General features: G+C 44.5%; 1 protein-coding gene across 4 annotated transcripts; it reads right to left on the bottom strand.

Moving 5' to 3' along the window:
- Positions 1-10,143: 10,143 nt before the first annotated feature.
- CDC42EP3 (CDC42 effector protein 3) lies at positions 10,144-34,595 on the bottom strand. 4 transcript variants are annotated; one of them, XM_078056197.1, is made up of 2 exons: positions 34,311-34,595; positions 10,144-12,137 (listed from the first exon to the last, which is right to left on the bottom strand). In XM_078056197.1, exon 2 carries the CDS (start codon positions 11,897-11,899, stop codon positions 11,150-11,152), a length of 750 nt encoding a protein of 249 aa, XP_077912323.1. In that variant the 5' UTR covers positions 11,900-12,137; positions 34,311-34,595; the 3' UTR covers positions 10,144-11,149. The 4 variants fall into 4 exon arrangements, with proteins under 4 accessions (XP_077912323.1, XP_035926286.1, XP_035926285.1 ...); XM_036070393.2 differs by lacking the exon at positions 34,311-34,595 and adding an exon at positions 33,802-33,929; XM_036070392.2 differs by lacking the exon at positions 34,311-34,595 and adding an exon at positions 33,137-33,416.
- Between the last annotated feature and the right edge of the window lie 37,494 nt (positions 34,596-72,089).

The raw sequence follows: 72,089 nt of genomic DNA on the forward strand, positions 1-72,089 counted from the left end.
ACTTTATGGGTTTAGATATTCATTTGGACAAGTCTAGAAGATTTTTTTTAATATTAAAAAGTATCTTGAAAACTCACCACCAGCAAAATAACAAAAAAACATTGGCATGGGTCAATATGAAGACAGGGAAATAGTCCGGAGATGTTGCTATAACATAAGCAAGGGATGATGAGGAACTGAACAAAGTTAGTGGCCATAGTAATGGAGAAAAGAGGTTGGATGTGAGGAATATTAAGGGGGTGGAAGGAGAGGGTTGTAGGAAGGAGTCAGTTCCCATGTTTTTGTCTTGAGCAGCTGGATGGCTTGTGGTGTCATTCACTAGGATGGGAGAAGGGGAGGGAAGCATGTTGTTGGTGATGGTGAGCTCGGTTTGGAATACAGTAAATTCAGGGTTCTTGCAGGACAAACAAGTGGAGGTGTGCAGTGCTCCATTGGGTATATAGGTATGAAGCTCAAGAGTTGAGTCTGGGCAGGAGATACAGATCTGGGAGTCATCAGTAAGTAGCTGGGAGTTGAGGCTATGCCACAAACAGAGGGACAAAGAGAAGGACAAGGATGACCCTGGGGGCAAGAGTAGTGACAGTGTTACTGATCAATCTATCACAGCCACTAACTTAGGAAAGGAACGGTGAGCCCTGGCCCTGCTGGGGCCACCCACTCCTCCTGGGGAATCCCAAAGGGGCTGGACAAATCGGAAGCATAGCTCCTGGCTGGATTCGCCAATGCCATTGCCAAACAAACTCAGATAAACTCGTTGCAAGAGAAGCCATAACTCAAGGGATGAGGGTTTGGAAAAGAGAAAGGGAGAAATTTCTTTCAGGTGCCAGCAGCCCTGGGAGATGGTAGGCGCAAGGTTTAACCACTAACCTCTCCACCCACAAGATGGACACTAGAGTTTTATAGAAGAGGTTCAGGGGGGTAATGGTAATAGAGGCTGAGGGTGCTCTGGGGGGCAGTAGGTGTTCAACTCATGATCTTGAGCAGACAAAGGGACGTGTGGCGTGTGGGCTTCTAGGTATTCTGTTGCTATCAGGGCTTTTCTGGTCCGGCAGTTGGAAAGTTCTGGTCATTGCAAAATGTCAATGTCTCAAGAAAGTGCAATAAGAAATAAGCACACTGAGTTTTAGAGCACAGTTAAGCAGTCTTCTCTATTTCCGATTTCGACTGTTGAGATCTATAGTGGAGTGAGAGGGCTTGCTGACAATGGGGCAGGTTGATGAAGAGGGACAAGAAAGGATCTAGAGTGGAGTGGAGGGAGAAGGGGAGAGAACAAGAAGGGGATCAGTTGAGTCAAATGCTGCAGAGAAGGAAGGAAGGTGGGATAGGAAATGGCCGTGACTTTAGGAACAGAATTCATTGGTGACGGGGTTGAGGCAGCTTAGGTGGAGTGTAGTGTAGAAAGCCAGAGGAGAGTGGCTTCGTGAACATGAGGTGAGGAATGGGGTCAAGGGTGCAAACTACCCTCTCGAGGCTCTGTAAGAGCCTGTGAGGGGTTTGGTTTTCAGAGTGGGAACTGAGCATGTTCTCCATCTCACATTCTCCAGTGGTCGATGACATGGATGAGCTATTTCAGCCCTGGGTGGTCCCCGGCAGACTCAGTGCTGCTTCTCCCATCATCAGATGGAAGGATTTTTGCTCTTTAGCTCTTCTCTTCAACTCCCTGGGCTCAACTCCTGGGCCCCCTGTCCTGGCTTGGTTCCCCGTCCCCTGTTAGAGGTGAAGGGTTTGAAGGGTTTGTCACCACGTGGCAGTCAGGCACCATGTTCGGTATCCCCCTAGGGTCACTTTACTCTTTCATCTGCTTGGGCCACACATGGGTCCCAGGTCTTGGAGTCCAATGAAGAGCTCAGGGTGGTCCCATAGTCAGAGGGGCCAGTGGGATGACAAGTTCTCTGGGGTGGGACTTCTCACAGTGCCGCTGTTGAGTGTCCAGGCGTTACCAAGGTGCTGAGTCATTAAACCCACAGCACCTGTGGTGATAGGTAGGGCCTGCCTCAGCTGTAACAGTCCTTTCATTCCCCAGGGTGTCCTTCAAATGCCTCCTTTTCCTTTGTGCGCCATGTTGTGGGAAGCACTGCCCAAGGAGCTCCACCTCCAGCACTCTGGCTGGCTCTTTGCCAGTCAGCTTCCCAGAGGATATTTACAATCCCCTCATAGCACCCCTGGGTTTCCGTGAGCTCTCTGGCCTCTTCCTAGATTTGCTCTCTGTAGACTGGGAAGGCCAATTTACACTTGCCTGCATTTGTGTGGGAAGGAACACGTCTTAGGCAAAGAGCTACTGAAGGATATGTCCCTATCAACAACCGAGCGCCCCTCTGAGGTCTTCTCTGCTTCCCTTTTGTTGTTATCTGGATGACAGGGATAATCTGGCCCACATCAAATACTGTCTGGCGCTGGAAACAAGCCTCAAAACATGTTTTAAATCCTTTATTTCTCTCCATCTCCCCCAAATCTGCCCACCGAGCACACACTTGACTAACCTCACACAGCAACAATCAATTGGGAGTGACAGTGACCCTCCTGAAGGTAGCCGCCATGGCCCCCATAGGCTAAGGCATCATATCTGGGTCTGATTAGACACTTTGTTACCCATCTACATAGTGTGGCACATGAAAGCAGCTTTCTCTCGTGCACTTGTAGGGGAATGCTTTCTGGAAATGGTAACGCAGGACTAGACTTTGCTCCTGCTGATCTCCTGCCTGGAATGTTCTCCCCCTGCTCACCACCAGCCAGAGCACCACGGAATCAGTGTAAAATCCTCATCTTATGGTGGAGACTGAGGTCCAGGGAGGTGGGGTCATGCTTGGCCTTATCCTTAAAGAAGCACTCTTAAAGGGAGTCTTCTTTGTTAACTCTCTATTGGTCTGCTTGGGCCACCGTAACAAATGCCACATATGGGCAGCTTACACAATAGGAATTAATTTTCTCACTTTTCTGGAGACTCTAAGATCAGGGTGCCTGAGGGGCTCTTTTCTCCAGAGGTCTCTCTCCTTGCCTTGCAGATGGCACCTTCTTGTTGGGTCTTCACATGGCCTTTGCCCTGTGTATGTGGGTGGAGAGACGTGGGGAGATTGGGGGTGGAGATCTTTTTCTCATCCCCTTCTTGTAAATCCACCAATCCTAGCAGGCTGGTCCACCCTTATGGCCTCATTTAACCTTAAGTATCTCTTAAAGGCTCTATTTTCCAAAAACAGTCACATGGGGATTAAAGCTTCAGCATATGAATTTAAGGGGAAACACAATTCAGTCCATAGTATGCTCTAACATGCTCCATTGTTCTGCCTTCTGTCCAGTGCTGGTGGATTTCCTATGCTGCTTTAACAAATTACTTCATATTCATTTGTTATATGAATTATATATTCATTTCCTATGCTGCTTTAACAAATTACTACCAACTTGGTGACTTAAACAACGGAAAGTTATTCTCTCACAGCTCTAGAAGCCGGAAGGCTGAAACCAGTATCCCTGGGCTGAAATCAAGCTGCCGACAGGCTCCCACCCCCTCTGGAAGCTCGAAGCTCTAAGGGAGAATCTAATCTGCTCCTTGCCTCTCCCAGCGCTCACTGCCTACCAGCCTTCCTTGACTTGTAGCCACATCACCCCAATCTCTGCCTCTGTCGTCACATTGTTTCCTCCTCTTGTGTGTGTCACATTTTCATCTCTTTCTTGTAAGGACAATTGTGAGTGCATTTAGGGCCCACCTGGATAATCCAGGGTAACTCCCCATCTCAAGATCCTTAACCATATGGGTAAAGATCCCTTCTCCAAATAAGGTAACATTTTCAGGTTCTAGGGATTAGGACCTGATATCTTCGCGGGCCATTATTCAGCCTACCCCAGGTATACTGTTCATATACTATCATTTGGTGTTTTCAGAGGGGAGTCGGTCTGTGAGAGGAGCCCTCATTGGAAGGGTAAGAGACCCACACATGTCTTTCTTGGGCATGTCTAGGCAAGATCACATCCTGCAAAGCATCCTCCAGACAGCTTGGCTCTGTCCTCTCCCATGGCCTTCTCAGAGGATCTGAAGGGAGGGCTGGGGACTGGGGGCTGGGGAGGGGGTCTCCCTGGAGAGGAAACGCTCAGATGATCAGGGGTAGGAAGGAAGGAGAGTGTCTTCTTTGCAACCCCATTTCACGGTTGCTAAGAAGGATGGGCTGTTTCACTTGTAGTACTTTGTTTACTTCTGATTCAAGCCATCTCTGAGAGTGGGGTCTCCACTAGGAAGACCCCGATTCCCCTCCTCTCTGTTCTCCTATCAGGACACAATTTCCCCTTTCAATTACCTAAAATGCCTGATCAATTTTCAATGTGCTTATGAAGTCTGGAGAGCCAACTGTGTTGAAAATTGGCGATTTTAATAACAGTGAAGCTACCACTTTTTTTTTTTTTTTGGTAAAGAAGGGGGGTTACTGTGTAGTGAATCTTCACAAACAGTGCTTTATTTGGTCACAGGACCCATGGTCTGCTATGAGGGTGGGAGAACTTTATTGGATGCTAATCTAATATCTAGGCTTGCGTTTGTCTGGTCTTCCTTCTGGCCATTTATGGTAAAAAAATCCGAGGCCAGAACACTGTAAATGTTTTTCTTCTTGTATCTAGTCCCATCCCAATTTCATTTTCATGCCATCAGAGTAGGGATGAGAAGATAATGAGCAATTTTCTTTTTTTTTTTTTTTTTAAAGATTTTATTTATTTATTTGAGAGAGAGAAAGCATGAGAGGGGGGAGGGTCAGAGGGAGAAGCAGACTCCCTGCCGAGCAGGGAACCCGCTGCGGGACTCGATCCTGGGACTCCAGGATCATGACCTGAGCCGAAGGCAGTCGCTTAACCAACTGAGCCACCCAGGCGCCCCTGAGCAATTTTCTTACCCCGCCTCTGACAACGCCTCTGCTTACTTTACAAAGAGACGTTTGAACGTTCCTGCTTACTCTGAAAAATTCCACATGTAATTTTAACGTTGTTTCGGGCTTTGCAAAGTTTCATGTGCTTCTGGAGCATTGCTAATGGTTTACCTCAGAATGCAGAAAAATTATTGTAAAGAAGACTGTAGGAGAAAATCATAATCTCCTTAAAGAAGCCGCATCACTAAGATGGCATTGTGTAGGGGCAGGAGGGGAAAGGCAGAGGGAAGATGAGTGATTCAGAAAGATCAACACTTGGCATCAAGACATTCATGCCTGTAGCCTGTAGGGTGAGTGGAACCATGTCAATCACTGAGAGCTTTACTTTAATCTCTTCCTGTACTATCTAATTTGTGTCAATTCAGAATTAGATTTAATTGCAGCGGTATAATTTACTCCTCTGGCACCAGGGAGACTGGCCAACTCTAACTTTTATTATCTCTTCTGGTGAAGGCCACATTTGGTGATAGGTAAATATCTTGGAAAAGCCTGTCTCCCCACCTCCTCTTTTATTGGGTTCCAGGCAAAACTCTGCATTAAGTGAACTCACTCTTTATGCTTTTCCCGGTGTCTCTTAACTCTGTGTGTCCCTTGCCCCAGGCCATTTGCTAGAAGCTTGTGTACCTAGAGTGGATGTCTGATAAACAAGTTCATATCCCATTGTTAAAGGCTTTAAAATGCTGATACTCCAGGGAGTATGCTAAGGGGACTCCTTTCCTAGCATAATGCCTCATCCAAAAGAACCCATCTCCAATGATGGATTTTCTGGCCCTGGGGTAGCTACATAAAGGAGAAGTTGTTTTGAGCGGGATTGTCTTTCTGGGGTCACTCAAGTTCTGCCTATTTCACTTACAAACAACTCTGGTCATGGGTATGGGGACAACACATCCTTTGGGGGTTTGAATCCGCATTTCTTGTGACTCAAATTAAAGACGGAATTTTCCATGGAAACATTACCTCAAGGGCGTCTTTGTTCAAGACCCAAATGTAATGGAAAGATCTTCCCCCTTCTCACTGGTGGTTATTTGTGGTGTAAATGTTGGGGACTTCGTGCTATGCCGAGATGACCATTTCCCTGCTGTACCTTGTAGGGTAAGGGCTGATCCCATGGTGAATGTGGTCTTCCCTGAGGGGCGGGCAGACCAGAAGTCACCGCTGGGAAGAGGCAGGGACTGACAGGAATCCTGAGTCCTGAGTCTGGATGTCCAGGGCTTCTGCCTCTTTCTTGGCCTCAGTTCTGTGAGTGTGGACTTCAAGGAATTTGCGAGAATGTCAGGGGCGGTTTGCTTCTACTCCGTTGAGCTGGTTTTCCTCTCAGCTGAGACTCTTCAATGACATTTAAACTTTTCTATTTCCTGAGAAGCTTTATCCTTTGATCTTGGGGATGTTCAACCAGAAATTGCAACCCAGCTGGGAAAAGATGGTTGAGAAGGGGGCTGGGAGAAGCATTGAGAGGGGGCTGGGAGAAGCAACCTGGAGGTTCTGTTGGTGGGGCAGCTGCCCAAGTCAGTTCAGTCCAGGTACTGTAATAAGAACTTGTTTCATCTGGTGCTGCTTCAGGAGATACTTTGCTCCTCTTGCTTCTTCCATCATCATGAATGAATTTCCCTGAACACTCATTGGCCTCACAGTCAAAGTGTCCCCAGGCTGGCCTTTGGGTCATAGTGTAGGCACCGTTCGCTGGACATGAGCTTTCACAAGATGGTGGCTTACTGTATATCAGTTTCTAAACTTGGAAGCCACCTGTTCAGCAATCTCTGATTCCAGAGTCGTCTTATTCCACTGGGAGACCCTCCTCAGGCACGGGCCCAATTCTTTCATTTTCTACTTCGATCCCTGTTCCTGGACTGTTTTTAGTAAAAAGCCTTCCAGGATGCAGTGTATTCTTTTGTTTGCCCAGAATCTTCTTCCTCCTGAGTATTTTCCCTCTCCTGAAAAACAAATCTCACTATTTGGGCCCTCCTCTTCCATGAAGCCACCCAGGTCTTTCCCTCCCCAGAACTCAAAGGTCTTTTTTCCCGATGATCTTTTGGCAATGAATCACACACGTCTCATGACTTATTCCAGTAATTGTTTTACGGCAAGCATAATATCCACTTTACCTATTCAGCCTCCCTAATTTTGATGTATGGCAGGCATCTCGGCTGCACAAGGAGACTCTGGAATGTGAACTGTATTCGGCGAAGTGGCTTTGATTTGGGCAGATGTTTTTATGTATCTATCACCAGTGCTGATCTGCTTTCCATGAAGGAAATTTGGCTGACCTTCAAAGTATAAAGATTATTGACCTCCCTTGGAAGCCAGTGGAAGTGAATTCACTATAGAATTTTTTTTAAAGTACAAATGGAGGACAATTAAATGCAGTATATTACGGTTTCCCCCCTTATCCACAGGGGATATGTTTCAAGACACCCAGAGGATGCCTAAAACCACAGATAGTACCAAACCCTAGGTATACTATGTCTTCCTATACATCCATAAAGTTTAGTTGCTAAATTAAGCACAGTAAGATTAACAATAATAATAAAACAGAACAATTATAACAATATACTGTAATAAATTTATGTGAATGTGGTCTCTCTCAAAATATCTTATTGTACTGTAGTCACCCTTTTTGTGATGTTTGATGATAAAATGCCTACCGAATGAGATGCCATCAGGTGAGCAGGCATCGTGACAGAGTGTTAGGCTACTGTCGGCCTTCTGGCGATTGGTCAGGAGGATCATCTGCTTCCAGGCCGGACGGCACGGGTAATTGAAACCGCAGATATCGGGTACTGTAGTGACCCAGCCTTCCCTGTGTTACACATCCCTTCGCAGAATAAGCGTGGTTCCCTTTCTTCCACATGACTTCCTCTGCAGCATTTTACTACAGAATGACGACTCCCTTACAACTCAAGAAATGTTTAGGCCTACTTCTGAATAATCACTTGCTCTAAGAATAAGGAGAATTCAACATTCTCAGATGGAAGACCGGCTGGATGAAATCATGTGCCATCTATCCCAACCAAGCATGCAACTCTCCAGGTATCATCAGATGAAACAAACATGTCAATCAAGCAACCAACCAGGGAGATCATCTTCTTTGGAAAATAATTGTATTGCTTAGCAACACGTTAAGTTAATGCGTGAGTATCGTTTTGGGTATTGTGACATTCTCAAGTCCCATACAGCCAAATAAACCAGAAGGTGACCCATCTGAATCAATGCTAGCTTATCATTTAACATCTGGAAACTTCTCTTATATTGCTGGATCTGGCCGGAAAGTATGGGTGGAGACACAGGGAGGCAGCCAATAACCTAATTATGTATGTGGCTTATTGACTTGTCAAAAGAAAAAAAGTCAGTCATTCATATTAGTTTGGTAGACTAACTCTAAAGTCTGAGGACTTCTATTAGAACTGCTAAATTAGGGACTAGGTTGGCAACGGTTTCCAAAGGAGAAACTCTTATTGGAGAGAAACCATCGTGCCAACTTGTTTTATCGTTTGTATGTTTCACTGTAAAATGATTCATATTAGGAGGCGCAAAGCCATCATGGAATGTATGCTTTTGTCTGTGTAAAAACATTTATCAAGTTAATGGATTCATGACTTCCTCCATTCCACGACTTCAAGTGTTTTGTGTGGGGACTTGAAAAACTGTAACTGAATAATAGAAGATCGTGATTCTGGAGACCTGGGTTTCTGTTTGACCGATTTAGTCGCCCGTATTTGTTGACAGTGATCTGAATCACTGAAATGTGCTAAGTAATGACTTTGTATTTGTGAAGAGCTAAATACCCTGATGTTCTGATTTTTTTAAGCCAATAAGCTGAGGCAGAAATAATATATGGTGTCCTCTGTTAGGTCTCATCGCCCAGGGAAAAGATCACCTCCAAGAACCTTGCCTACAACACAAAAGAGTCTCTGCTTACACAAACTGCTTGGTCTTCTTTTCTGGTTGTTGGGTCACAGGTGGCTCAGCATTCTGAGTTTGCAAATAAGTGCATCTTGATAAATTAGGTTAAAAGTGGGAGAATGTTCACAGACTGGGAACGTCAATTCAGCTCTCAGCAGGTGCAAGTTGAAAGTGCCTTTTTGCAGAAAGCCACCACAGCTCTGCACCTTGCTCCTTGGAGAAGGAACCAGGTATTAGAAGGGCTGCCACGGGAGAAATGACTTCACAAAATCATAAGCAGGATGTGGCTCTGTTTCCCCCCTAAGAGGGGCATGTTTGTGCCCTCTCAATTATACCTACCTAACCTAATGGGAGGCTCTATGTGAGAGTGGCCAAAGTGTGATTGTTAAATACCTGTGAGGATGCATTATTACTCAGATTCTATCAAATAAACCCAAGCAGAGGAAATGTGCAAACATTACTGTTTCAGCTAATAGTTTAATCTTTTCCTTGAGGCCATGCTGAAGATGAAGAGTAAAATGAGAATAAACGTGACTGCTAATGAAGATGGGGAAAGTGTTGAAAGGGTCTGGTTGACAGAAAAAGAACACTAGAAAATCATGGGCTAGAAATGCAGCTGGGAAGTTAAGGCCAGTACTCGGTGCTCTAGGGAAACTGGTTTCCTCTTCTACTTGGTGAGTTGTCTTGTGTCCCCCCCACACACACAGCCCCCACCAACCAGGTGGGACAATCATTGACGTATTTGGGAAGAGGAAGTCATTTCAGGGATATAGTTCTAGGAGAAATGAAAGTTATTATGTGCAAGTGTTTGACTTTGAAGGGGGGAAGGGTGGTTGACAGGACAGGAACTGCTGTGTACATTTCCTCTTCCTGTTTCCTTAACTGATGTCCTCAGGCATCTCTCCGTGGCAGCGGCGGGCGGCGCGGGGGGTGGGGGGGGGTATTTTCTACTGCCTTCTTTTTAGCCTCCTTCATCTTGTTTATATGGCACCTGTAGCCAGGAAACATCTGTCTAACAGGGACGGGATTGGGGTTACAAGAGTTTGCTACAGAGTGTGTTAGAGTGAGGTTAGGAGAGTCACAGAAATGAGTTTTGAGAGGCTGGCATCGGTGTTGACTTAAAAATTCTGATCTCACATGTTCATTTTTCCTAAAACTGAAGGGTCCTGTTTCTGGAATCTCAAACCTTTGGGCAAAAATCAAAATTGCAGAGTGGATGGAAATCACCTCTTATTTTAAAGGCTCACATACACTTTAGAGAAGCAATTTTTCTAGCCCTGGACTTAAGGAAAATATTATTATTCTCTTACGCTTCTGTTTATTACTATAAACAAGCAACTTCATTTTAACATTTACTCTTTATTGTGTCGCATGAAGTACCTATGTAATGCAAGTATGTACTGTACTAAAATACCTATATTTCCAAATAACATTATATGGTGTAGCCCACAGTCTCTGCAGAAGCATCATGAGTAACCTGTGCCTTTATATTTAACAATCCATTGTTGGGTGCTGTGAAAAGTATGCTAACAGATGAAGAAAAAGAAATAAAGCTAAGTATGAATACACTTTTCCAAACATATACATACACAGCTTACAATGGAACTCCAATGGAAACAAGTCAAATGACAACATTTGATGTAGTATCTATAAAATGTAGACTCTGCAATAAAAAGCCAAAGGCACATAAAAATATATTTTAACTTTAAAAATAACTTAGTTACAGTAATACTTTGCTTGTGTCTTACCAACATGTAGCTGACGGTCAAAATTGCGCGATATAGATATAATGTATAGGGATATATAAGAGCTACAAGAAAATCCCCCGAACCCATAGAGTTGTTTGAATGTGAAAACAGAGAACAGTTTTAACACTGAAGAATTTGCTATGGTGAGCCCAAATAATGTAATATAGAAAAGAGTCTAGAAAAAAAGGCTTAGGTGTTAAATAAATTTTGACTTCTTGCTCAGAAAATGCTGGAGTATCGTCAAGTTCTTTAATGTGACTTGAGCAGCCCTTCGTAGCTAGTGCCAATCCTGGCCAAGCCAAAGTTCTTACGTTTCTGGAAACAAAAAAATGTGAGCTGAACATCAGCAATACCCGCCGAAAATGGGTTCTGAATGACTCACTTCCTTTCTGCCAGGACGTTTTTTGTGTTTTTTTTTTTTTGCCTTTCTGTTTTTGCAAACAGGGCATAACAGGTACAAAAAATATTTCGTAGGAACATTATCTTAGAAAACACACAACTGCACACATAGCCAGTGAAGCTCTTCTCTTTGACTGTGGTTTAGTTTTTATTTTTTGATACCTTTTCCCCCCAAAGGCCGAGAGTCGGCGGTGTCCGTTACTTATTTTTATCCATGACATTCAGCACCTCATCCAAAAAGGAGGGCCCCAGATCAAGCTGCAGGGAGAGGAGGGAACCCGTGAGGTCGGAGAGGGACTCCTCCGACTTCGTCTTCTCCTTGACGAGCTGGTCAAACATGTCCTCGGCCGGCCAGTCGGGGTACTGTTCGGAGAGGCTGGAGGAGTGGCTGTCCCTGCCCTGGCTGGACTGCGATGCCGAGCCGCTGGAGCCCCATGAGACGTCTCCCTGGTGGCCCGTCCCGTTCCCCAGCAGACTGCTCTTCTCCGGGGCCTTTTCCTCCACGACCGGCTCACAGCTAAGCCGGGGCAGCTTGGCCGGCCCAAAGGACTCCTGTTTGGAATGAAACGTCACCGGCGACAGCAAGGGCAACATGAGCGCCTGGGACCCTCCGATGGTCGGGAGGGAGATGGCGTTTTTGAGCACCGGGGAGGGCGTGTCCGTGAACATGGAGTCGGAGGTGCTGTTGGCCCGCAGGAACTCGCTGTGCCCCGGGAACGGGCCCAAGCGCGCTCTCTCCTGGTTTCCCGGGAGCAGTTCATAGTTCCCTTGCAGGAACGAGATGTCACCGAAGACGTCGTGCTGGCCTTCTTTGCCGATGTGAATGGTGTGGCGGAAGTCTCCGAGGGGAGGGCTGATCATATCAGGGGACAAAATGTCCCTCAGTTTAAATTTCTTGCCTTTCTTGTTATTGGCAGCTTTTAGGTAAATCGGGGTCTTGGCTGGCATTTTGGAATTGGAGAATGTCTACTTTGAGAAAGGGAAAAGGGCCACTTTCTTCGAAGGTGTTAGGTTTCCAAAAATCCTTTCTGGTAGGATCTGTCACATCATCTTTTTTCTCAAGTAGCTTCCAGAAGTGGCTGGGAGAAGAGCCGGGGTTTAAGAGGCCTTCCTGCAGTTACAGCCAAGGAGGGGCGTCCTGGAGAGCCAGGGACATCATCCAACCCCTTCCAGGATGAGGAGAAACCTGGAAAGGAAACCAGAGCAGGTTATAGTTAGCTGGTCCTTCGGGGTTCACTGGGGCCTGCCTTTTTCACAAGAGCCTGTGAATAATGGCAGGCCCGGTTCCATCTAGAGCCAAGCTTGATTTTGTCTTCTCCCTCTATCAAGGAGGATAAAAACTTTAATCTTCGGATAAAAACTTTAATCTTTGGGTCTTTTACTAAGGGTCCACTCATCTTAGTCTTATTTCAGGGGGAGAAAAGAAAAAAAAAAAAAAAAGGAAACAGATTGAAAAACCTCATACCTATGACATCAGCACTTTTTAAACATGGCCATGGATACAATTTTCTGCACATGTCTAAGATTTTAGATTTTTCCTCTATCATAAGAATGGCTGTCAGCATATGACCAGAGTGATTTCAGCTCCTTAGATACAAGTGGATTTGCTTTACAATGTGTTTTCTCCTTTGTCTGGTGTTCACACTAGCAAGACTGACAGTATTTTGTTGTTGAGTCCCGTGTCTAAATAAAATTAATGCAATACAGTGATTAGTCTTGTAAGCAAAGGGACTGGAAATATTTACTAAGTGACAGTGGCTATTTATGCAGCAAACTGCATTCTTACACATGAGAAAACAGGGATTTGGGGGTCAAAAAATAAATCACCCTTTCTCAATCACCTACAGCCAGGAAATAGAAGAGCTGCAGCTGGAATCAGGTTGTGGCACGAAGAACTGGGCTGTCAAGGGTTTCAGGACTTGAGTCCTTCTGAGATGGAAGCAAAAAAACAAAACTGCTTCTTTTCACAGAAAAAAACCAGCGTGATCATCTATAACAGGCTGGGTCTTCACTTGGGAATACTTTTGGAACATTTACTGGTAAAGCACATATCCTCTCCCTGGGGTGGGCGGAACCCCAAGGAAACCTCCGTGATACGGCTCCTGGTGTGAATGCCTTTGTGGGCACAACCTGGGACTTGCTTCTAACCTACAGAATATGGCAAAGGGGATGGGATGTCCCCCTTGGTAGGTTATGTTATGAAACAGTCCATCTTACCAGACTGAGAAAGACTGCTTTCACTGGCCTTGGGAAGGTAAGCTGCCGTGCTGAGGGAGGACCGACGGAGATAAATTCTGCCAACGACCTGTGGGAACTGGAAGTGGATTTTTCCCCCCAGTTGAGCCTCTGATGAGACCGCAGCCCTGACAGCTGGCTCACCGCCTGATGAGACCCTGGAGCGAAGCCCTGCCTGGACTCCCAACCCACAGAAACTGTGGGGCAATCTCTAAGGGGTGGTTGTAAGCCACCGAGCTTGCGGTCATGTGTTATCAGCATGGAAAACTCACACACCCTCCTCACACATGCTACTTAACACAATCAGAAGTGCTAAGCTAGGAGGTGTGGGGCTCCAGGTTCTCATCCTACAGAGGAGAAACTCTTCGTCTCTTAAAAATAATCCTCTAGGGGTGCCTGGGTGACTCAGTTGGTTAAGCGACTGCCTTCGGCTCAGGTCATGATCCTGGGGTCCTTCCTTTGCTCTGCAGGGAGCCTGCTTCTCTCTCTGCCTCTGCCTGCCACTCCCCCTGCTTGTGCTTTCTCTCTCTGTCAAATAAAGAAATAAAATCTTAAAAAAAAAAAAAATCCTCTAACTCTTCAGTCACACCGGCTGACATGGGGAAGTTAAAACCTTTCCCACAGTGGGAATTCCTGAAATGGCTCGGCTAAGACCTCTCTCATCGGGCTCTTCTCCCATCGGCAGCAGAGCAAGTAGATAAATGTATCAATCAATACTCAAAGGGCTGAGTCGGGTGGTGGCTTGAAGGGAGAGCCAGCCACATTCGCTTTGTAGCAGTCGGAGGCCATCCGTGTCTGCTGCGTACTTCTTTCCTTTCGGCGAGAATTTTAAATCCATTTCCCCGTGGCAGGTGGAAAGAACGGTGCCCTGGCACCCGCTGGCAAGGTACCAACTAGCTCTGTTTGGGAACTGGCTTGCACCCAGGCTCGACAAGGTGGAGAACGAGGAGCTGGAGAGGCCCACCATGCCCTGGCTCCGTGTGTGGGGAGGAGGCCCAGGCAGTGTGCGAAGGGGACTGTATCCGGAGGTCGCTAACCTAGCTGTCACCTGGGACCACACACCTGCCATCTTTCTTTTCTACTGAGTCCCGATCCTGGCTCCAAAAGCTCCCCAAGGTGTTGCTGCTGTAGCCACACAAAGACGCCCCGAGCTTCTGCTTCCCACTTGAGGTTAGGATCCCAAGGAAACACCGTGTTACTAATAGAGGTGCTTGAGACCGAAGGGGACATGCATGTGTGGGAAGCCAATCTGGTGGGTCCAGATGCTCTCTCAATTTTCACTCGAATTTGAGTCTGGTGGCAGTCACAAATGTTACAAATCCAAAGCCTTGGATCCCAACATCAGAACCTCCTGGTAAGTGTCTAACAGCCCGGGGCCCCTGCCACCCGGGGTAGCTGGCCTTGCCTTCCTGCGCCTCTGGGCACAGCGTGGTGGGTGACAGCCTGCAGGGGCCGCCAGGGAGCCCAAAGAAGGTGGGAGGCAGCCCGAGGGACAGGTGCCCACCGGAGTGGTGTCCTCAGCACACACGGCCAGGACGACAGCTGCCGGGGAAAGATACAGTGTGTCCACCACAACTCAGGGGCAAGTGAGGGCTGCCCGTGCTCAGCTGGTGGAGTCAGGCTTATGCGAGGCCAGAACCCGAGGCAGAGCACTTCAAACTATGCAGAAAAATACCACATAGATGCAGCCAGCGAACGGTTCCCTGCCCTGCTGATGGCATCCCACACCATCGCCCTGCACTTGAACAAGGACTGGGTGAGCTGGGGAGAAGGGAGAGGAAACACTTGTGCCCGGAAGGCTCGGAGCGGGGGGAACGCCCAGCCCTCCTTCCCTCCCTGCCCGGCCACAGCCATGACCATGACCACGGCCACTACCATGGACACTGCAAGCTGTTCCCCAGAGGCTGGCTTGGCCTGGTCGGAGCTGGGCTTATGTCAGCGGCACGGGCACAAAGGTGGGAAGGAAGTGACAAAAAGTAAGGAAAGGCTTGGTGAGCGAAAGCCACAAGGGCTACAGGCAATGAGACTGGAGTGGGAGAAGAGAGACGATCCTGTAAAAGGCATTTTTCTTTCTATAAACATTTACATAGTGTTTACTGCCTGACAGGGATGTAGGCTTCTAGGACTTTGCAAACAATTTGTATTGAATTTCTACTATGTGCCCATGCTATGAGCTCCCAAATACACTGGGAAAAAAAAAAAAAATTTTTTTTTTTAAGAATTTTGGACAAAAATGTCAGTTTTACAACTTCAGATGAGTTGCTATTTGCGATGTAATGCTGGGGAAATGGAACTCCGACGCCATCCCTCTCTCTTATCTGTCCTTCTCCAGCTCAGGGGCAACCATGCTTGATCCCACAGATCACAATCTAATAAGGAGGACGTCTTACACTGGCTGCTTCCTCCCCTCCTTTTTGGATATTCTGGGCTCCCGGGCTTATCAGCCGATGGACATCAATGCCCCCCTTTCCTGGCCTGACTATTCTTTCCACATCTTCTCTGCCGTTGCTAGTACAGAAATCTAACGCACAGTTTCTTCAGCAGAAACAAAGTGGCTGGTCCTAGGGGGCGGGGGGCGGGTATGCGCACGCTCCTGGGAACCACCAGCACTGAATATTACTGAGAGCCTCTCTGTGTTCTGGGCACTGTTCCAACCTCCTAGCTCATGCACAAGAACCCACGAGGCTGCTACTGTTAATAGCCCCATTTTACAAATGACGCACTGAGGTACAGACCATGAGTCTTGAGTCCCTTTGCCAAAGCTACGTGGCTACAAGGCTCTAAGCCAAGTGGCCAGGCTCCAGAGAAGAAGGTCCCAACACTGAACAAACACACTTGCCGGGAGTTCATAGTCAGCTCCCCAGTTAGGAAAGCGGTGCATCCCAAAGCCTGTTCAAGATACAAATGTGTGATAATACACTGGGCTGATAAGGGGAGGGGGGGTCAGGCCTTGCATACACCCATGGTGGGAGCCCCAAGAGATCCCACCTGGGTGGCAGGTGGTTTGGCAGGATCTATCAAAACTGCAAATCCCATGCCTTCAACACCAGAATTCTACTTACAGAGATTTATCCACTTACATAATACATGTACAAGATTATCAGTCCAGGAACTTACAACCGTCTGGAGTTGGAGACAACCTAATTGTCCACTGACAGAGGAGAGGACTGGTTAGATTGAATTAAGGTGCATCCAGTACAAATGAATATTATACAGGTCTTAAAAAGGATGAAGCAGCTCTTTGTGCGCTGATAGAGAAAGAGCTCAAAGATATCTATCTTTGAAGGAAGAACAGGTGCCGAAGTATATAGACACACTTGTCTCGGCTTGCATCTCTGTAAAATCTCTCTGGAAGCATACACAGGAAACTAATAACGGTGCTGCCCACAGGGAGGAGTGGACGGAATACGACAGACGAGGGCGGGCGAGAAACTTCTCACTGTACATCCTTTTATGATTTGGGGTTTTTGAACCATGTGAATGAATTAGCAATTAGCTATTAAAAAAAAAAAATGTGCCGCTTAGGGCTCAGGCTGCACCTTGGACAGAATTTTATATATAGGTCCCGAAAAGCCTACTGAATCTGACTTACTGGATCATAATGCAAACATTTCTGTGGCAATTGTGTTCAAAAGCCCAAATCTAGGGTGGCAGCACGTGTGTGGGTGGGACCTCACGAGAGGGCTGACCTTGTCTCGCCGCAGCGTGGCCAAGGGACAGATCACCCCTTCCTGCAAGGACCAGGCATTCACGCTTACGAGGGAGCACCAGGGTTATTTGGCAGAATGGAAAAGCCCTCACAAGAGAAGCGTTTTTAGTCAGAAAGCAAGGAGAAAAGGCAAGAGGCAAGAGGCCTAAGGATGCAGCAAGTGTCCACACGGAAGGAAGCAGGGGCGGGAAGAGGCGCTGGGGCTGGGCGTAGAGCTCCTGTCCAGACGGCGGCGAGTGACATAGACAACGCTCTACGATGGGATGGTCCTAAATGCCCAACACGAAATCCCGTCCCTGCTCACCGTTTTCAGAAAAGGAGACCTGGGCTCCGCAGCTGACCGACACGGCAGTAGGCAGAGCAAGGATGAATCCCAGTGGGAGAGCCTGGGTCAGGCTGACACCTGAGCGGCTTTGCCCTCTGCCCAGAAGGAGGTGGGCTCGCTTGCTGTAGGATGGGGTGGGAGAGAGGAAGGAGGGGCTTACGGGCCAGATGTGAACTACTCCACCAGAATTGGTGAGCAGGCCCTCCGGGTGTTCCACAGGCCAAACGAAGAGAACCACTAGCCTTTTCCTATCAGGCAAGACTCTACCAACCATCGTGACCACTTGGTAGGGATGCTGCCCACCCACACTTGGGGGCCCTCCGGGCTCTCCAGCTTTCTTGTATTGCCCTCATTCCTGTACTCCCACTGTCTTTCTCAAACCCAAAGACAGAAAGTCAGAGAAAAGGCAGGAAGGCACGAAAGAAACAGAGGAAAACAGAAAGAAATCTTCCTATGTGTAGCCTTTTCTCAAAAACCCTCCCCTTGACCCTGAAATCTGAACCCTCCAGATTGCTAATCCCTTTCTCTGCGTTCTTGGATCACTATTTGCTCCTCTTTCCCCCCTTCGATGACACTTGAGATAATATTCATCTCGCAAATTAGATCCCTTAGAAAACAAAGGTCCCAGTCCCTGGGCACTGGAAGAGGACAGATTTGCCAACAAAAGGGGTCAACTCCCTGGGCAGTGGCTTGTCACCCTCTCTCAAGGTGAGAGAGAACGTCCGGCAGATGTGGGGGCATGGAGTCCAGCTGCAAATGCACAGGCCCCCGCTTACAGGAATTTATGAGACATCCAAGGGTTCCAGGATACAAAAGGACTCGAGGGAAGTTTAAAGTCACGGTTTTGATAAGAATGGCAGTGTCGGGGTGTCCTTCTGGCCTTAGGCTAGCCGTTCCATTTTCTGGTGACTGAATAAAGTGTAAGTGACAGTGTTAATAAGAGAAATCATTACAGCAGGGATAATTCAATGAAAAAAAGAAAGAAAACCCCGAAGCGGCCCTTTGATTCATTTCCTTACCATCCTTTTGGTAAACAGAATGATGCCAAAAAGACCAAAGCAGGGCAGTGGCCAGAAGGGGGGGGAAACAGGGTTCGTTAAGAAGTGACACACGAAAAAATCAGTTCCTGAATCACTTAAGAGTTGACCGGACTGGCAACTCATCTGAAAAGAACAAAGAGGTTTAGATTTTAAAAATCACATTTATTTTAAGAAAGGAATGTTTGGTTGGTCCACTAATTATTTTTAGAGTAATTCTCAGTGGAGAGAGAGAGGGTAAAAAAGTTCTTGCAGCCTACGAAATAGGTTGCAATGTTAATCTGAAACACACATGTATAAAAACAGGGACAGGTGGGGGGTGGGGAAACCATCCCAAGCGACCTTCGGGCTTTTTCCTTTCTTCTACTTTCGGGAAGTGACTGTGTGTGGACTTCCCCTTGCTTGCTTCATTGTCACATCCTTCAAGGACATCCTCGCTTCTGACCACTCTTCACTTTGCCTCCCTTCTTCCCGGCATCAAGACCCAGCACTGCCGCACTACCTGGGCCCCAGGCAGAAATATAAAACGGGTCCTCCTTCAAGTCTGAACCATCAGTCCCAGGGACGGATGATGACCCAGTTAAGAACCTCTCCACCCCCAAACATCTTCGGGGTATTTCTCTCTGCCACCAACAAGAAGATGCTACTGTGATAAGCCCCAGAAAACTGTATTTGACCCTGGACTCCACAATTTATTGATTTTTTTAAATTATCTATTTATTTTAGAGAAAGAGTGAGAGACAGCAGGGGGGAGGCCCAAAGGGAGAGTGAGAGAGGGTCCCAAGCAGGCTCTGAGCTAAGTGCGGAGCCCAGCGCGGGGCTGGATCTCATGACCCTGAGATCACGACCTGAGCTGAAACCAAGAGCTGGACGCTCAGCTGACTGAGCCACCCACGTGCCCCTGGACTCCACACTTGAGAAAGGATAAAGGATGCCTGAAACATGTTCCTATATGTTCTGAGGAGTCCAACAGGGAGACAAAGAACTTGGTCATGACATGTGAGAAGCTGAAGGAGGGGAGCAGCTGAAAGAAAACTCAGACGGAGGGGAAAACAAATCTTTAGGAATCTGAAGGATTCATTCAACCGTAAGAGAAAAGGGATTAACTTGTTCTCTGAGGCCCTAGGATTATTGGGCAGAAGATACAAGGCCCTAGATTTTGGAGAAGCCAGGTTTCTCACAGATGGAGTGGGTGGCTGTGGGATGTGTGATCAAGGCCTGGGGACATCACAGGAAGCAGCCCTGACCCCAGGCCTCCTCGGTGGTGCGCGGCGGGTACCTGCTCATTCTCTACTATCACTGCCAACTTCCTCATGGCCTCCTGTCACATTTGCCTGTCAAAGCGCTCACAGACTTTACCTAGAAGACTGTCCATTTGAAGATGGCTGTGTTTTTACTAATATAGGGATGACAAGCCAACCTCCTGGATCAGAAACACTGAAACATTACCACAGTGTGGGCACTCACGCCAGTCCTTTCGCAAACCTCTGTAGGAAGGCTTCTCTGAATCAAAGAATTTGAAAGTCATGGAAAAAAAAATCCGTGTCAGAAGCTTCACACTGAACTTCAATCAAAATCTAAGACAGAAAAAAAAAAAATGTAACCAGAGGAACACCCAATAAACAGCATCCTGAAGGGATGCTTTTCATATTTTTAGTCTATTTACTCCACCCATGAGAAGATAAGAAGATGCCATTTCTATTTTTAGATTCTTATCCTCTCCGGTATCATCCAAGCTGAGGACGACACAGCTACATGCAGGAGACTGTGAAACTCCCCGAGCTCCACCCCCAGCGGCTCAGCTTTCATGCAAATGAACTTAGAGCCAGACTGAGCAGACTCTATTTTATGGACCCACTCAGAAAGTCTGATACATCTCACCTTCGCTTATTTATAAACGGACTTCTCGTTTATGATTCAGCAACAGCTTGTATTTATTTTTCTTTTACGACCTGCTTTATAGAAACCCACAAAATACCACATGGGAGACTCACTGCTAATTCAGGTACACACCTCACATTTATGGGATCTAATTGTAGTAGTTGAAAGATTTTTTTAGAAGCAAAAGTGGAAGACGGCACCTCCACCTCGAAAGTCTGCACTTTTGAAGACGGGCCATTACACACCCTTCCTCCCTAATAAAATCGGTTATTGGGGAGGACTCAATATGGACATTGATCCCTGGGTGTTGTAGTATAAGGCAGGAGGAGAACAGGTTCTCTCAAAATGCCTGACTCACTTGTCACAACTAGTTTCGTATGGGGCACAGTCTCAGGGCTGGAAGGACCAGGGCAGTTTGGCAGATGTGAATCAAATGATGCCATTACTGTGAACTGCTCGCGTGCTTCCATAACTAATGGATCCCACCTCATCTGCAAAGCCGCAATGACATTACCGATATGGAAAGAGAATTTGGCCCCAAAGTTTAGGCCCCTTGATTACTCTATTTCTCTAACAGGGTGAAAGGACAGATAATGGGATTTTCCATGTTATTCTCCCAACCTACTCCAGCCCTTGATAATCATTCATCCTCAGTGGATGGGCTGAAACATGGCTTCTCCACCTCCTACCAGCACTGGGTATATCTGGAAGCCAGCAGTGGCCATTCCATTCTCCGCCCACTTTCGAGGCAGACTCCCCTGTGTTATTTGTACAGAAATACCTGTACACAAATGTTTGTTCAATAAATGAACGAATGTCCCCTCAGACCAGGTTGAGAGCTCGCCTATGGACACAAACTGGATCTTCTCTTTCTGCCTCCCGCTACACAAAGCACGCAGTGAACATCAAGTCAAGAAGTTTTTAAATCCATAACCCCTGCTACCCCTTCCATCGTGAGGGATGAGTTGGTTTGCTCCCGAGGGCCATCCCCCAGTCCAAGTCTACAGGGGCTCCTCAAGGAAGTGGCAAGTTTGAAATTCCTGTTTCTCTAAGGAATTTACACTTGTGAATGTGAATGGCTATCATGTGAGTGTTTGCTATGGGCCAGGTGGGTATTAGAACACACCTCTTAGGAAGCAATCTTAGATTATGCCCATATCTCAGGTCAATCAGCCAAAGCCGTGGAGGAGCTGAGATTTCAGCCACCGCTGGACTCCACAGTCTGTGCCCTTAATTGTCGCTGGCGGGCAAACGTGACAACTCGCATGCAAGTGAGTTTAGAATGGAACGGCCACTGCAGGTTGCCTGCCTCGAGGTCTGGCGGGACAAAGAAGAAATGATACACTATGATCTCAACATCAGTGAGGGGCAGAAACAGCAACTGCACCTTGTCAGGGACCAAGAAGGAATAAAATGGTCCCAGACACCAGCCAAAAGAATTGTCAAAAAGAATCTCAAAAGGAACTTGACTTGATGTAAAAGAAAAGCCAAAAGATTAAAACTTTGCAGTAATGAAAGCCCCCTGAGGCTCGAGGAGAAAAACAAACATCCTGTTCTAGAAAACAGCGTTCAGCGCTGTTAATTCTTTTCCCAGAGGAAGCACGTGCACGGGGCCTCGCACAACCACCACACGGCTTTCACTGGGGACAATGGCTCCCTTCCCTCACTGGGGACACTTCACTTCCCCCGCAACTTTCTGAAACTAAGAACCCTGTGTTCCTTACGTGGAATGTCCTCCCACCTTCTTACCATCAACCCTACTCATAACATCCCCCAAGATCCGCTTTAGTCACTTCCTTCCCAGAGAAAATTCTCTAACTCACCTCACGTAATCCAGGCTCAGTACCGCGCTGGCGGAGGCTTTCTGAGGACTCCTAGCGAGCCTATTATTTATTTTTGTTTTCTGGTTTTGTGATTTTATGTCCGGTATCTCCAGGGAGGTGCTAAGCTCAATAAGAATGAGGTAGGCAAAGGTGTTATGAGTAAGAGCTACCGTTGATAAAAATCTCCTCTTTATGATGGATTCCCAACAGAGCCTCCTTCTGGGCAATGAACACCCGAGGCCCTCAAATGTTATGGAATAAACCCTTTTAGTTTTCCCTCTGTCCATCCCTTAGGCCTGCATCTGCAAATTACAGTCAGTGGGCCAAACCCAGACCTTGGCCTGTTTGTGTAAATAAAGTTTCATTAGAACACATGTATGCCCACTCATTTATATGTTGTCTATAGCCCCCACCCAGGCGACACGTGGCAATGTCCAGAGATATTCTTGATTCTCACGACTGGGGGTGGGGTGCTGCTGGCATTTCATGGGCGGGGCAGGGGAGATGCTCAACATCCTACAGCGCACAGGACAGCCCCCCACAACAAAGAATTACCTGGCTCCAATCCTCAGTAGTGCTGGGGTTGGGAAACCCTGTTAGAGATGCTTTCACAAGACAAGGTCCGAGTTGGGTAGTTATGGACAGGCTACGTGGCCCTTTAGGTCTGAAATATGAACTGATTCTTTACAGAAAAAGTCTGAGCCCCCGCCTTAGATGCGGCATTTCCACAGGGTTGGATGGTTGTTGTCCATCCCCCAACCCTTAACAGTCCCCCTACAATCACAACCCTGCCCGGGGCTTCAACTATCCCCTCTAATGATAACTTCCAAATCAGTGTGTCTTTAGCCCGCACGTAACTTTAGTCTCGAGTTAACTACTCAGGGTAGCTCTGTAGACCACGGCCAGGCGATGACAAGATGAGTAAAGAAATCAAAAGTGAGCTACTAGAAACTCTTTTGACATTGCTGTAACCATCAAGGACAGGACCAGGGGATTTTTCTCCTTGGATAGGCTACTGGCCAGTTTGGGAGCTGCGTGTCATCTGGCTGGCATGGAGCTGGGTGTGGGCCCAAGGCACTCGTGGTGCACACACTATCAGTACACAGTGGATTGGAAATTATAAAACAAACACGAAGAAAACACTGCTCCTTCACAGAGAGCATTGGACTTTTCTCCCCCCGGTCTTTTTAGACTTCACCTGGCTCCCCGCTGGGCACTGCCTGGTCAACTTGTGCCATCTTTCCTCCTGCCTCCCTAGCACAAGCCTCCTGTACTTTCCTCTTGGTAAATGGTAGGAAGTCACCCAAATGCGAAACCCGGCTGTCATCCCCAACTTCTTCCCCTGCCTCATTCTCCACATCAAGGCCCACTGCTGTCTCCCCTCGTCAACCCCAAGGCCTCAGCCTTTTCTAGGCCTCAAGATGGCTCTCCTGCATAAGGGCATTTGCCATCCCACCTGTCTCCCTGCCTCCAACCTCGTCTCCTCGCGTGAGCCAGCTACAATGCCCAAGTGACCCTGTCACTCTCGGCCTTCGGTGGCTGGCCCACCCTTACAGCCTGGACATAAAACAACTCGTGTGAGGCCCACTTTAGCAGTCAGGGTCCTGCCCACCCCCGCGGCTAATATTTCCAGCCGGCTCCCCCAGGGCCTCTTACACGGAGCTGCTACTCTGTCTTGTTAATACCTCAAACCCCCCAGCTATGACACTTCGCTGCAATCATTACTGGGTCTCCCACTAGGCTGCCTTCTTCTGGGGAGAGACAACTAGATTTAATTCATAGTTGGCACTGGACAAATGTTTGTTAAATGAACAAATGAGAAAGTTTGAAAGAGACTGCCTTGACTTTCTTCCCTGCCCATCCTGTTGAAAATGCAAGATGGAGTCTTTCTAGGCCTCCTACAGGAAAAATAAATAAATAAAATCATTTAACAACGGAGCTGTGGCCTCTTGTGGCAAAGGCTTTCTTTCCTTTTTCCGTCTGTAGGACATTTTAACCTTTCTCTATCCATGCAGAGTAAGAATCTTACAGCCTATCAGTGCAAGCCCCAGTAATTCTCTAGGCTCTTACAGATCTTTAGGATTAAGGCAGAGAATATTTGTCATCGTGCTGTTTGAAAGGGAAAGGGCTTCTATCCTTGACTGCAATGTGCAAATAGCGTCTCAGAGAGACAGGCAAGACTCAAGAATAAATTGACAATACATTCCCCTGAATGCAGACTCGCTAGTTGTATTTAAGTCAGTCTTAAAGAATGAGGCCCTGGAGAAACAATGAGCTCGCCCTCCTGACCTTTCCTTTCAAAAGGAAACAGGTTAAGGGGAAATTTGGATTATTTGGCCCAAGAGGTACAAAGAAACCTCAAGAAACTCTAATGGACATTCTCCAGAAAAGGGTTGCTTTGAATAGCAATGTGGGACTAGCACAGAGCAAGTACTTGAGAAAAACACCTACTGAATGAATGAACATACTGGCAAACACAACAGGAGACCGAGCTGTGGTTCTAGGCCTTAGCGGAGAAGATACCTGGGCTAAAACTTGGAGCCAGACTTGCAAGCTCCTTATAGAACTCCAGACACACGTGGGTGCCAGTTGCCTTCTGCCTAAATGGAGATTATTACCCCAAACCTGCTTCTCTTAAAGGGGCTTATAAGAGCTGAGTGCTGTGCAGACACCAAGCATCATCTTTACACCAAATGAAAAACCAGAACATCTACTAGATTCAACATGAAGGAGGGGAGGCATTCTATTAATAAAATAACAACTTTCATGTTCTCTTTAAATGTTGTCTGTGGCAGTCATCGATAAAATGGTTTATGGCCACCCTGCGGACAATCTCCACAACTGGAAGGAATTCCCACCTCCAGCTTGCTCAGAGGGTAATTCCTTCCTCTGACACGGGGCTAACTTCCTCTTGGAATGTACAAGCATCCTTTCTCTCCAGGGCCAAATCTCTCAACCTTGAGAACGAATGGGACTTCTTGGAGGTGGGCAAATTACTATCAACCGCTATTGGTCAGATAAAGAAAAATGTAAGGGCTTCCAGTTATTTTCTTTAAATATCTGATAAGCTGTCAGGTGGGAGGGAATCTGTATGGTCCCAAGGACAGAACTAGGCATGTGATGAAAGTTCATGGCGAGGCCAGGTGGGGCCGTGTCTGAGGAAGAAGTCTAAAACAACTTGAGTTAATCAGCTTGAAGAAAGGGAGAGGCTTTCCCGGCTGAGTCTGAGTTCCCAAGTCAGGATTCCAGAGGGGAGGCAGAGACAAGCATTCCCGCCTGGGGAAGTTAGGGGAGATCTCCTCTAGGCCATGCTCCTAACTTAAAGGGGCAGTCCCTGGCAAGTGCATGCAAGCTACAGACACGCAGAGAGGATATAATCATAGATTTGTGTGGAAGATTTATCTATCCTTAGTATTACAAAGTATTTTACGATGGTGGTTCTTCACACCACGTTCCCTGGAACACTCGGAGCTCAAGGCAGGCACCTCTGGGTCACTGGTGGAGGGAAGGGAGACTGAGAAAAGTAGGGCCAACTTCCCTACCCATTCCTTCCTCCTCTTTCACTAAAAAAAATTTAAAATCTGTTAATAGACTGGCTTTATATTAAGATTTTCTTTCTTTGCTTTGGCTAGAAAGAAAAAAAAAAAAAAGCTTGAAAGAGAACAGGGCCAAGGAGGACTTGTTTTCTGTCACTCAACTCTTAGGGCCTTAGTGTTATCTTGTCACAATGAGAGAGGAGCCGAAATAAGGACCCTTCCATCTGTGAAATGTTAGGGTCTGTGATTCTACGTCTGCAGAAACATCTAGTTTCCAGGGAATTTTAAGGAAAAAATAGAATATTTTTTAATGAAGTTAAGTATCCTCAGAATCCTTATCTAAGTACCCTTAGAATCAAAATACTGGCTACCAGCTTATAAAATGTTCATCATCTTTTCCCATCCTTCCCGGTACCAAATTAAGGGTACAAAGCAATGCCAGTAATTTTCTCTGGGAGCCTCAGTTTGCTCATCCGCAGAGTGGGGATACTAACAATGTCTTCTTAGGAGGAGAAAACACACGTCAAGTGCTTGACAAAGTTCTGTTAGGCAATGAGCTGACAAATCAGTGGGAAGAGAGTTTACTATTACTAATTATTCCAAGAAACCAGAGCTGCATAAGGAACAAGAGAGGCCAGAAGTTCATTGTTGGGATTTTTCTCCAACCTTATTTCTTTTGGACCTTGGGATGTGGCCACGTGCATAAACTGATTGTTTTAAATTGTGTGAAAACCCCCAACATGTTCTGGTTCCAAGCATAATTCCTCATTCTAAGAAAAAACTGGAATTGGGAAGAAGTCACCATTTCCCCCCCATACTGTCCCGGGGACTTGTCGGCAGCTGTCCACCCCACCTGCACCACAGGAGAGCCCACAGCTGGTGAGAACAAAACGGCGCCCATCAACAGAAACTTACACTAAACTTACATGAAGCCAAAAAATCAACATTATCGTGGAAGACATTTCACTCTGAAGCCATCTGAGGGCAGGAAAAACACTCGGCAGTTTGGTGCTGTGATAGGCACACAATGGGCCATGTGTCTTGAGCCGACGGACTCAGTGAGGTCACCTGCCTTCATCCAGCCCCTGGCTAGTCACTCACATCCACCAACAGCTACCCAGCCGAGAAGTAAGCTCTGGGGCTGGCTTTTTCCTCGGAGCACCTTGCGTGATCCTTACCACCAGAACCAAAGGTGCCTCCCTTTGAACGTGCGGGTTCTGTCGCCTGGGAAAGAGTAACGTTACTAGGGCGGTATTTGAGTAAGCTGCTAAGTGAACGTGACTTCTGGCCCGACAACACTGAGAAGACCGTGCCAGAGGCAGAATCACGTCACAGGCTAGGGCTAGATTGTTTTTCCGTTAGGTTCTGTTGTAAAAAAAAAAAAGATGAAAGCGGATATAAACTAGGTTCAGCTCCTACTTCCAAGGAGCCGGCGGTCTAGCTAGGTAGCCATGAGGGTCAATAAATGATCATTTAAATGCAGTAAGTGTGGGGCGCCTGGGTGGCTCAGTCGTTAGGCGTCTGCCTTCGGCTCAGGTCATGATCCCAGGGTCCTGGGATCGAGCCCCGCATCGGGCTCCCTGCTCTGCGGAGAGCCTGCTTCTCCCTCTCTCACTCCCCCTGCTTGTGTTCCCTCTCTCGCTGTGTCTCTCTCTGTCAAATAAATAAATAAAATCTTTAAAAAAAAAATAAATAAATGCAGTAAGTGTTACAATACAAAGTATAAGACACTGGAAATGCCTCAGATACAAGGGGGAGAAAGAGTCATAGCATGACACCAGTCTAGAGCCAGAAGAGAGCCTGGAAAGTGTCTATCTGCTTCCTCTGTGCCCCCATCCGTCCCCTTCCACGGCTTCCCAGATGAGGGGGCAGAGCCTACCCACAGAAGGGCCGGCATGTGCCTTGGGACATAGAGGGCCAGTCGAGCCTCGTCTCCTGCTGTGTTAAAATCAATGTTATATGTCTGAACTGACCCTTGGGGAAAAAAAAAAGGTTAAAAAAAACTTATAAAAATAAATAAAAAGGGAAAGAAATCAAATACATTCTGAAATGGCAAAGCCACATTAAACCAAAAATGCCTTGTTTAAAAAATGTGTGTAGCCTAAATGATTATAATGAATTTGAACAGGTCTTTTTCAACTAAACACATGGTGATTTATCATTGGCATGATGTGTCCACAAATATGACCTTCGAGTTGTCACCAGAACATGACAGATTCCCGAGTGTGTAAGCTGTCTAAATAGAGGCCTGGCTTTGAAGTCCTCTGGCTTGCACGCGGGCTCAGGCAGCCTCGCTGCAGATCCGGGTTTTCCATTATTAGTAGTAAGAGAGCTATGCTGATAAGTGTCACTGCTCCGGGCTCACTGGACTCTACAGCTAGAGGTGATCTAGCACCATACGCCTCACTGAAGAGATGAGAAAAAGGCCCTGAGGTCCGTTACACCTGGATTAGAGCTAAGACCAGACCCTGCTGTCTCACGTCCGGTACCTCTGTGATTGTTTCCATCAGTCTTGCATTAATTTGGTCAAATAGCAGAATGACAGGTGTGCTCACACCTTCTGGTGTGTCCTTGTGGCTGGTTCTCTAGAAAGTCCTTGGCTTCCTTCAGCTCCGCAGGGCAGACTGCAGTGTGTGGCTTCTGCCTCTGGCTCACTGGCTCCCAGAGTGTGTTTCCGGCCAGACTAGCCCTGTCAGCTGCTCTGTGGGCTAATGATTTGAGACCCTGGACGCTGTCTCCCTGTGGCGATTCACTGAACACAGTGACCTATTAAATGCTCTGACAAGTCCTGCAGAAAGGGACCTTAAGCAAGCTAGTTTCCCAAAGAGCCCTTGCCTGATGCTATTCGGAGCTCAGGGTCCCAGTGAGGTGGTGCTGTCCTAGCTAACTGCAGACGTGTTATCACTGCCACACGGTTTAACAAAGAACCAAAGGCTAGAAAGTAGGTAATGGCTTTTTCAAATACGCAAACAAAACCCGAATCACTGAAAATCAGGCTCTTTTAATTTCACATTTGAGACTCGAGGATTCTACTATTAATCCATGGCTTGGGCGAGTAACAAGGAGTCAACAAATACTGATTTGGAACTCACCAGCTTCCAAATTCATCAGTTTGCTTGGCTCTTCAGAAACAAGAGAACTTTCAATAAAATATCAATATCATGATTCATATTATAAAACTGTGGTCTCATTTTAGAAATGGCTTTTCCACCAGAGGTGCTGGCGAACGCAGCCCATCATTACGAGATACTGGTGAACTTGGCATTGAAGAAATGTATCAAGGCCAAGGAAGGCATTTTTTTTTTTTTTTAAAGGAAAGAAACATACCCAACCATTGCTGTAAAACTACTTGGCTACTTATATTATTTATCCTGGTTTGTGGGGTGCTGTTTCCTTTGTAACCCTTAGAAGGGTGGGGCAGGAGAAGGGCAGATTCCAAATGGAGGCTGACAGCTGGAAGACTACTGCTCCTGGTTTTGAGGCAACCTGAGTTATTTCGAGCCATTCTTTCTAGAACCCCTCCTTAGGTCTGAGCAGCCTCCCCCAGCTAATCGCAATCCCACAAATCCAAGGCACGGAGGCCAGGCCAGCCCCCCCGCAGGTTATCCAGGGCACCTCTGGTAGGTTTCCCAGGCCCCCTCCCGTCTATCTGTCGCACCAGACACTTATCTGGCAGGGTCCGGGGCATATGTAGAACTTGGAACTGTTAATGAGGCCCGACTTCCGCCAAGGACAGAACCTTCCTGCCCAGCTTACTGGTGGCTCCTGACTCTTGCTTAGCTCCTCCTGAAGCAGTGTCATTACGAAACATGTATTAAATGTCCACTGGATGCCAGGGAATTGAAGGGCCAGGCACTGTGGGTGTGGGCGCTGGCCTGAAGGAGGTGACCATCCAGACTAGTGATGGGACACGGTAACCCCTGGCTTCTCAGAACTTCAACACAAGGATGCGGTCCACCCTAAGCTCCACTTCATCCTGAGCTCGTTCCTGGATGTTTCGGTCTTTTTTTTGTCCCCCCTCTTCTTTTCCGAGTCCTACATTTTCACGTAGCACATCTCTTCATTTCTGGTATAAACTAAATGCTCAGGTGAACTCTAGCAGTTTCATGCTGGATCCACTGCAGGAGAAGACTGTTGCCATACCTGTGAGACTAAACTATCTTCAAAAATGAAATCACTCACGTGGTATTCCCCAAGGCTGGCAGTTACTGCCATCTTCCTTTGAATATAGAGTACTACGAAACGAGTTCTCTGCCAGAAGCCAAAAACCCTCAGAAGAGTCAGATTTAATAGCCTCCCTGCCCCTCCTCCTCCCTCCCCCAGGGGTGGGGTTGTGGTATTTAGTACAAGGTCAACTAGACCTGAATTCCAAACCTGATTCTGTTACTCAGCTGTGTGATCTTGCCCAAGTTATTAAACCTTTCTGAGGCTGTGTTCTCATCCGGAAAATAAGAACAATACTATCTACCTCAAAGAGTAGTTATGGATATTAAACAAGAGAGCCAGTATTAAGCACCTAGGAAAAAAAATAAAAGCAACAATGAAAGCATCAACCTTTTCTTGTGCTTACTCAGGACTGGGCACTGTTCTGAGTGCATTACTTTTTTTTTTTTAACTCATTTCATTCTCAGAGTTCGTATTATTATCCCTATTTTATAATTGCTAAGCTGAGGTATGCAGGCTAAGTAATTTGCTCAAAGTCACACAGGTATTAAGTGCCAGAGTTAGGTTATGAGCCCAGGGCAGCCTGACTCCAGAGAGGCTTCTTAACCTTAGGGTTTTTTCCCCATCTCCCTACCCTCAAGAGGTGCTGACATTCATTCAGGATTAGCCACTCCTGCGTGCCAATTAAATTACATATGCATATTTAGATTTGTTCCTTTTAGTGTAATTTTGGGCAAGTATAGTGTAATTTTGGGCAAGTATAGAACAGATCTGTCCTCAGCTTCCACATCTGTAAAATGGGGATAGTAACAGTTTTTCCTTCACAGCACGATTGCTAGAAATAAATGAGTTAAATCGAGGTAAAGGGCTGAGAAGATTGCTTGGCATTCAGGACAGGCTCCATGTAGGATACATTTATCATCCAAAGTCCTGAATAGCGTGATGCATTAGCGGAATTCTTGGGCTTCAGTCCTTGGTAAAGGAGATTTTGTACCTGGCTGAATCTACTAGTTTCAAATGACTACCCTTATTCTCTGGCAAACATACTGCATTTAAAAATAGACTGAAGTTCTTATTCAATCAGTGAATAATCAGGTCCACAAGATTTCTGGTTAGAACGAATGAGGCCAGGCCAAAACGAAATTAGACCCAAAATAAGAATTTTAATAGTTACAAAGAAAACATCAGAGCAGTCTTTTTGGAGGGTCTCTTCAGGTTATGAATTGTACTTTACCCACTGGATAAATGTAATGGCTACTGACTGGGCAGAGAGCTCGGGAAAAATTTACGGCCTGGTAAAAATTTTGGGGTGATACAGGCAGGTTAAAGCAACTTTATCCCCACTGCTGTTGAATACCATGAATTCTAGAAGCAAAAAAGGGCAGCTTTTGTGAGCATGTTGGACATAAAACACCACACTAAAGGGAAAGCTGGACAGCAGATAGACAAACCAGCTCAATGTGAGCACGTCTGTGATAATTTTTAGGGCTTTGTATTTACTCTTCTTGCACATTTACATTTACAATGAAAAGCAAAAAAAAAAAAAAAAAAAGAGTTGCAACACTCATTCCTTTAGCTGTCTTTCCATGTTACATTCAGATAGAAAACAGAATTTCCCCGCTCAGATCTGGAGGGAAGGGGGAGCTCATCTGATTTCATGTCTGTAGCTGCTCCCATAGCCACAACACCATGTTCCAATCATGGAATTCATAACGTAAATCTCTTGCAGATGATACCACTGGAAAACAGAAACTGCCGTGGATCCAGAGACACTTCCAAATTTCTGTAAAGTTCTTATCTGCGAGCCCAGAAGCTGGTACTCAAGGGCTGTGTTCAGTGAGTGAGGCCCATTGGGAAATCGACATTCTTTGGGGGACTTAATGGAGAACTTTCCACCATTCCTGGACTATACAAATATGCGCAATCCCTGATTCCACATGTGCCAATGCTGAACATGTCACAACTGCCCCAACTCACCTCCTGAGCGTTTAAATCTATTCTGAAAAGGGTTTATGCCACGCACACAGGGTCTAGCTGACTCTTTAACTGCCAATCGATACATACAAATTACAGGTGGTGTCAAAGAGAAGTCCTCTAGAACCGTCCAGAAAAAAAGAGAAGCTGCGTTTCTTGGTTGTTAGATGCAAGATCTTTTCTAAGTTAGAACATTACAGGAGTCTTTTAAATCGCCTTCGAGATACCCCTGCGGCATGATCACAGCTTCATGTGGAGCCTTTTGTCTCCCTGTGATGTGAAGGGAAGTCTCCAAGACTGGCTTTGCTATTCAAATACGGACATCTGCTGCACTCCTAATTTCTTGTTCTTTCTAAAAGGCAGCACCCCCAAGAAACTCTTTAATATTGTGAGGCCTAAAAGTTGGGGGTGGGGAGGAAATCTTTGTCTCCCTAACACATTCATCCATTCCCTCCCCCTTCCCAGACACATAAGCAGCGACCCCCCCAAATACACCAGGTCTGGAAAGATTCATGTTGCAATACCCTCCTGACATTCCTATTCCCGCCCTCATTTTAATTCACTCACTTTTTTTTTCTTTTTTTAAACAAAATGTAATTACTTGACTGTCAGCCTGGGCTGCACTCTGGGGCTTTTACTCTTTTCAACACAGCTGCGCTCCGGGCTTTGATGCTGCTGTCCACGCAGCTTGTCCCAGCCACAGCCTGGCTCTCGGTAATTCAACATTCAAGTGCATATTTATTTTTAAACTGACCTCTCCTAGACTGTACAGTATAAAGGAGGTCCTGCCAAAAAATATGCTACTTTCTATTTATAAGATGAAACACATGCCTCCCGAAGTCGAGAGGGGGATGGAGTACAATAATTCATAACAAAAAAACGACTGGCCAGATCCATTCGTCCTCACATGTCTGATACTCGTCTGTGTCAAGGCAGTTTTAAGGAGAAAAAAAATCTTGAAAACGCTTCAGCTGTTCAGAAACCACCGTCCAAAAAAAAAAAAATCCAATTATAAACTGCCAGATCTGCAGGTTGGAGCTCCTGCCACAATGCCCCCTGTCAAGGGAGGAGAGGGCACCCGGCGGACACTGCCACCGCAGATGTGCACGGTACACCCAGGTGCGGTCCTGGTGCCAACCCACGACGGGAGGGGAGCGGTAGCCATGTGCGGTTTGTTCTCAGATGGAAAAATGCAATACGCGCCCAGAATGGCTGTCAATAACTCAGAGGGTGCAGCGTAGCCGTGCAGCCCCACCCTGAAAAGTGGTGGGCACAAATGGTGGAGCTCTGCGTCCCGGTCGTGCCACCCGAACACCTCCTGGTTTGCTTTATGGTCCCCTTTGGTCCTTTGGACACCAGCTGGGAAGGCGATGCTCTCGGTATCCCCGCTCCCTGAGCGTTTCTAAGCCTAGTACCCCGCGCACGCCGGAAGCGGCCACGACCGCGGATCGGACAGACTCACAGGCAAAGAGGAAGGAGCCCTGGGCAGGCAGCAACTCACCAGCCACCCCGACGCTCCCAGCCGCTGCCCCAGGGCGAGACGCCCCGCACGGACGCCTCCCGAGGGCACACGCAGTCCCGGCCCGTTACCCGCAGATCCAGCCGGCTCGGCCCCCGCGGCACCTCACAGCACTATCCACTCCGAGTCGGCGGGAAGGCGCCCGAGGCCACGGGTCTCCAGGCTCGGCCCGCTCTCCAGCCCCGCCGCTGGGCTCCCAACCCGCTCCGGCCACCGTCGGCAGGGAAGGTGCGAGCCCGACTGAGCGCGCGGCGACGGGACGCAGAGCCTGAACCTGTGAAGGGCGGGGCTGCTCGGGGCGGGGCCGGCGGCGCAGGGGGCGGGCCGGGGCGGGCCGGAGGGCGCGCGCGGCCCCGCAGACCCACCCCCGCGCGGTACCTGCGCCCTGGCCCCGCAGAGCGGGCGGGGGTCAGCTGCTACAGCGCCTGCGGGCCCCCGGAGTACAATGGGCACCCATTGTTACCGCCCTGCCGCCACCCTTAGGGATGCGGCTTTGCTCCGAGCAGTAGCGTTCAGCTCTCTCCGCACAGAGAGGTTGCGGGAGACGCTCGGTTCAAAGACGGACCCCGGGGTGCTAGCGCCTGGGTGCGCGAGGACAAAGGGACTCCACCCGCACCCTGGACACCTGCACTAAAAATCGCGCCCACCTCTCCTGGTCTCCACAAGCCGATCCAGCCCGGCGAGGCTCGGGCGCCTTGGGCGGGTGACTCTCGAGGAAGCGGGGCCACCTGACCGCGCCGACCCTGCCCGGCCCCGGGTCCCCCGGCCACTTTCGGCCCCGGCTCGGGGGAAAGGTCTTGTTTTGTCAGTTTCCAGCTCGCTCCCTTTGGAGCTGCTGCCAAAACCCGGAGAGTGGATTTGGCGCACTGGAGACGCCTGGGGCTGGGGGCTGAGCGAGTGGGCGCGCCAACAGCCGACGCTGCAGGTTTTTCCAGCCCAGGGGGAGGTGTTTCCTCTCCCGCGGGGTCCCTACAGAGACTTGCCTGAAGCTGGGGCAGGCGGGTGGCGGCAGTCCACGACGCGCGACGAGGCGCAAGTGGCGCAGCTGCCGGCCCGGGAGCCTAAAATTCCGCCCTTGGAGGCACCTGCGCCCGCCGGTCATTCCGGCGACCGCCGCGGCACGCCCCGCCCCTCCGCCCGAAGGCCCAGCTTCGACCTGGTTAATTAATTTTCTTAATCCGTCTCAGTCTCTTCCTTCTCGAGTCCTCCTCCTGGGTTAATGAGTAGGCGACAGGAAAGGGCGGCGTTTTCCGGCTGCGAGGTCCCAGGCCGCACGGTCGGCCTGGGGAGGCGGCTGGAACCCAGTCGGGGGGGCGTCGGGCGCTCCGGGCCTGGCCCGGACCCTGGGACTCTCGGGTTGGACGGAAATCCTGGCACAAAGCAGATACCCTGCAGAGGACCTTGACTTTCCGAGCGCCGTCAGCTTCAGGTCCTCATCGCAACGCCCCCCGGGTCTGAAACCTTAGAGGATGCACAATAAGCCGGGGTTGTAAGCCACGGCTGACGTTAAGGTGAAGTGAAAAGGAAAAAGGAAACGCACACAACCGCTCTGGAGAGCAGAAGACTTGGGTGGAGTGGTAAAACCCTCAAAGAAAATAATAGTTGGCAGGTCAAATGGCCGTCAGGCTGGAAGTCAAATACAAAACTCAGCTGAAGAGATGTTAGAAATCTGACCAGCAAAACAGTCCAGCAAGATAAGAGACCCAGCATTGTTTCTTTTCTTCAAATGACAACGGCTCCAAAGTTTCCTTTGGCAGATACCTGGATTTTACTCCAGATTCCTCAGAGTTTTACTTGGGGTTCATATTTCAAAATATATGTTCCATTTGGCACGAATGTATATATTTTATGTATGGATTTATTGAAAAATATTAAATGTTACTGGCCTACTTAGATAAAGGGATTTTTATAAATATTTATGCATAGCTTTCATTGCATGTGGTATTTTTATAAGTACAAATAATATGTGTATATATTTATTAAATACCACATGAAAAATTCCTTTTGCACACACAAAGACATTCTTTACACATATGTCTTACGTGTAAATTTTTTTTCATTTGCTCTATAGTTAGCTGCCATTAAAAACACTTTTTTTTTCCACATTAAGTAACTTTTACAGCTTGCGCAAATATAGAGTGGCAGGTTGTTTGGGGTAGCTATTTCATTCCAAAACCCCATTTTCACTTTTCTACACCATACCTCACCTTCTAGAAACTTTCCGTCTCTGCCCTTTGTAAGACTTCACTTCTGGGCTCAAGACAGTTTATCCCAAACCTGCCCCTTCTAGGGCTGGTGGTGCTGATTTGATGTAGCCCGGTCTCTTTGATGTTCCACATTATCTGTTTGTACTGGCCATCTTCTTGCTACTGAACATCCTCAGTGAGGGTGAGCGCCCTCATGGAGACAGTGAATTATCCTTCCAAATGAGTACATTTCATGTACTAACTCTGAAGGCTTTTAGGCTTGGTGGATTTTTATTTCATTTATGGGGAGAGAAAAGACTTGCCTGAGGAAGAGTTTAGGGGTTCTGGGATTCAGCTCTGAATTACAGAAAAGTTTAGCCTTGAACACTTGGGGGTAACCTTAGAAGCCTAAGTGAGACTAAAAAAGTGGACATAGAGGAGATGTTCTAATCAGGCTCAGTTAATGCACTCATGTCTGTAGAGTAGGCATCTGGCAGGCCCGATGGTGGGTCTTTTTCTATTAGTCCCAATTGTGGGACAAGAGCCAAGAAGTGTGAGTGGTCCCCTTGCTGTCCAGAAACCTGCAGTCTGCTTACGGGGCAGAGCAACATGCCAGTGTATGCAAGCAAGTGCTGGCTAGAATTATTCTAGCTTTTTGCCACTCAGTGTGGCTGTGGGACCGTGGGACCAGCAACCCCAAGCCTCACGCCAGGGCTACTGAATGGCAGTCTTCATCTTAATGAAACGTCGATGGTTCGTGTGCACATCTGATGTTTGAGGAGCACTGGGCAAGAGTGGTGGTTCTCAATCTTTTTAAATCAGAGATTCATTTTAAAATCTCATGGGACTTAGGAATACCCTTGTCAGAGAAACACACACAGAGAACTACCCACCAACGCTTAAGCCTTCAACTTCTGAGCTGCCCTGAACACCAGTCTATGGGTGGTGAGGAAGTCCCCAGTAAAAGTCTCCAGTTGCAGAACCAGAAAAACCACTCTCACTGTCAGCCCCAGCATCCCCAGGAAGGGGAGCATCCTTCCAGGAGGCAGAGCTTAAATTATGCTTTGGAATAGGGGAGAAATTAAATAGGGACAGGAGTCAAGAAGGGCATTTCAGGCAGGAGAAATGCAGAGATAAGTGGGCCCAGGAGATAAAACACCCAACATCCATTTTTACATTCAGTAAGGTGAAACTTAATGAGGAGATTGCAGTTTGGTAGCGGGCTCGCCTTGTAATTGATTATCATCATTTGAAGCTCCAGAATATGAAACTGGGCTCGGTGGCCCTTTCACTTTGGGGACACCAGGAACCCTAGGACATATGGTTTTCTCTAAGACCTCATTTCCGATTACAAGCCATCCCTCTCATTCACTCCACATGGCCTTCAGGCTTTTCCAGGAAGTCAAGTGGTGCCTGGGGCACTCCATCTGCTCGGACACTTCTTCCCCAGATAACCAAACGATCCATTAAGGTCTTTATTCAAATGAGACTTCAGGGGAGAGGCTTTTTCTCTAAAATAGCGGCCCCACCCACATTCCCGTCCTGGGCTTAAAGCAAGAATTATTTCTTCATTACCTGATATTACATTATATTTACTTATAGATTCATTTATGGCCTGTTTCCTCTGATGTGTGGACTTGGTTCTTGTATCTTTCACACCTAAAACGGGACCTGGCACGCAGTAGGTACTCAGTGAATATGTATTGAATAAACGACCTCTTGGCTACAACCAGTAATGGATGTAAAAGCCATGTTCACAAACCCCATAGCTCCAGAAATAATAATATATTAAACATTCCTGAAATATGCCACACATATGCGGAGACAGAATTTTTGACCACTTTTCTTTAGCGTAGCTGAACAAGAAATACTAAACACATGGAACATTTTAAGTTCTAAAATTCAAACATTGAAAAGTCAGGCTTACAAAAAACGTCTTTATAGTCCATGTATAATGCATAACTATTTCTCTTCTAGCAAAGCTGAAACATACTCTTGTGTACTCAGCTGGGGTTTGCCTCCAAAATGCCACATTCAGACTGAATTTGTGTGTGTATGTTCTCGATTATCCCCCTAAGTTAGATTTAAGGTAAATCGTAAGAGAAGCTGGAAGGTTAGAACATTTTGAACGAGAATGTCCTTGTGGCTGGAGGATTCCCCTCCTTGCTCCCCAATTAGAATGTCACCAGTCCTGGAAATAAAGCTAACCAATGCTAATGAATTTGGTTGAACAATTGGCGAAAGCTAAGGCATTTGCCAGCCAGTGATTTCCTTGTAGATAAAGAACTTCAGGTCACATCTCTTTCGCCTAATCAAATGCAGCAGGAAATGGCAAACGGGGAGACTACATCAGCATGCAGACAGCAGGCCTAGCGTGTAGCTCTGGGCAGGTTAGACAGTCATTCACAGACTCTGCCAAATCCTAGGACTCTCTTGGCATTTGAATTAGTTTTTTAACTCAGACAACACCAATTTTCTTTGTGGATAGGCCTACAAATATAGATGCATATTTGCTTGCTGCCTAGAAACCAGTAGCTAATAAATAGCCTTACCTTACATTTCTATAGCCTTCTTTGCTTTACGAAACCCTTTACATTCATCTGCTTTCTTCCTCCTCTCAGGTGGTTTTGGTAAGGCCCTTGTTGTTGATTGACACTTTGCCTGGTCCCAGAAGGGACTTGAGGCAATTTAAAAGGCTTGTATGTTTAATAAGCCATTCCTATTGTACTCTTTGGGATGTTCTCTTTCTCCGGATACATGTATGCCTCCCTTCTTAGCTTTTTTCAGGTGTCCACATAAATGGTAGCTCCCCAGAGGCCTTCCCGGACATTCTGTATCAAATGTCACCCATGGTCCTTTTTATCTCTTTACCGCCTTTATTCTTCATGGCGCTTATCACTCAACATACTGTGTATTTCTTTGTAGGTTATCTCCTCCACCCCACACCCAACATACTGTATATTTCTTTGTTGATTATCTCCTCCACCCTGCACCACTCCATTGTCAGCTCCATGAGGGCAGAAAGTTTGCCTATTTTATTCACTGCTGCATCCCAACAACCTGACGAGTGCTTGGCACAGAGTAGAGACTTACTCCATATTTGTTGAATGAAGGAATGATTCCTCAGTGCTTAGTGTAGACACGTGACACACAGTGAATATTTGTTGGATAAAACAATATTTGCCTGAATGAATTAGAGGAAGGTCTGTGATTCATTCAAGGTCATGCAGATAGTGATAACTTGATGTATAAAGATTTCAATCCCTACTAATTCTTTCTCTGCAGCGTCCTCATTTGTATACCCGCTAGCGAGTCCCAACTATTGTATTGGCAGAGTTTCTTTGTTCATCCAATTTCTACCTGCCCAAATGCACATTACAGACCTATTTCAGTGATTATGAGTAGGAAATGCGATCGATCATTTCAGTTAATGTTCTGGGTTAGTGAGAAACAAGATGAAAGCATACAGGGAAGAGAGAAGTCCACAATGATACCCCCCCATTTCTCCTGCTCCCCACGTGATTCATACACATACATGGCGCCACATGTACCCATGAGCCCCTCCCCAACCCATGAACAGAACATACTCCTGCCTGACAGGTAGACAATGTCCTCGCTGTCTCTGCCTGTCTTGCATTACCCAGTGTTAGAAGCCCCTGCGCACAACGGACAGACCATCTTCTGAGGGGTTTACTACAGGTCCCCAAATCTGGACTCTCACAAAGCAAACCAGGAACTGTGCAGTGGGGGAAGAACACCTGGGACTGTCCTTCCATTTACTTCCCAGAGAATGTTCCACAGGGCTGTTCGAAAACCAAATCTGACAATAGTCTTCCACTCTGAGGTCCCCGAGGTCACATGGGCTCTGGGCCAAGGCCTTTTGGTAGAGCCCACCCTGCTGAGGGGTGTACCAGACTCCCCAGGATACCTCTCCCTCCTCCTCAGGGGATGCTCTCCTTAGTCTGTGTCATCAACTCTCTAGAAACAATGGTTGAGGTATTTGGTATTTTCCTCAAGAAAGATAAGAGATAGGCAGGCGTTGGCCTTGGCAGTGCTTTGAGTTGCCTGACTCCTGACTGAACAGGTTGGAGCAGGAGGGGAGGGGGGGGCCATTTCACACATTCAACTCATATTTATTAGGCACCACTCCGTGCCAAGGAATCAGGCCAAGCATGCTGGCACTCCTCTCGGGCTGACCTATATTTCTCTCATCTTTCCAAACCTGCTTGACTAATGTGGAAACTGTATTCCAAAGGCATTCATCATAGTCCTCCGGGGACATCTAGGTGGCCCTGACTGTGGTCAGGTCACTTGTCTCAGCAGAAGGCCACGTTAGGCAAATTAGGCACGCATGTAAGAGTTAACTCTTGGTGACATCATGCTTTGCATCTTAGCCCAGAAACAGTGAGATTTACACAAACGAATACCCCAAAGGCAGGGGTCTCCTTTGTGGCACAATATTAACATCTCTGTTCCTACAGTGGCCTAAGACTTCCTTTTGGGTTTGTAAAATTCTATCTCCAAGTTGCTTCTGACTGTGTGTTTGTCTAAAAAGCAAAGGTAAGAATTTAGCACATTCATTCCATAAATCTGCTTGCTAGTGAATATGATCTGATATTCTTATTGTCATTCAGCTTACATTTGTTGAACACCAGAGCGTAAGGCACTGGGACAGGTACTCTAAAGGATGCAAAGAAGAATACACTTTCTACACGTAAGCAGTTTAAAATTTATAGAGAGGATAAAACAAGTGTACACATAACTATAATACAGACAAGATATGAGAAATGTCATCAACTATTGTTATTTTCCAAGTGCCAAATGGGGACACGTACTCTGATATGTTATCTGACAATAGGCCAATGTGTATCTCAACTAAGACCTCTGGGTTATTGGGGATGGATGGCCCAGTAATATTGATATTTCATTATACATTTGTGGTTACAAAGTTTTTCCTTTTTTAAACGGAATTGTAAGCAGGACCCCGACGTTTCTGACAGGTGAAAGTACAGCTGTTCTGGAACCCTTCTTCTCTGGGCCTTCTCTGCTCTCATCAAGGAGTTTCTTGAAATTCCTTCCTGACTCTTGTGGGCTCTAGGACACACAGTTGAAACCATGGCAAGATGATCAGTAAGTGCAGAGATTGCTTCCGGTTAGGGTGATGAGGATGACCTGATGGAGGAGGCAGCATTTGAAAGAGGCGTTAGGATAGGGTGGTCATTGGACTTTCCCTTGTGTTGGTCTGGGGCATGTGGCCCGGGTGCCCCTGTACTGCAGAGATCTTTACGATCCCAGAAACGGCCTCCACGGAGGATGGCAGTGAGGATCCAACACTTGATTTGTGAGTTTCATGGTGGGGAAGGATCTGAGGTTTATCTTGGACCTCCTCTGATTTTCTCTTCCTCATTCCTTATCATCCTTCTTTCTAACCCACTATAAGGGGCTTTCTGTTGTCTCTTTGTCAGCTTAGAGCCACAGCTCTTCTGGATATTTGTTCTTTACCAGCGGTAGCACTGACAGTGAGTGGATTCTAACGTTTTTTTCTTTTAGCAATAGACCCTAGAAGTACATGCCCAGGTCACTGTAACAATGACCTGCCATCCTTAGAGAGTGCTGTGCTTTCTTCCAAGGAGGGCAGGCTTGGGAGGGAGGATCCTTTCAAGAGCCATAGAACCAATGAACTAGAATCCTAATCCTTTAGCACAGCATTCTGGCTGATCAAAGTTTTATACCACCTTGGAGTATAGTTAACATTGCTTGGAAGGTGAGCTGCCTACTCCGAGCTTCATGCTGTCCCGAAATACCTAAAAATTAGGATTAACATGCAGGAATGACCAAGTCAGAGACACCATTCTCTTCCTTAATTGCTTTATTATTCCTTGTCAGGCGAATGACCTAGTTCGTTGTAAAAGAAAGCAGAGTTTATGGAAAACCCAAAGATGGAACTCAAACTCAGATTTACAAATGTGTGAGGGTTGCGCGGAAGATTCAATTCAATTAAAACACGTATCTGTTATGTCCTTTATTTTCTAGAGAAGCCTCAGCGGCGCGGCAAAACTGAGCAGACAGTACGGAGTTTCCATCTCCTCTCCGCCTCCACACACGTACAGCCCACATCAGAGTGTGCTACATTTGTCATAGACGAGCCTGCACTGTCTCATCATTACCACCCAAAGCTCCTAGTTTATATTAGGGTTCATCCTGGTGCGGCACATTCTCTGGGTGTGGACGAATGCATTGCCTTGCTTCTGTTTTACCCCTGGTGTGAGCACACGGTGGTTTGAATACACTGAGTCTGCAACACTGAAAGACACGTTTTGACAGAAACGCCACCTAAGAAGATTTTGAGGTATTTCCTGTCACAGGTGAGCAGGAAAGGCTCTGCTTCTCCCAATTGTCTCCACCTCCAAGCAAACGGTTCTCCAAAAGGGTGCTGCAGATGTGTCTGGTTGGTTAAAAGAACATCAGAGCTTAATGGGACCTTAACCAGTCCTGCCCTGCCATTGTATAGCAGAGGAAACGGAAGCCGAGAAAAAGTTAGTGATTTTCTCAAGGTCATCCAGTCAGTGGCGGAGACTCCTAGTCTAGAAAGGATTTTGTTTCTTTGTTTGCTTGCTTGCTTGTTTCTAAATAACCTTGCTTCTTTTTTGGGGGAAAAAAAAAAGACACTCATCCCTGCACGGGTTAGAATGGGAAAGTGCTCTGAATTACGTCTCTGGGAGGGCATCAAGGCGAAAAGCGTGTGCTCTGGAGTCAGACTCCTGGGTGCAGACCCCAGCTGTCCCTTAGCTAGCCGTGGGACCTCGGGGCCAAGGCTAATGCTCTCGAAGCCTTCGTTCTTTATCTGTAAGAATGGTGGGTGGGTGGGGAGGTTATCCTAGAACACATCTTGAGAGTGGGTATGAAGATTAAGTGAAATAGTTCTTATGAATGTGACTAGCACATTCTCAGATCTCAAACAATATATTCAAATCTGTTCTTCCTACCAGGTAAGACGATTGTCTCTGTGTCCCCGGGACCTGGCACAATCCTTGTCACAGAGTCTGTGTGCAACAAGTGTGTGTTGACTGAGTGAAGCATCAGGAGTGGCTGAGGAGAAACACTAGCACAAAAAGCTGGGAAAAGAAGAACGAACATAGAAGAGAATAGATGGATAAGGGAAATCTGTTTAGATTCTCAGGCAAGTGGAATGATTTGAGAAATGTTAAATGGCAGTGAGAGGGAGAGAGGAAACCCCCACCTCCAGGGTCCACTGGAACCACACAACAGGTGCACTTGACATGCCTTGCAAAGCATGAAGTACAAAGCAGGTGTGCACGGGTCGTCAATGCCAGAAACAACCTCATCTTACTAGGACCTGAAGAGGGAAAGTTTGCCCCAAGCATCCAGAGAGGCTTATACTGCTCAGCCCTCAGGAACCAGGGAGGTCAAGGGGGAGGGAGTCTCAGGCAGCGCCAGTGAAAATAGACCCAACAATAAAGACTCTGCAAGATGGGGTGTATTAAGCATGCCTTTTTATTCTTGTCAACACTTTTCAGCATACACGGCGAACCTTAATTATGCAAATTTAAAAATCCTTTAGGAGGTTATAGGATCCCAGGATGAAATGCAAAATATGACAAAAGAATGTAACTGTGTTATAAATGCCTGAACCATCACTGAAGAGCGGGTGGGGGAAAGTGCTGACTGAAGTCACTTTGGAAATAAATGGAGTTTGTAAAAAAAAGGCAAAAGGAATTGTACATAAGCACTCTAGTTTATAAAATTATGTTCTACTGAGGTTATGGGCTAACAATGATGTAAATACAATACACTGGGACTGAGCAATTAGGCCATGGATAGCTGATGGTGGGAGCCAGGTTTCTCGTTGTAAAGGAGAGGATGCAGACGAGCAAGGGAAGAAGGTTAGAATGATCCAGGTGGTACTGGGTTACAGTGGGAGACATCAGTATGACCCATATTTAGCTTAATAGAGATACAGAGAAATATTCATAGGTATATGTGTATATACATGTGTTACACACACACACACACACACACACACATTCTTTCTGCAGCCAGGAGGACCTAAAAGCAATGACCCCACAGCAGCATCCAGCACACCCAGATCATGATCTCTAACACCATTCTCCAATAAAAGAAACAGGGCTCCTTGGAGACATGCCTGATTCTAGGACAGGAGCAGGAAATATGCAAGATAAGCCTGGAGCGTCTAGTAGTTCCAGGAAGGAAATAGGCAAAAGATCACAGGGACCCAGGAACCAACTGAAAGAGCTCTCAATGGCCAAAGCTGGAACATTTTGAGCAACAAAATAAAGTAGTATTGGGTTTTAACCCAAAGGGTAAAAAAAAAAATATCCATGAATCCATTCTGGAATAAATAAATGATTGAATAAATAAATAAATGGTGTACAATAGACAGATCTCCCCTGCAGAATTCCAGATAATTTATATAAATATTTTTCTGTCAATGAGGTAGAGCACAACTCTCCACTCCTTAATTGTGGACTGCACATAGTGACTTCCTTTCAAAGAATACAATATACAAGGGTTGGGGGAAAGTAACTTTACAATGGAGAAACCTGACAAACACTACCTCAGCCAGGAGATCAAGGTCAAAATCAACAGTCATGGACTCCTGTTGATAGTATGCAGCCTTGATATGACATGATGAAAACAGTACTTTACCTCTGTGGTCTTCCTCCCCAAAACTCATAGCCAGAGTCAAATAATGAGAAAAACATCAGATAATTGCTGATTGAGGGATATTCTACAAAATACATGACCAGTATTTCTCAAAAATGGCAAGGTCAAATCCAAGGAAAGACTTAGAAACTGTAAAAAGAGCCTAAGGAGACGTGACATCTACATGCAATGTGTTGTGCTGGGTGGCATCCTAGAATAGAAAAAGGATATTAGGTAAAAAGTGAAGAAATCTGAATAAGGTATTTTATTCAGACTTGAGTTAAAAATAATGTACCAGTATTGGTTCATTAACTGTCACAAATGTCCCATATTCATGTAAGACATTAACAGGGAAATGGTGTATGGGAACTCTGTATGATCTTTGCAATTTCTCTGTAAGTCTAGAACTATTTTAAAATTAAAAGATTTATTTTTTAAAAAGTTCTAGGAAGAGGATCTGGGCTTAATCGTTTTGCTTAAAGTTGGTTTCCACCTTTAACTCATTGTTCTTTAATTTAGAGCTTAAAAATTTAGTAATAAAATGAATAAATATTAACTCATTATAAGGAGCTGAAAATACTTCTTTTAGAAAATTGGAAGGAAACAATTAAACCAGCAAAAACAGGAGTTTATATGTGTAAAAAAAAGTATAAAACTCTGTATTTTTTTGGTATTGTTGAGGAGTTGATCATTGCACTATTGATCTGCATTTCTGAAATTAAAATATAAAAGTAAACTTTACATTCATCTAGACTCTATATCACTATATACCTTCAGTATACAAAATACTGCTGGCTTTGGAACATGGCTTAGAAATGGATGTCTTGAGAGAATCCTGGTGACCATAATCCTTAGGTATCAGTAAATAGGTGAGTGGGTATCTTGAAATTTTGACAAGAAACTCCTGCTCACTTTTGCCTTGCACTGGCAAGGGTATGTCTGCCAGTCCTTGGAATCCTCTAGAAATTATATAGACTCTAGTGCCCATCATGTCTAAGAAGATGGGCAGCAGGGACCCTCTGAAGTCTTTGAAGGTCCCTGGTGGCCATAAGGGTCTGTCTGAAAAAAGGGCAGAATGGCAGGGAAATTAATCTCTCCGCACAGCAAGTAGTTGAAGGATTTTCTCTCGTTTAAGTACTAACCCTGCACCATCTCTCTCCCCGGCCGTTCCCAGACACAAATTCTGGGTTTTCTGTTCATTCAACACATATTTAGAGAACAATATGTGTGAGGTCAGTACCAGAAAGTGTGAATAGCACAAAGTCAAATTAGACATGAATCTGTCTGATCTTCCCTCAAGGAACAGATAATCCAATAGAGGAGATAACACTTGCATAAATAATGAAACAAGGTAGACAGTGAGCACTGGAAAATATTATTACCGAATAGATAGAATTATTCCATTTTTTTCCTCCCGCCTAGTAAAACCTGTGGGATCACCTAAGACTATTTGTTTCTCAGTTATACTTCTGGGTGAAGCCCTCATCATGTCTCACTTGGAGCTTTCATCCGTACCCTCTCTCCAGATCCAGTTAGTCACCAGGTCAGATAGATTGGACCACCTCATGAGGCTTCTCAGAGCCATAAGGATAAAATACAAAATGGCTAAATACTTAGATGGCTAAAAAAAAACCTTGTGTCATGCCCTGGTCCTTGCCTTCCTCTCCAACCCCATCTTCTAAACCATCCCCGGGTTCCAAACATACTGACTGACTGGTATTCAGAACTGCTGCGTTCCTTCCCTTCTCTGGGCAGGGCGGTTTCTTCTGTCTGGAATGCCCTCCCCTCTGCCCTCCATCTGACTATCACCTCCAGCATCTTCAAGGCTCACTTCCTCTGTCAAATGCTCTCGAGTCCTGTTGTCTGGACTGTTGTCCCTCCTCTGGGTTACTATAGCACCTTGCCCATGGCTCTGTCTCATTTCTTACCTCCTGAAATATTCCTCCCCTGCCCATATACTCGTACTCATTCTTCGAAACTCCTCTTTTGGAGGTAGCCTTCCCCCCTTTAGTTAGAATTAATGCTGACTACTTAATGCAGCCCTCCCCTGCTCCAGTGACTCATTCAGGTTTTATCCCTCCCTTATAGTACTGAGATGCCTCTGACGAGCATCACAGCAGGCGTCCCCTTATCAGTGGGGTATACGTTCCAAGACCCCCAGTGGATACTGTTTTTTCCTAACCATACATGCCTATGATAAAACTTAATTTACAAATTAGGCGCAGTAAGAGATTAACAACAATAACTCATAATAAAATAGAACAGTTACAACAATATACTATAATAAAATTTGTGCGAACATGATCTCTCTCAAAATATCTTATTATACTATAGTCACCTTCTTCTTGTGATGATGTGAGGTGATAAAATGCCCATGTGATGGGATGAAGTGCGGGGAGTGGCGTAGGGGTCTGTGACGGAGCGTTAGGCTACTACTGACCTTCGGACCATATGTCAGAAGGAGGGTCATCTGCATCCAACGTGCGGTTAACCGAAGGTATCTAAAACCAGAAAGAGAAACCACAGATTAGGGGGGACGACTGCAGTTTCCAGCATGTTTGTTTTGGTCTGGCTTCTCTACCTGATTGCTCTAACCATTTCAGAATAGGCAGCTTATTTTCATCTTTTATTTAGCACAATGCCTGGCACAACACCTGTGGATTAAGTTAATTACCCTTTCTGTGGTTCCTGGCGCCTCTAGGCAACCAAGCAACGCAGGGCTGAGGCAGAGGCGGCCCTAGCTGGCCCCATTTCTGGCCATTCTGAAAGGCAGCCTCTGCCAGTCTTTATAGGACTTAATGAGCCTCCAACAACCTGGAAATGGAACTTACAGCCTGTTTATGTGTCTTCTCTAGATACCTGTTCCGCAGTCGTGACCAAACAGAGGAATAAATCCAAACCAGAATCTGAAATGTAAAAAGGCTATTTGTCAACGACAGCATTGTCTTCTGCTGGAGCTAGCAGAGCGGGCTCGGGGGCACATTCCTGGGACGTGAATAATATCGGTTGTGATTACACTTCAGTATCTCATCCATCACCAGCCTCTGAACGCTGAATATAACCTAATTAGGAAATGCAAAGGTCCCTTTGCTGGGGAAGCACAGGTCCCCATGCCTCTCCCCAAGATGGGGCTCCTGAAGGCTCCCGCACAGGTTTTGATCCTGAGGGGCTCAAGGGCCGACCTCACCCAGACATCCACATTCCTCACATAATCGCCAGGAAGCTGAGATCAGGACACCTTGGATTCCATCCTCTGTTACACTCCTCCTCAAATGTTGCAAAGGACATATCAGGACTGATAAATCAGTCACCTTCAAATGGATATTAAGGTATTAACTAAGTGATTAATTCTCTCTGCCTAACAAAATTTTTTTTTTATTTATTACTTTTGACTGGCCTCGAATAGGAACCCTGAATTTGTTGACAATTGACTTCTCATTTTTTATTGAATTCTTTGAAGTGTCTGTCTTCTCCTACACAGCTTTTAGAATGCAGACAGAGGGCTGCCTTCTCTTTTCCAAAGTTCCAAGAGCAGAGGACTAAGGATGACTGCAGGCTTAATCACGAAGGATGAGACACCGTCCTTAAAATTCCTTTGCATGAGAGGAAAAGTACAGGATCTTCTGTGCACAAAAAGCTGCGGCATCTGAGGCCCCACTTGTCATGCGCGGACTTTTAACTTGTATTTAGTATTCAATCCTCTGTCCATGCACTCATCTGACTTGTTGAGCATCTGCTGTGGTGCCAATCTGCCCCGCCCCCCGCCCGCCATGGTGCTCTGGCACTCAGCATTTACAGGGTAACTGCCAGGAGCAAAGGACGCCTGTGGCCACAAGGCAGTGAGATGGATTCACCTACTCTGGGACCGAGTGCCCAGCCGAGCACACAGAACCTCAACTGACTCAGCTACCTGACACGTCAACCTTAATTCTACCGGAAGATGTTTTTTCCTCTGCCAACTCAATGTACATTCTTATAACCTATACCTTGCCCGGATAATGCGTGAGCTTCAATGCCAAGGTTCTTTTGTTGCTGGGCAAGGGGTCTCTGAGATGACCCCTAGAATTCTCTATTTGTCTTGAATCATGGTTAAGCCACTCTAGAGTGTCGTGATAGTTTGCCACCTGTTTCCAAGTGTCCTCTGCTCCCCTGATTTCATAGAACTGGGCTTCCCTTGGATTCCCATTCTGGGTTTCTAGTCTATCTTCCTATAATTTTGAATGCTGGGTTCTCTTCCCAAGAGATTTAACCTGGCTTTTTGGTAAAGACCTCCATGAAATACTGGGATGGTGAATACCACACACTCAGTTTTGCTCACCAGGCTTTGACCGTGACAGAGGACATCCTACTACTTCCTCCTTCTAACCTGATCTTTGCCTGCGTCATGTCTGGACACTGCTTAATTCCCTTCGTTGCCATGTCCTACCCGCTTGTTTGAATTTCTGTAGCCACCCTCATTCCCACCTGTCCCAACAACTCCAGCCCTGCTCACACCTTGTCCTGCTGCCCTGCCTGCAGAGGAATCCTGAAATTTGATAAGCAGGTTATTGCTGTTGTTACTACTCTTGCTTTACTGTTAGGGAAACTGAGGCTTACACGGATTATGCGACTTGGCCAAGTAGATGTCTAATACATCGTAAAGCCAGACCTTAACCTAGGTCTCCTGTCTCTAAATAATTTGCTCTTTGCCCAAATCCATGCTATTTGCTCTGAAAATCTTAGGATGTGATAAAAAGGTGAAAATACACAGAAATACATATTTTATTGTTATTCTCATCAGCAAGTGAGCTTCCTCCAGTTGCCGCAATGCATTTTTGGGGGGTCTATCTAGGTCTTTAAAACAGAAAAGGTGCTGCTTCCCGGATGAGATGATCCAGTGCAAGCGGAAGGAAAATGACTACAATATTTTCAGAGGCCAGGTGTGAGCCAGTCACATTCCAAAAATTCATTTGTGGTTTATCTAGAATGGAGGCCTCCTTTTCCCACACAGATAACATTATAAATGGTGGTTAGAATCTTGGGTTATCCCACAAAGGCTGTTTCATTCATACTGCAGCTGGGGTCCATTTCTAGTTCATAAGGTAGCTGAAGGAACATCTATATGATGCCATTGCAACATGATTGACAAGCCCTGATTAACCAAGTCATGTTTATTTATTTATTTATTTTTAAGATTTAATTATTTGACAGAGAGAGACACAGTGAGAGAGGGAACACAAGCAGGGGGAGCGGGAGAGGGAGAAGCAGGCTTCCCGCCGAGCAGGGAGCCCGATGTGGGGCTCGATCCCAGGACCCTGGGATCATGACCTGAGCCGAAGGCAGGCGCTTAACGACTGAGCCACTCAGGCGCCCCCCAAGTCATGTTTATTTTGATCCCTGCAGAACTGTCTACTGACAGCAGTGGTGATTCTGTCACCATTGGCTCTGGAGGGGTTAGGAAATCTCCCAAATTTTGATAGCTGAGAGAGCTGGTGTGTCAGGTGAGACGTGAAAAGGTATTCTAGAGGTCAGGTGGCTTGAAAAAAAATAAAGTGCAGCTGTGGAAGAGATAAAAGGAAAAGAGGAATTCTAGGAACAAAAAGAGATGTGAGCAGAGTAGTTGGAAGAAATCAGAGTTATGTGAGGATGGGAAGTAAAATCTGACACAGAAATGGGAACTAATAAAAGGACTCAGAATGTGAATTTAGGAGGTGAGGGATTTATAATGTGAGAAACGGGATGCTTGGGCAGAGGATGGTTCTGGATGGCTTTGGATAGCGCCAGCTCATTTTTAGAGAAATGTTTTAAAGGAGAAGCTATCGTGACCAACTCGTGTAACTCGACTCTAATGAGGCGTCACTAGTGGGCTGCCAGATTAGCCATGGATCATCACTGACAGGGGACAGGGTACAGCCCAGGAAGGACAGGAGATCGGAAGACTGATGGGAAAGAGCCTGGCAGAGAAGCTAAATGTTAGTCCATACTAATAAAATAGGAAAAAGCAATCCTGTAGAGAAAAAGCAGATGGCTTTGGTGGACTGTGCGTCTCTATGTTAGTCTTTCCCCTATTTCCAATACTAGCATGGAGGAAATCTTGAGTAGAATAGGATTTGGTCCAAGGTAAAGAAAAGCTATGGTGTAGCTGTGAAGTTGATGGCTCTATTATTCTCAAAGATGCCGTAATGGGCTTCTTGGTTGGTTGGTTGGTTGGTTGGTTGGTTGGTTGGTTGGTTAGTTGGTTTACAAAAGGAAAAGCCTGGAAAAGGTCTGGACACAGGAGAATAGGAACAGGGGATTGATGTGTCTTTGTCAATAATGTAAAAATGCCATCTCTTTTGTGACCCAGGGAAAGCCGTTCAGATCATGTTGCCTTTAGGGAAATGTTTCTCTCTTTTAAAATGGGTTTTGACATTTGTCCTGCCAGAGACGAGTGTGTACATTGTTTGGCTGGAGGTACACAGTGTTGTTTCACATTGAACAACTCGACCTTTGGGAGCAGATACTGCTGTGACTATGATGTCTCATGGATTGCCCTTATTGGAGCAGAGGAGGAGACCGACCTTCTAAAGTAGGGGGATAAATTTTCATAGAGGAAAGTAGAGGTTTGCAACATGATGGATTTAAGAATATTCTTTCTCTGTTTCTGGGGAAGGAGAGGGGACCAAGGCTAGGAATCAGGGAACCCAAGGAGAGGATCTGTGTGAAGGTTTTAACTTGATTTTTAATTTTTTTTTCATAGACCCTGGGAACAGTGATGTTTATGGTCATTTTTATTTTTATTTATTTTTTTAAAGATTTTATTTATCTGATAAAGAGAGAGAGAGAGAAAGAGCACAGGCAGGAGGAGCGGGAGGGGTAGAAGCAGGGTCCCCACTGAGTAGAGGGAGCCTGATACAGGGTCAATCCCAGGACCCAGAGATCATGACCTGAGCTGAAGGCAGATGCTCAACTGACTGAGCCACCCAGGCATCCCAATGGTCATTTTAATATAAAAATTATAATTACCTCCACCTCCAAACTCTTGATCAAGTCCAACAGCCTTGTGTTGTTAATGGAATGGTGTGAATTACGGAATGTGATTGTAGAGGAAAATGTAACCTTCTGCTGAGGTCAGTGTGATGGCATCAGAGTTCTAGGGAGAGGACGTTGTCCTAGAGATCTAAGTGGTGAACTAGCAGTGAGTATCCAGAGGCTCAGGGTGTAGCTGGCCGAGCAGCCATGATGCTGGACTGCTTCAAGACCAGGTGAGAATTGGAGCGATCTTTAATAGGGACAGTGTCCCCTGGGATACACAAATCAAAGAAGGGAGGCTTTTCCATCTTCCCTTCCATTAAGATGTTGATAGAACAGATTCCTCAGGATCTCAGATAGCTGAGCACATATGCAGCTGAGGATTGCCCAGAAATACTGTATGTGTATTCTGGAAGGGTTGAAGATGAATGGAGAAACTGGGATCCAGGAGGGGACCCATCAGAGGAACCCTAACGGAGGCCAGTGGGGAAGCCAAGTCAGGAAATCATTCCACCTCATTGGTCACTGTAGTGAGGTAGAAAAATGCATCCATAAAGATGTAGGATTTTGGTAGGACTAGCAATTGCCATTCCTATTTGTTATTTAGGGATACTATTTATTGTGTTGCTTCCTAATTAAACTTGTATTAAAATAATCTTGTGGTGACAGTGTTGGAAAGAAATACCTGTTCTTTATTTCATTACGAGGCAAATTGGGGCTGTTGGCAGAATTTTCCAGCAAAAGCAGTATCCTATGAAGCTATCTGGAGAACCTGTGGGAGAATTTCTGTGGTGGGTGTTATACTTAGATGAGGAAATTTTCAGGCGTGTGGAGGTCCCAAAGGATTTATTTTTGAGATAGGATAGCTGAAGAAGTTTGGGGTGTGGGAAGAGCCTGAGGTAGTGTTGTCCCTGCAAAATGAGAACGAGGTTCTGGCAATGCTTCCAACCATATCCTATCATCAGGCAGGAGACTTGGGGGAGGGGAAAGGCCGGGAATTTTGGCTCCATTGTATCACATTTGAAACGTTGATTTCAATTTGTTTGGAGTTGCTCCATTTATTCCTCCAGCCTTTGAAAATGCAGTAATTTATCTGCACCCAGGAGTTCAGCCCATCAAGATCTCCCCTTCTTGTTGGGTAGGGGGACTGGACCTTAATCCAGACCCAGATGCCATAGCCGAGATGCTGATTCATTGCTTTGGGGGGCTTTTCCTTACCTCTAGCACCCACAAATGCCACTGTTTAAATGGCTCTTATTTCATGCCCCTTTTAGAATCCCACATCTCTATTTGTCTGCAGGACAATGTCATTTAAAGTCTTTATATAATGTATTTAATTCATTAAATGAACTCATATAGTTTTCTTCTAATACTCACCTTTCATAGTTTGTCTTCATTACTGTCAAGAGAACCACTTGGCTTTTCCTGGTTCCCTAAACAAAAACTTGGGAGATTTTTGATGTCTAACATCCAATCCCTTATCAATTTTGCTAATTCCTTTTTACATAAAGTCCTACAGATTTACCCCCTTTAATTAGACTTTAACAAAGCCTGAGATACTGTGTATGTTTTCTGTCTCAACCTCATGTATTACATTTTACAATCAGCAGCTAGCTGCACCTTGAAACTCCATGTTCCAGTTTCCAGTTTCTAGATACCTCTGGCTTCAGTTCATTCATCCGTTCCATTTTCTCTCCCCCCCAATATTGTTGACTTACTTATGCCAGCCTGGTCACTTGGAAATAAAGAAATATTATCTCTTGTAACAACATGTGTCTGTAATGCAGATCATCTTATATATGACTGGTAAGTGGAAGAATAAGATCAGAATAATGCAGAAGTCATGTTGGTTTATAAGTTTTCCATAGAGTAACATTTGGCCATTCATTCCTTGTCTTTACACAAAAGAGAAACCTGACCTTCTGCAGCCAGCTCTCATTAAATTCACCCAGTTCTGACTTTTCTTCTTCTTTCCAAATTCTCCAGACATGTAGGTATTCAGTTTGTGTCTTATGAATTTTCATTTGCTGAAAGGTTTTCTACAAACGATGTATTGCCAAATATTGCAGATGTGTCTCATCATATCAGATTGTAAACTCACAAGGACCTGGGCTTAGTCTTGCCTCTTCCCAGATCACCTAGATCAATTATTTTGCATAAGCCAGGGTGCTCACATGAGAGAGTGATTCTACGTGAAAGTGAATTTGAGGCATTTCAAGAAGTTGTAGCATATCTAAACAGCAGAGGTCAAGAATGCTGGATAAATAGGATATAAATATTTAGTAGGTATTTTATTGCTGAATGAGTAAGTGAATGCCTACATGCATGAAGGCCACTGGGACTTGACAAATTCTTTTTCAGTGGAAATTATTTGGGTGCATCAAATATTTATTAAGCACCTAATACTTTCCTGTCACTTTGCTAGACCTACAGATGGAAATGTAAAAATAAAATGTATTAAAAAATGTAAAAAATGCAGAGCCTTTGACCTCCAAGAAAATAGATACAGGGGAAAGATGCATACACACTCACATGGCTAATACAAACCAGGCAGAAGATGCTGGGAGAGTATGGGGAGGGTTACTGAGCCTGGCATGATCTCTCAGGAAATGGTTCCTTTGCAAGATGAAACCAATCAAAGCTTAGTGTGTAAGAGACAACAAGGCAAAGTATGGGGTAGAGTGAGGAAGGGCATTTGAAGCAAGGGGGACCACACGAAGAAAAGTTCAGGATTATTTTAGCATGATGAGTGCAACAAAGCACTGGTCATTTAGAGCACAAAGCAGGAGACAGCAATTTGGGGGAGATAAGAATGAAGTGGTAGGTAGGGACAGATCAAGGAGGGCCTGTTTTCCCTGAAAGAGAGCTTAGCCAGGCTTGGGAGAGTCACTGAACCAGTAGAGGCAAAGGAACGAAATGGTCAGCTCTGTGTTAGAGATCCCTCTGGCAGCTGGGTGGAGGATGGTCTAGGGTGAAGTGAAAGCAGAAAAAGAGTATGACCATGTAGGCAGCAGATGAGGCCTTGAACTAGACTTTACTAATAAAAACACAAGAGAAGGAATGGGTTAGAGAACTACTTAGCAGGAAAAATGGTCAGGGCTTGGTGAGTGACAGAATGTGAAAGATAAAAGAGAAAGGTGAGTCTGGGTGGATCCCCAGATGCCTGGCTCGGGTGGCTGGGTAACTTCTCTGTCATTGTGTCATGGAGGTGTGGGGAAGAGAATGGATAATATAGGAAAGATGGCAGGTTCAATTTTGTCCTTGTTGAGTTTGAGGTACCCATTGGGATAGTCAAGGGGACATAGGGGCTCCTTCAACTGGAGCAAGCTACTTGGGAGAGCCATGTCCTCAAGGGGGAGCCCATTTTTGCTTAAGGTCAGGAAGTGGAGGAGCATCTGTGAAGAGTCTGAAGACACAGGGTGGCTGGGTTAGGAAGTGGAATTCCAGAGGGCACAGTTGAAAGCTATGGGGCAGGAGGAAGAGAGGAGTGGTTGGACAGACACAGGAGGCTCAGAGTCCTGTGAGATGAGTGCGTGAGAGGGTCAAGGGAACATCCATGGCATTTTGTCTGGTGACTAAGGATGGCATAACGTTTAGGCTTGTTAGAGTCAGCTGGCCTTGAGAATCCTCCATGGAATTTGGGATTTAAGGCAGGGCAGTGTTTGGGTTTGGCCTTGGGCAGCCCCAGTCAGGGGTGATGAATAATGGTGGTGATTTTAGCTTCATGGGACTGTCGTGCCAATGGAGTCCTGTGACGGTGGCCTCCAGGGTACGGCCTTCATGAACTTTACCAGCCCTGTGGTGAGTGGAAGCCAGACTGACAAAAAATGGCTCCAACATATCTATATATGCGATTTTATCTAAAAGTGTACATCAACCAGGAATTTAGCCAGAAGATACTCATTTAATAGTCAGAATATTTCAAATTTTCTTCTACATCAGTAATGGAGACAAAGTGGGGAAAAATAAAGAGGTTAAAAAACCTATAAATGCTAAGAACCACATAAGTTAAACTGTCTCGACTCCCGCTTTGTTACTCAGAAATGTTTTCGGTCATTTGCAAGAGCAAAATGAGTTTCTAGAAGAGATGCCTTTCCTCATCCATTCCAACTTCTAATGACCTCTCAGGCCTTCTGATTTTTGCCTGTGTGTTTCTAATATGGATATTGCAGGTGGGTATTTGACCAATTAAAAGGTACAACAACAGATAAATGCTCCAAAATAGAAAGGCATTTTAGCACCAGAGTACCGTGTTCGGGGCATCCACAGCATCGGGAATTTAAGAGATGAATCTTCTGGAATGTTTCATGGCTTTGTCCCATGGGTAACCTCACACAATGACCTCCCATAGCCCCCTGTATGGGGCTAAAGTCTTAGCATTTCTTCCAGTCTTTCGGAGCCTGCAATAATCTGGTTTTAATCTCAGCCACCAAGTGGGAATAATAACAGCTACCCTATTTATCCTACAGGTTTTTAGTCCAAACAAAGGAAACAATACATGTGAAAGTGATTTGAAAGATGTAAAAGCTGTACGTGTTTAAAAGGTAGTTCCTTTATGACTTTGCTTTTGCTGTATCCTCCTTCCTTTAGTACTAGGATTTTCTGTCCCTAAACTGCAGGCTCCCTAATACCTGGTGGCAAGATTTCTCTAACCCTCGACCATGCTCAACCTCAACTGATGACCAGCACCACCTCCGTTCGAATATTCACCTTTGATCTTAGGCTTCAAAACAATGGTTCTTCATGAAATGAAGAGAAACATCTCTTGAGAGCTGGACTGTGGAGACTGGGTTCAGAAGGCCTGGTAGGCCAGGGTCAGGAACAGAGGGTGGGCCACCACCTGGGACAGGCATTGCTGGCCGGCTGGCTTTGACAGGATTTTCAGCGTGGTGCTCGGGTATGGTGCTGGCTGCATGGAGAAGGCCAGGGCTGGGGCCCACATCCTGGCCTGACAATCAGTCTCCCCTATTCAAAAACAGCTTCATTCACGTCCACTGTCTATGGAGAAAGTCCAAACTCCTTAACCTGGTGTGCCTGTCGTGTTCAGGTCTCACTAGCTTGGGGACTGAAACGTTCCCATTTCCTTTAATGACTGATTATGACACGATGCTGGATGGCGGCAGTGGTGCTGGCCCCCCGGTCCCCCAGGAGCCAAGCGCCTCCTTCTCAACCTCAGCCCTACTCTTTAAATCCTCCTTTTCTGTCTCTCGTCTTCTCAGAGGGAATCATGGGGAAATGGCCTCAAAAGATACAGTCGTGTCTTCCCCCGGATTCAGTTTCATTCCAGGGATGCTTGACATTACAATTTAGCTTCGATTTGGCCGTGGAGATTAACACTTTATGGCCATAGTTTCTGCCTCTCTCATAGCCATTTCTTTAAACACACTCATAATCATAGACTCTCAGACTGGAAAGCACCTTACAGATGGTTGAGTCAGACTTCCTGGTATTTTTAAATAAAGAGAAAAGTTAAGTGACTCTCTTAAATGACACTTTCTTAGGAATAGTTAGCATTTGTGTTCAAGTTTCCTGATTTCCAGCTCAAAATGCCTTCCCTCTGCCACCCAGTGTCTTATTAATTAGGTAACAGGTAATTGAAAAGATTTTATCGGTAAATGCAAGATCCAGTTTCATGAAGTAAATAATTGTCCCTTCATGTGTCTGCCTTGTAAGATTTAGTTTTCATGTATTAGGTTCCTAATGACAAGATACCCTCATATCTGATAGAGATAATGATCTCAAACACTCTTTACTGCCTACCTGTGTGAGTCTCAAGACTGAGAAAAAGTGGACTTTAGAGTTACCCCATAGTAGAATTGTGGGATTACAGGCTGGGAGGCGACAGTTACGAGTGAGAAGGTTAATTTCCTGCATGTGCCCCCTCCACTGATCTAAGGATCCCATGAAGCAGGGACTCTGTCCTGGTCTTCCCCACATTGCCCAAGGCGCACACGGTGCCCAGCTCAGAGCAACAACTTGAGAAGTGCATGCTGGACAAAGAGCAATGATTGAAAGAATGTTCCTTTTTCCTCCACCAATGATGGTTCAGAAAATGAGCAGAAGAGATGATCAGGCATAACTGATTGGTGAGCGGGGAGACAGGGAGTGAAGGAAGGGGATAGTTCATGTTTTAGTTCTCTATTACTGGGTAACAAACTACCATAAAACTTAGTAGCTTCAAACAACAATAATGTATTATTTCTCATTATGCTGTGGGTTGATTGGGCTCAGCTGGGTGGTCCTTCTGCTCCATAAGACGTCGGCTGGGGTCACTCACAAGGCTGCACTCAGTGGGGAGTTCCTCTTATCCTCCAGGGCCTCTCTTGTTGGGGCCTCATATCATTCAATACTCTTGTCTGAGTCTCTTAAATAGTGGCTGGAACCAGGAGGGCCAGGGGAGAACTGCCCGCTCTTGAGGCCCGAGCCTGGAAACGGCAAGATGTCACTTCCATTACGTCTTATGGATCAAAGCAGGTCACAAGGTCAGCCCAGCTCAATCAGAGGGAAAATAGAGTCCGCGTCTTAATCGAGGTGGTGGCGTGCATGCAACAGGAATGGAATTGTTGTAGCAAACTGCAATAGGAAAGGAGGAAAGGCTGTCTAGACTTAGTGCCTTGGCTGGCTAAGGTGCCAGGAGAGGTGTGGAAGGCAGACACCCAGGCAAGTGTCTATGTTGAAGGCAAATGTCGCTGTCCAAGGCTATGAGGAGGCAGCAAATAAAATGAAGTATGATTTGCTCAGATTACCAATCAGACTGCTATGTCTGTTTTATCACCTGAAGTCTCTGATTCAAGAAATGCCTTACCCTGAACACTACTGTCTGCACCCAACGGGGTTTTTTCAAGACGTGAGCTCTGAGGGCAAGAGTCTAATAAAGATATTCAGCTACTGCAACTTTTCTTCAGAGTGTGCTAGGGCTTTAAATGAAAGCAGTAAATTTTCTTCTTCGGCAATAATGAGAAAGCCTCAAACCACTTATGTAGCATAATTCAGAAGTTATAGGACAGTTTACAGCGAAGCATTTTTATGAGCAATCAAACGCAACCGTAAGAGATTTTTTTCCTTATTCCTCCTTTAAAACGCTAAGACTTGCAGCCACACTGTGAACCAAGGACAAAAGGAAACAGAGCACACGGGGAGGGAATCAGGAGGCCCGGGTTCCTTTGCAAACTCTGTTCTTCACTAGCTTAGGGCCAGGGTCGCTCACCCACCTGCTCCCTGCCTCTGTTTCTGTATTTGTCAAGTGAGGATGGTAAAGTGGGGTTTGCCTTGCCTGGTCCTGCCTGCGTGGGCCACAGCAGTGCAATAATAGATGTGAACAGTCTGAAAACTGCCAAGTGCTCTGAATGTTGTTATTCGGTCTCAGGGAAGGACTGGATATAGTATCTGTCAATAGCTAAGGTGAATATCGTTGGGTTTTATGTAGAGGCTTTATTACTATTATTATCTTTAAATTATAAAAGTCACACCTGAACGTGGGCTAATTGCAAGAAGTTCAGACACATACAAGGCAAAACCAAACCAAACCAAACCTCAAAACACTTTGTTTTAAATCCCAGCTCTCACCCTACCCCTCTGTCTCCTCTGAGCTAACCACAGTCCTACTTGATGTGTATCTTCTACATCATTTTCATACTTAAGAAAATCCATAAACAGACACACGCAGTTTTTACATAAATAGTATCAATTATTATGGACTTCCATACCATTTGCAGACAGCTTCTTCAGAAGTCAATGAAATATTTTCCATATTTCCAAATTAAAGTGTTGGCTAAAGGCTTCACACCTTACTACAGGCTCTTTGTAAATCTCATGCATATCTACTGTTTTTCTCACTTTCATTACTTCCTGGAACGCATTTTTCTTTTACTGTATCCTATGCATCTTTGTAAGAGTTCTTGAAAACCTTCAGGAACAAGATTTAAAATACAGAAAGAGCTTGTCAAATGTTGGTTCCTTCTGCTTCTTCCTCCCTTTCCCTGATCGCTTTGATTTTCTAAACAAACCCTCAAGCTGATGCGAACAAGACACTTCCCTCTCTCCCTGCCTCCAGTATTTCCCTGGGTCATTCCAAGTTCAGGGAGTGACTTTTACCTCAGATAACCCCTTTCTCAAACACAGATCCACATCTACCTTTGCATTCCTCCAGCTTTCTTTCAGAGTTACCTCAGGAAAATCTCTACTCTTGGCCCCTCCCGGATTCACTCGCTGGGCTGAAAAACATGGCCTGCCTTCGGCCTGTGCTGGTGATCACTCTACAGGGATGAAAACACGTGTTCGCCAATTTACTCGTGTTAAAATACTCCTCCTGTGACTACACTGTGCCAGATACCACGGACCACCCGATTGTGCGAACACGTGTCCGGGGAGCCTGACCCAGTTTAGGGGACCATAGGTGGCTTCTCTGAGGAAGCACAGGCCTGAACTGGGGTCTGAGAGAGGAGGAGGAGGACGGGGAGGTAACTAGGTGAAGGGGATGGGAGTGTGGGGGGGTACATTTGCGTTTTGAAACGATGCCTCTGACTTAAGTAGGGAAAACAAGTCAGGGACATGCAAATATGTTGCATGGACAACAGTTTCAAAAGATTCAGGTAAAAATAGATGGTGTTTTGCGAGGATTAACAGGTTCTGATAATCTTGAAATGACACAGATGTTCCCTTTAAAATCTTAAAAAATGTTCCTTTATCACCTAATCCTCTGATGATTACATCCATTTCAAGCATGTAAGAGTTATTTAAGATAAAAAGTCGAAGAACCTACTTCTCAATTATGATGAATCAATCATACGACACCCAGAAGATTTCTACTGTTTGGGGTATAAACCCTGCAGTGGTCCTTACTCTGGAAGGTTCAGGGAAAGAAGGCGCACGTGAGGCCAGGCGAGGAGGGGGTCCCCAGAGGACCTTCAGGAGGCACTCATCGAGGCTCACCTTGGTGTATGTACCTGGGCCAGGATGTAGTCTAGGTCTTCAAGTCCCCAAACTTCATTCATTACCCTTCTGCCCCTACAGCTCTAGTTTCTCCCCATTTTGTTTGAAATAATTTATTCATGATCCAGATTTTAATATGGTCATACTTATCAATAAACTCCCAGGAACCATTTGTTGAGGAGGCAGTAATAAAAATATATCGATGCAGTATGAGCCAGAATCCCTAAAGCACATGCTTTGACAATGTCAGCGGCATATAAAAATCAGGAACATATTTCATTCTTGTCCTCAACAAAAGGCTCGACAGAGCAATATTAACTATAATGGAGACAAACAGAGACGCTCACAAACATAGATCAGCTCTTGCCATTTAAGGATTGTCTCTGAGGACAGGATTCTGCCTTCTAAAAATTTCATGATTCTGATTTAATCCACACATTAAAATATTTAAAAATAAACCCCATCGAGAATACTGAGAATGGATGCTGTCCAGGTGACATCGTTAAAATAAATCTTCATTCGCCTTTGTTTCATGGGATACTGATTTCTATTTTAGTCTAGTTTTAAACCATGGCTTCATGTATTTCTACACTTTTTTTTTTTACTTTGCTGTGGTATTTCTGGGCTTCACTTTCCAGAATGCTTGAATAATTTGTGATGGGTTATTTGAAGAAGATTTCAAGAAGGAAGTAGAGTTTAGGTGGGTGAATGGTTCTGCTTGGAAATGCATTCTCGGTTGAGGTTGGAAAATGATAAGGGAAAGGAAAAACAGTGAGGAAGGTAAAGCAAGAAAGGAAACAAGACACTATGGGTAAGCAACAAACAGTTTCATTTACAAGAAGAAATGGATAATTTATGTGCTTTCTGTAGATGCAGCCAACTGGAAATTAACCCATTTCTAGTCTTCCCAAACACTGACGTGGCTAGTCCAAACTGGAGACAAAAATTAGGTTGAAGCTGTTACACACAAGAAATCATGGTCTGAGTTTCTCATTGAAATATGGAACAGAAATGAGACACACTGGGGTAAAGAGCATTGGCTTTGGAGATTTAGATTGATAGATGATATATGTATACAATACATATATACATATATATATCTATAGATAAGTTTATGTATATATATACACATGAGTATGTACACATGTATATACAATCATCTATCAATCTAAATGTATACACATATATGTATGTAAAATTATTTCTATCTATCTCCACATCTATACTTACATCACATAGTAAACATTCAATGGCTGGATGCTCTTATTATTATTGTGGTTCTTGAGGTGAGATTGTCTTAGAGTTGTTGAGTAATGTTGAATAATGTTGAATAATGATCCCCAAAGATGCCCACATCCTAATCCTTGGAGCCTGTGCACGTTATGTTTTATGGCAAAAGAGGCTTTGCAGATGTGATCAAATTAAAGATGTTGAGATAAGGAGAGGATCCTGAATTACCGAGGGGTTTGATGTAAACACAAGGGTCTTTACGAGAGGGTTGCAGAAAGAGTCAGTGTCAGAGAGAAGGTGATGAGGTGACTGAAGCCAAGGGACAGAGAGAGATTTGAGGATGCTAACTTCGACGATGGAGAAAGGGGGCCATGAGCCAAAAGCTGTTTTTTTTTTAATTTTTTATTGTTGTTATGTTAATCACCATACATTACATCATTAGTTTTTGATGTAGTGTTCCATGATTCATTGTTTGTGCATAACACCCAGTGCTCCATGCAGAACGTGCCCTCCTCAATACCCATCACCAGGCTAACCCATCCTCCTACCCCCCTCCCCTCTAGAACCCTCAGTTTGTTTTTCAGAGTCCATCATCTCTCATGGTTCGTCTCCCCCTTTGATTCCCCCCCTTCATTCTTCCCCTCCTGCTATCTTCTTCTTCTTTTTTTTCTTAATATATATTGCATTATTTGTTTCAGAGGTACAGATCTGTGATTCAACAGTCTTGCACAATTCACACCGCTCACCATAGCACACATCCTCCCCAATGTCTATCACCCAGCTACCCCATCCCTCCCACCCCACCCCCACTCCAGCAACCCTCAGTTTGTTTCCTGAGATTAAGAATTCCTCATATCAGTGAGGTCATATGATACATGTCTTTCTCTGATTGACTTATTTCGCTCAGCATAACACCCTCCAGTTCCATCCACGTCGTCGCAAATGGCAAGATCTCATTCCTTTTCATGGCTGCATAATATTCCATTTTATATATATACCACACCTTCTTTATCCATTCATCTGTCGATGGACATCTTGGCTCTTTCCACAGTTTGGCTATTGTGGACATTGCTGGTATAAACATCGGGGTGCACGTACCCTTTCGGATCCCTACATTTGTATCTTTGGGGTAAATACCCAGTAGTGCAATTGCTGGATCGTATGGTAGCTCTATTTTCAACTTTTTGAGGAACCTCCATACTGTTTTCCAGAGTGGCTGCACCAGCTTGCATTCCCACCAACAGTGTAGGAGGGTTCCCCTTTCTCCGCATCCCCACCAATATCTGTCTTTTCCTGACTTGTTAATTTTAGCCATTCTGACTAGTGTGAGGTGGTATCTCATTGAGGTTTTGATTTGGATTTCCCTGATGCTGAGTGATGTTGAGCACTTTTTCATGTGTCTGTTGGCCATTTGGATGTCTTCTTTGGAAAAATGTCTGTTCATGTCTTCTGCCCATTTCTTGACTGGATTTGTAGGCTGCCTTTGGAAACTGGAAAGGGCAAGGAAACGGATTCTCTCCCGGAGCCTTCAGAAGGAATGCAGCCCTGTGCACCCATTTTAGACTTGTGACCTCCAGAACTGTAAGATAATACGTGTTGTTTTAAGCCACTAAGTTTGTGATAATTTGTTATGTCAGCAATAGAAAACGAATGCAGTTGTGGTTAGAAAGGACCTATTGGAGCTTCCCCCTCAGTCACCTCCCGGTGGGCGGCCTATCTGTGGTGAGTCACTGCCCCCGTCCTACAGGAGCTGGAGCTTTGAGGGCACACCTGAAGGCAATCAGAGGCAGGCTCCGCAACGCTGTCCTCAGAGACTTTCAGACAGTGCCTTGTCCTCTGCATCACCTGCAAGCAAACTATACCTGGCCCTGAACCCCCTTTGCAGCAGACCTGGGCTTTGGTAGGAGCTCAGGGGAGCCAAAGAAGAGAGGGGGAAGCAGGAGCCCGCCCACACACATTGCAAGTGGTGAATGTTTGGCTGTGGTTTTCCTGCAAGGCTCTTAAATGGCTTTCAGAGAATTCTTTGTTGTGCCCCTACATTCTTTGGCAGGGCTGTCATGACCCACGGGGTGTGTCCAGCAAGCCACATCCCCTTGGGTGTTTTGTGGGCTGCTTTGCCACGTGGCATAGGGACCCTGGCTTGACAGACCTGCTTCCCCCTAAACTTATTACTCAGGAAATGTTTGGCCCTTTTCTGTTTATCCTTGAGATGAGCAAGTCTCTCCAATTTTCCACTATGAAAAGGAGTTTGTCCTTAAGTTTTAGGAATTGTTATTTTGAGTCCTTACACCTGCTAATATCACCCCAAGTCCCAAAGACCAAAAGTAAAAGGCAACATCACTTTTCCTCCTGTGATGCTAAAGCAATGATTTAGCCACCACGGTCAGACAAGAGGCCATTACCCTGTTCTGTAATGTCTTGCTCACCCCTATACATAGCTTTAGTCAGTTGCCATATTAAAGCACTTGTTCCAACATTCTGGAATCATTTGATTCCCCTTTTCCAAATCCATGTGTTCTTCAGTGTTGGGATCATGCCTAATAGTACTTGGTATTCCTAGAGATTAGCTGGTGCTTGGCACATAATAAGTTATTGATAATGTTTGCTGGATGAATGAACTTTACCCACTGTAGTTATTTATGTACTTGATACCCACCAGATGTAGTTACTTTTTTTTAAAAAATTGAGGCATAGTTTTTATATATAATCCTCCAAAATGTATTAAATACTCTGTTCAATGATTTTGACAATTGAATACATCACGATGATTGAATTCACCAAACAAAAGATAATCACTGTTTATGTATTTTTTTTTCACCATGGACGCATTTTGCTTATTTGGGACTTCATATAAATGGAATCATACGGTATATGCCTTTTTGGTTAGCTTCTTTTGCTTAACATAACTGGAAGTCTTAAGATCCATCAATGTGTTGTATCATCAGTGTTTGTTGTTGTTTTATTTCTGAAATACAATTCCAATTTATGAAAATATCACATTATGTCTATCTGTTTTCCTATTGATGAACATTTGGTCTATTTCTACTTTAGGGCTATTGTGAATAAAGTTTCTCTGAATATCCTTGTTCCTTGTACATATCTCTTTGTGGACATATGTTTTCATTTCCTTTGAGTAATATTGAGTATGGAATTTCTGAATCATAGTATAGATGTAGAAGGTAATTTTTTTTTTGTTTATCTAAATTTATCATAGTTAATTTTATAGGAACCTGACAAGCTCTTTTCCTAAGTTGTACCATTCTCCATTCCTACTAGCAATGTTTGAGGGTTCCAGTTTCTCCCATCAACTTTTGGTATTGTCATACTTTGTATTTTATCCATTTTAATGAGTGTAAAATGATAGCTCATTGTGGTTTTAATTTGCATATCAGTGATGATTAATGATGTTGAAAACATTTCATGTGCTTATTGGTCATACTTCTATCTTCTTTTGTGAAATGACTGCTCAAATCTTTTGCCCATATTAAATAACTACAATTGTCTTGTTACTGAATTAGAGGAGTTCTTCATATACACTGAATATAAACCTTTTGTCAGGTATATGGACTGGCCTTCCTATTCATTTTCTTAGTGGTGTTTTGATATGCAAAAATTTTTATCTTGATGAAAGCCAATTCTCATTTTTATTACTTAATGCTTTTTGTGTACTTTCTAAGTATTCTTTGCCTAGACCAACATTGCAAATATATTATTTTATGGTTTTTTAAATATTTATTTATTTATTAAAGAGAGAGCGAGCACGAGTGCATTGTGAGCAGGGGGAGGGGCAGAGAGAGGGAGAGAGAATCTCAAGCAGTCTCCCCTCTGAGTGGGGAGCCTGATGCAGGGCTTGATGCAGGACTTGATCTCACAACCCTGAGATCATGACCAGAGGTGAAATCAAGAGTCCAGTGCTTAACCAACTGAGCCACCCAGACGCCCCTATTTTGTGTTTTCTACTAGAAACTTTATTGCTGTAGGTTATATTTTGTTCTATGATTCGTTTCAAACTAATCTCATTGCATAGGGTGACATTGAAGTTTATTTTTGTTTTTCATATGGTTATCTGGTTCCAGCACCATTTGTTAACAAGTCTTCCTTTCTTTATTGAATTATCTAGTCATTTTTACTCAAAAATCAATTGACTCTATATGTGTGGTTTATTTCTGGATTCTGTTCTATTGGTATTTGCCTATCCTCATGTCAGTACCACAATGTCTTGATTCATATAGCATTTTGTTCAGTATTGAAACCAGGTATTAAAAGTCTTTCAACTTTATTCTATTTCAAAATTATTTTGGGATTTCCATAACAGTTTTAGACCCAACTTGTCAATTTCTCTAAAAAAAAACCTGTTGTAATTTTGATAAAGATTGTATTAAATCTATAAAGAAATCTTGGAGAATCAATGTCTTAACAACATTAAGTCTTCCAATTCATAAACATATTATAGCTCTCCATTTTTTTCTAATCTTCTTTAATTTCATAGCAACAACGTTTTATAGTTTCTATTGTAGAGGAATTGTATATCTTTTATGTATTTTTCTTAAGTATTCCATATTTTTGATACTATTGCAAATGGTATTTTTTATTTCATTTAAATTTTGTTAAATTTATTTTTTTAAATTGTTTATTGCTGGTATATTGAAATAGATTTGTATTTTGTATATTGACCTTGCTAAATTCACTCATTGGTTTTCATAGTTATTTTGTATATTCCATAGAATTTTCTACATATATATTCATATCATCTTCAAAGAATGACAGTTTTACCTTTTTATTTATGCCTTTTATCTGTACACCTTTTATTTCTTTTTCTTGCCTTATTGCATTGGCTGGAACCTTCAGTAAAATATTGAATAGAAACGGTAAAGTGGATATCCTTAACTTGTTCCTGATCTAGGAGGAAATATCAGCAAGTATAATGTCAGCTATAGATTTTTAGAGATGCCTTTTTAGCAGTTTGAGGAGGTTTCTTCTATTTCTAATTTTCTCAGCATTATGATGAATAGGTGTTGATTTTTGTCAAAAATTTTTTATTCATCTACTGAGATGATCATAAACTTTCCCCCTTCATTCTTTAATTTCATTGACTAATTTTCTAATGTCAAACCAACCTTGCATTCCTTGAAAACCTTACTCGGTCATAATGTATTTTCCTTTTAAATGTATAGCTGGATTATTTTTCTAATATTTTGTTAGGAGTTTTTAATCTATGTTCATAAGGAATATTGTCTGTAGTTTTCTATTATTATGTCTTTGTCAGTATTTGGTATTGGGATTATGTTAGCTTCATAAAATGAGTTGGGAATAATTCCCTCCTCTATTTTTGAAAAAGCTTGTGTTGAACATTATTTCTTCCTTAAATAATGGTAGATTTTCGTCAGTAAAATCACTAGATCTCAAGTGTTTTTTTGTACAAAGATTGTTTTTACACTTGATCTTAGCCAAAAGGCTGAGAAGCGATACAGATTTTTTTAAAAAATGAATTCAGTTACTTCAATCAACATAAAAATATTTATTTATTTATTTTGTTATATATTCTGATATCTATTTTGGTAAATTGTGTTACTCAAATTAATCTTCTATTTTAACTAATATTGACTTAAAGTTGTTTATAATGGTCTCTTACTTTCTTTTGCATAATTGTAAGATCTGTAGACATGCCCCCTTTTTTTCATTCCTAATGCTGAGAATAATATTTTATCTGTTTTATTTGATCAATCTTGCCTGGAGTTTTACTAATCTTCTGAAAAAAAATTCATTGACTTTATTATTTGTCAATTTTCTATTTCATTGATTGCCATTCTCCTCTTCAATATTTTTTTTCTACTTTGGGTTTTATTTGTTCTTCTTTTCCAGTTTCTTAATATGGAGGCTTAGATCATTTATTCTATATCCTCCTTTTCTTCTGAGAAATTTAAAAGCATAATTTCCCTCTAAACACTTCTTTAGCTATATTGCATGAATTTTGATATGTTGTGTGTTCATTATCATTCAGTTCAAAATATTTTCTAATTTTCTCTGTGATTTCTCCTTTGACCATAGGTTATTTAAACATGTATTATTTAACTTCCAAAAATTTGAAATTTTTTCAAATATGTTATTGTTATTGATTTTTATATTAATACCCCTATTGTCGTAAAATGTACTCTGTGTGATTTCAATCCTTTTAATTTTAATGAATCTTGTTTTATGGCTCAGCATATTTTTTCTGTCTTCTCAATGGCTCATGTACAGTTCAAAAGAATGTGTATTCTGCTGTTGTTGGGAGCAGTGTTCTATAAATGTCAATTAGGTCAAGTTGGCTGATAGTGTTGTTCAAATCTTTAAAAACTTCACTGTCTTTTTTTCCTACTTTTTCAATCCATTACTGAGAAAGTGATGCTAAAATATTTAACCATGATTTTAGACTTGTCTTTTCCTCCCATTTCCCCCATCTTCTATCTGGTTTTTCTTCATATATTTTGAAGCTATTTTTTTTCTCTCTGTCCCATCTTTTTTCTTTCTTTTTTTCTGCCATCTTTTGGGTGATTTTACTTATTTTTAAATACTCCACTTAAACTTCTGTATTGACCTTTAAATTCTGCCTCTTTGTAATACCTTAGTGATCTTTTTAAAGTTATTTTAGATATTACAATATACATCTTTAAAATATCATAGTCTATCCTCAATAATATCTTCATAATCAGTATAAGAAACTTTCAGCTGCATAATTTCATTTAGACTCCTCCTATCCTCTGTGATATTGTTTTCTTATATTTTACATCTACTTATGTGATCAACTTCATAATCTATTGTTAGTCTTGCTTAGGTCAATAATCTTTTAAAGGATTATATATATATATATATATATATATATATATATATACAACTCCATCAAATAGCTATATAAATATATATCACTTAGAAAAGGAAAAGGTTTTTTTGTGTGTATGTTTACCCGGGTATTTACCCTGTCTATTGTTCTTTCTTCTTTCTTCTTCTTCTTAATCATTTCTTGTAGTGTGGGTCTGCTAGAGATGAATCCTCTCAGCTTATGCCTTTCTGAAAATGTCTTTTTTTTTTTTTAAAGATTTTATTTATTTGACAGAGAGACACAGCAAGAGAGGAAACACAAGAAGGGGGAGTGGGAGAGGGAAAAGCAGGCTTCCCGCAGAGCAGGGAGCCTGATGCGGGGCTCAATCCCAGGACCCTGGGATCATGACCTGAGCCGAAGGCAGACGCTTAACGACTGAGCCACCCAGGCGCCCCTCTGAAAATGTCTTTTATCTTACTTTAATTTGTGAAAGATATTTTTATAGAATTCAAGACTTACAGTTTTCTCCTTTCAAAGCTAAAATGCCATTCCATGCTCCCTGAGGTCCAAGTCAGCCTTCATTTATATTGTTTTCCCCCTACATGTCTACGTGTCTTTCTTTCTCTGGCCGCTTTTAGAATTTGCTTTTCAGCAATTTGACTATGATATGCCTAGCTTTGGTTCAGTATTCCCACCACTGTCTGGCAAACAGCATTTCCTGGCGATGGCAAACCTCGCCCACTCTTGCAGGACGGCAGTGGAAAAACTCTCTGGGCCTGTGACCTTGGGGTACTTGTTCAACTGGGATATTTTCAATTTCATGTGGTCCTTGGCCATTATTGCTTTGGATTTGTTTTATTGTTAGCATGGGAGAAGCGAGAAGGTCAGAAGAACAGTTTATGACTGTTCTACCAATAAATCATGATATGTCTCATCCTTCATCTTTTATTGCAAGTAAGAAACTCTAGCTTTTTTAAATATTTTTTTTAATTTAATAAATATTTGTTGAGTGCTATTCGGAAACTTTTCTAGAGCTAGGGCTACAGTGTTGACCAAAACCAGATATAAACTCTGACCTTGTGGAACTTTTACTCCAGAGAGGGAGACTGGCCTTAGCAGTCACCAAAAATGAATTTGAAAATGTCTTCTTTCATTTCTTGATGTCCTGGCCAGACTGAACTAATCTGATATTCTGTGGATCCCATATGAAGGCCTAAAGATGATTTACTCTGTTGCCATTATAAAAATTAAGGGCCACAATCGAATGCATGTGTTCTCTAAAATTAGTATTGGTCTAAATTTTTAAACATTTCATTGCTATGCTTTATAACGTGAATTCAAATCTGTAACAGGAAACTTACCATATTTCATTTAATCTAAAATACTGTCAATTGCAAAACCATTATTTTATATATTACTATGAAAGTAAAACTTTGTCAATTAAACTGACATGTCAACAAATTTAAGGCATAACCTGCTATCAGAGATACTGAAATGTGAACAAGATAGTTCAGTCCTCCCCAAAAAGCGGTCTCTGGATAAAAGTCACCAGCATCACCTGGGAAATTGTTAGGAATGCAAATTATTCAGCTTTACCTCAGATCTGGGATGCATACAATCTGGGTTTAACCAACCCTCGAAGTTATTCTGATGCATGAGTAAGTTTCAGAATCATCAGAATAGTGCATCTTAGCATCTCTGCCATACGATATTTCAAAAAGCTTTTGTAGATTCATTCATCCAGCAAACACTTCCTGAAAACCTATTACATGCAAGGCATCAGTCTGGATACACGATACGGATACAGATTTGAACAGGACTATTGCCAACCAGAGTTTATAGTCTCAAAGCAGGCCAAATATTGGTGAGGCTTTTAGGATGGAGGTGGCTTTGAAACTGGGCCTTGAAGGAGGTGCAGGATTTTATATTTCAGAATGGAAGTAAATGAGGAGTAATGTTCCACAGAAGGTTTTTTTCTTCCCAATACCCTACCTCTTATGCATATTCTTGAAAAAGTCACAAATTAATTAGAAGGGCATATGATGAAGAAACATGTGTGATGATGATCCTGCCAATCCTCTCTCTGGACTCTCTGGAGACATGTTCACCACCCTGGTGCCGACAGAATATCAGCGCCCTGGTGCCGACAGAAATTCCAGTGAGTGCCGGCGGAAAAGGCAAGCCTGAGCACTTCCTTTTACCAGCCTGTAATACCCATGATAGAAATGATGTCAATAAGTGGACAAGGCCCCAGAGCAAATAGTTTTTATAGAAGCACAAAGTGAGAGAACCAAGAAACCAAGAAACGAAACAGTGGTAACAAGATTTCATTGTCACGGAGGGTCTTGAGCTAAGCTCACTTACGTTGCACCAATTTTCTGGACACATAAACTTTAGAAGGACAAAATGTTTGTGCTGAAGAGACAAGTTTAAAGTAACAAGGATAACGGGAAACTAATTTTTTTTTAACCCCAGCAGCAGGGCGATGGCCAACTTGGGCTATTGTGCATCCCATAAATTAATTTAATGCCTTCCACTGTTTTCAGCAGCAGAGTGCTATGTATCACTTTTGCACTACTCACACCTTTATGTGGGAGAGGGACAGTCTTTGCACTCATTAGGGATGGCAAATAGCCCTAAACCACACAAATTCTCACCCAAGAAGTGTTTTAGCCACTTCTCTTCAACAGAAAGAGGGTTGTTAGTGTGAGAACTGCAAAAGATGGCCGGAGATAGAGCTGTTCCCAGGGGTTCCAAGAAAAGTCCCACACGCGGACCTGTTTCCAGCTCCTGAGTTTTTGCGACAAAAGGAATGTTTCCTTGGGCCACAAGCACTTCCTGTTTTCCATTTCAGTTGAACATTAGCCTCTGATTCTCCATCTCTCATTTCTTTTGCCAGTGCAATAGACACATGTGATGTATTCTTTCCCCAACAGGCAGAAGATTCAAAATGGTAGGCTCCCAGGGATGCTGGAGGCTTTTGGAAGCACAGTCGCCATCATGTGTCTCTCGGCAAATCCTCCTGACACACCAGTGGGATAGGGCCAACCTCTCCTACTCACTATTCCAACATGGGGGGGAACTCTAAGGAATCCTTATGTTAGATAACAGAGTCACCAGGGACCCGAAGAGGTATGGGGGCGAACCGAACACAAGGCTTCTTGTCTGAAACTAAATCATGCTTTGAAAAGTCACAGATTCTATGTTTCTCTGCTTGTGGTGTCATTCTCAACTCACTAAGAATATGTTTTTGAGCTATAGGCACCATACCACACAGAGATTACAGTCAGATGCCCTCACATTGCTTGCTTCTGCCCTGCTAAAATGCAGTGGGTAAGACACCATAAGATTTCAACTTGGGCATACTATTGTTACCTTGGGGGAAACAGAGGCAAACAGGGGTCTGCCATCTTAGTTTTGGATATTCATGGAAAAGTATATGTTCATAAAATATCCCAGCCAAATTGAGTGCATTGCTTTTTTTTTTTTTAATCACTGTGGCAATGATATTTCACGATGAAGAAATCGAATGTCTTATAAGGAAGGCATTATTAACAAGTATTACTTTGATTTGAAATTGGACTGGGGGCCTTACTTACAAGGCTTCTCTAGGTTTCTTTGGGGATAGTAGAAGAGACTTGCCATAATTGGTTAAAAGCCTGGAATTTGCATTCAGATAGGCCTGGGCTTGAATCCCAGCTCTTCTGTTTATTTGGGACTTGGAAAAGTTGCTTCTCTTCATCTGTAGAATGGCAATGATAATGTCTAGCTTGAAGTGTTGTTAGATTTGTTCCCAAGGAGTGAGTATGTTAATGTTTGTAAGCATAGTACCTGGCACGTAGTATGTTCTCAAGGAAGAATATTTTTAAAATTCCCCACACCTGCAACATGGGCTCCCTCAGAGACAGAAGACCTCTGTTCCTAGTCAACAGGTAACAGGCTATAGAATCATCCTCCATGTAGAGCTTACAGTGAGGAAGGAGTGGGAGAAGTAGGGTAGAGAGTTGGAAACAGAGTAGATAACACAGGGAATTCTCCGGGTGTCTGTCAGAGGAAGTCATTCTCCATAATGTTGATGCAGGAAGTCAGGGCAAAGTTGGCCATCAGTGGGACC

Source organism: Halichoerus grypus, chromosome 10, assembly GCF_964656455.1.
Source record: "Halichoerus grypus chromosome 10, mHalGry1.hap1.1, whole genome shotgun sequence".
In the NCBI taxonomy this organism is placed as follows: Eukaryota; Metazoa; Chordata; class Mammalia; order Carnivora; family Phocidae; genus Halichoerus; species Halichoerus grypus.

What these genes read in the sequence shown, in the direction of transcription:
- CDC42EP3 (XM_078056197.1), bottom strand. Translation starts at nt 11,899, where the DNA reads ATGCCAGCCAAGACCCCGATTTACCTAAAAGCTGCCAATAACAAGAAA.